This window comes from Amblyomma mixtum, chromosome 3, assembly GCF_055824585.1.
Source record: "Amblyomma mixtum isolate Tamu chromosome 3, ASM5582458v1, whole genome shotgun sequence".
Lineage (NCBI taxonomy): Eukaryota > Metazoa > Arthropoda > Arachnida > Ixodida > Ixodidae > Amblyomma > Amblyomma mixtum.
In genome coordinates, this window is record NC_143014.1 from 414,423,276 (window position 1) to 414,495,165 (window position 71,890).

Below are 71,890 nucleotides of genomic sequence, written 5' to 3' on the forward strand. Positions count from 1 at the left end.
ATTTAATTCGTGTGCTGCAGCCAAATTAATTTTTTAGAAGTATTTGGTATTTTAAAATATTTAGTATTTTCTGAAGTATTAAGCATTTAAAGTGTCGTTTCTGAAAACGTTCTTACTATAGCTTTCAAACCTTATTGTTAATTCCTGAGCGAAATTCTTTACCTGTTTTGATTTTTGACAAGTATGACAATTTCATCGAAATGTGTTTTCCAAAGATCGCTGCTCTAGTCAGTGGTGTCAGGCTGAAGGGCTAGCTAGCGGCAAAAAAAAAAAAAGGAAGGAACAGGTTTTAGCTGCTGCTGAGTGATGCTGTCATCGCTCCTCGACATGCGTCCGATCTACTGCTCGTAGAAAAAGAAAAATTTCTGCCTCTCCCGTAACCGAGAGTAGAGTAACCATGAAATGTTTACGGGCACACCACATTGCTTGTAGATGGTACTAGTGAAAATCTTGAAATGGGTCGAGTGCTCAACACACCAGACCACACCACACTCTTCTTGTTGCGTCGAAGGGATCGCCTGCAATAGTGCGGGCTTGGGTAGGCAGCCGCGAACCGTGGCAGCCTTGTCGCTTTAGGGAGCGGCTGCATAATCATGGCGTTGTCGGCAGGGGCGAGCAGTCTTCTGCTGTGGCGTATCACTCCCGAAGCGGTCGCTTTCCGCAAGACGATTCCTCTCTCCTTCCATCAGGCTCCATTGCTCGGCTTAAGCAGCTGTGACGGTGGCGGCAATGAAATGCAGGACGATGCAGAAGTGTACGCGGACACGACGAGACGCAGGCCTGACAAGAATGTATCTGCAGTGTGTTCGAGTGTGGGACCGCAGCGCCATCCTTGGGGACGGCGCGGAGGCGTGGCCCTCTCAGAGAGTCTCGTTAAATCTCGTACGGTGGCCGGATGCTCTCGTTTCAATGCCCGGATGAGTGGAATTCCGTGCCCGGATGTTGGCTCTCGGTCTCGGCGTGACGTCACCACACTGCCGACAACGGGAGCTCAAAGCATTTCATGCTTAAAAAACGCCTTATAGGCGTGACACGATGGAAGCGGTTTGCACAAGCAAACTGTGATCTTCTGCATGAACGTCTGACGCATATGCAGTTATGTGCTGCATTTTTATGACTACCCGATTATTAATCATCACTCCTCAGATGGTGAAGAGAGAGATTTTAATGAATAAGCCTCAGATGGTGAAGGTGTATTCGTGCTGTTTATTTGTTGTGCTTTGAGTCCCTTTGCTGAAATATCAGGAGATAGCGTTTCGAAGTGAATAGCGGTTCTGACGATGTGGCAGCAGTCGGATACAAATTAACACCTCCACTGACCGCCACAAAATTTATTAATTGCAGAAGGTAGTCGAGTGTTGAAGGTTCTTAAAAACTAAAGAAAAGGTACACCACCAGATGAAATTATCAGCTCAAGAATATTGATGCCTGTGCTTTGTTTGATATCGTGAAACATAAAAAAAAACAGTTTTCGTTTACAGTAGTGATTGGTCAGCGGAGTAATGCACGGCGCCGTTGCCCATCGTTGCCAACTGCTGTTTTCGGTAACATTGGTTTTATTCGCTGAACTGACGGCGTTTTTAAGTTCTAAATAAATTGTGCGGTTCCAATGCTGTTTATGGTAACGGTTGAAAAATCGCTAGCGTTGAAGGGCATGTGTTGCGCATGGATTAAGAAGTACCGTCCCAGAATAAACTGTCCTGCGCCGGGAAGAGCCGCAGAAGCGAACACGAACCATCCAGATTCATCGCCTTGTTGTCTCATTGCTTTCTAGGCTGAATATTGTGGGGCCGCGGACAGGCCGCGTTGCGGTTTCGCGCGCTATCGTTGTGTTGTGGCTTGAGTTGTGTGTCATGTATTTTCGCACTGCGGCCGCTCGCAACCCGTTTGTTTCTGTTCACTGTAATGGTAGCCGCCCTACAAGCAAGGGCTTTCGAACCGTGCCTGAGGCAAGTCTACTCACCCGTGTGATCCTGACCATAGTGCCGACGTTTAAGGCGGCGTCTAAGGAGAGTAGAAGCTTTCTCCTTGTTAACCTGTAAGGGAGACTAACCTCCCCCATTTCCTTCCTCCTCTCTCGTCTTATTAGGACCATGGACGCTTCCTCTGCACCAGACCCCTCGAGTTTGGAGAGGCAGGGCGACGTCCGCGAAGTTGGAGCCCAGGCTGTGTGGTCGCTGTCGTCCTAAAAGCCTGGTGAGCTATGAGGCGCCTGCCGACCGTCACGAACGGGGAATCCTGGCTGCCGATTCTGATGCATCTTGTCAACGCACTTTTTCGCAGGATACGGCGTCGATCAGCTGCTAGACAACTGTCTTGATACATACTGGCAATCGGACGGGGTCCTACCGCACGAAGTGAATATTCAGTTTCACCGCAAAACGACAATGCACGCGATCTATATCTACGTCGACTACTATCGTGACGAGAGCTACACACCTAAAAGGTACCTGGCTATTGTCACCCTCATCGGCATAACTAGTTTACGCTGTTGCAGAGAGCGGAGAAAATTTTTCGGACTAGATGGGTCACGTGATTTTCCTGCCTTTTGGTGTCAAGTTTGTAGAAATCTATTTTGGCCCGCAAGGGTTCTCGTCCAGGAGTGCTCACGCGGCTATCATTGTCATCGACTTCGAGACCAAACGCATTGCCGCTCTGAATCATCACCACGATGCGCCGTTTTCAGTTAAAATGGTATAGTGCACGAAAGGCCCTCGTCGAAGCGGCGTTTTCTTCTCGGCTTCTCCGTTGCATGTCATATCGATACCTCTGGAAGAGTATCCAGGGGCGAAAAGCCGCCATGTGCTAAATTTAGGGATAACACCTGGTGTCACGGACGGATGCGCCACAATGCAAGAGATGTGCAGTTCGGTGAACGCGCATGCGGCCAGAAAATTTTCGACCCCATCTGTACGCATGCTGTCCCACGTTCCAAGTTCCAGTTATTTTAATTCTGTCACATCTTTCAATGACCCCGCCGTGGTGGCTCAGTGGTTACGGCGCTCGGCTGCTGACCCGAAAGACGCGGGTTCGATCCCGGCCGCGGCGGCTGAATTTCGATGAAGGCGAAATTCTAGAGGCCGGTGTGCTGTGCGATGTCAGTGCACGTTAAAGAACCCCAGGTGGCCGAAATTTCCGGAGCCCTTCACTACGGCGTCCCTCATAGCCTGAGTTCCTTTGGGACGTTAAACCCCAAGAAACAACAAACAACAACATCTTTCAATGTCTGCCGGCATAGCTTTTACGAGGGAACTGCTGGGGGTGTTGCACCCGCATGCAGCGTGTGTGAAGGTGTTCGGCCGCGACTCGCGGGGACAGAGCTCACGTGTACTTGCTCCCATGGCTCTCCACTGGCGTGAAATTGAGTTTTTTTTCCGTGATGTTTAGAGAATGGTTACCACTGTACAACAGAGGATGCGTGTCACTGTGTGTGGGAAAGAAAAAAATGTTTGCCGCTGTGGGTGGATTTAAACATGTGCCGTAACCTGTCTGCTGTCCCACTTTTTTTTTTGCTCGCCGCAGCGGCTCAGTCGCTTTTACGTTTGGCTGCTTATACCAAGGTCGCGCGATGGAATCCCACGGCCGCATTTCGCTCGAGCCGGAGTTGCATTTCGCTCGAGCCGGATTTCCACTCCGGCTCGAGCGAAATGCGGCCATAGAAGCCAGGCGGTAGAAATTACTCGAGAGCCCTTCACTACCGCGTGCCGCGATGATCACGTGCAGTTGCGGGACGTGAGAGAGCACATATTGTGCCATTGTTGAGGCATTTCAGTGGCGCAGTCGTGTGCGGCTGACACGGCTGATACGCAGTCATATGCGGCTTCGTGACCTCTTGGTCACGTAGCATGCTTACCTATACTCCGTTTCATACATAGCAGGCAACGCTGCGGAGGTTGCTGAATTAGTGCGTCCACGAAACTATATTGCTCCTCCACATATCATTCGTTCTTCTCGAAACTCCGGTCATTGTTTGGATGAATACAAAGAGTGGTATAAAACGATGTGGTAGCATGGAAAATGACGGTCGAAGTTGTGAAGCGCGCAGTGTTCGGGCTCTCTGGCCAAAATTTTCACGGAGAGTGTACTACTTTCAGGGCGCGTATTTAGTAGCAGCGATTCGCCCTACCAACCGCGTATCATACCGCCACGGGTACTTTTTGCTTCTCGAAATCTCGACGAGTCGCAGGACGAAAACATGGCAAGAGGTAAATCAAAGTCCAGGAGGTACCAGTCACTGCACTTAAGATTTGTCGCTACGAAATATGTTTGTGCTCGCTTTGGTTATGGGGTGAACTACTTTTTGCGTGCGGACTTAGCCTGCGCGAACAGGCGCGCTAGCTTTGGCAGCGTTGCCTGCTATGTATGAAACGGAGTATAGGCTCGTGTTGTTTGCTTCCCTCACTCTGTCAATCCATCTGATCGTTTGCTTTCCCCGTCTCCCCTTGGCTTCCACCTTTCCCGGGATCAATGTCTTTTCTAATGAATCCTACCCTCTCATTGTGAGGCCAAGGTACTGGTGTTCTATCTCTAGGATTTCACATTGCAAGCAACGCTTAGCGGTAGAGAGATGGATTAGAGGCCTGCTGTGATAGATATAAAAGGAGCCAGCACCCACTGAAATCAAAGAAAGCACAGGGGATTTTTTTTCTGGTTGTGCTACACTCAGAAACAAAAGGTTGAACAGCTGGCTTGGTTGTAGGGTAACGAACGGACATTGTTCCTCTTCCTCAGCCTGTTCCCCATATCTCAGTATGTCAACTTCCCCGCTGCACTAGCAAGGAATTAACTGTTCAGCAGCACACTTTGTTAACCCTATTAACCGGGAATATGAAAGGTCTTAGTATTTGCGCCGTTTGGTCTTTTTCACTAGTGCCTTAGCTTCCCCATATTCATTCACCGTACGCGACGTGCGGGCGTCGCTGGTTCGTATCCCTCCGGCAACATATGCTCTTTTATTCTACTTTGTACTAAGTTATCGCTGTCTTAAATGATGATTACACTTTAAATGTCCCACTTTAATGAAAGCGAGCACTTAAAAAAATTCCCATGCTTTGCTTGGTATGAGTGATTATTCTTTTGCTGTACGATGTCGGTTCGCTTATGCCTATTTTCGCACCGTGGGTTCTCCGGAAAGCAACAGATAAGGTCGAAGGGTACAGCGTACTTAAAAACGAATATTGTGGGGTATGAAGGACGCAGCAGTGGACGGCTCTAGGTTAGTTCGGACCGCCTGATATTCTTTAATGGGCGCCGACATCGCACAACACACCGCGGTTTTTGCATTTCACCCGCATGGAAATGCGGCCATCGCGGACAAGATTTCATCCTGGGGTCTTGAGATCAGTAGCCAAAAGTCAAAACCATCGGTCCACCGCGGTTGTTCAACGTTATTTATGAAGAAGGGAGTTGCGGGAAGGATGGAACGAAGCGAAAAGTGCATTGTGGCACTTATACGATGAGGGCCATTTTTCAGAGCCCGGCCAGGGCCGAGCTCCATTGTAACCCCACGCGACTGGTGCGACGCCCGAGCTATAGCGCGAGATAAGCTCAAACCACGGAGAAGCAGGCGGCTTGAGATAAGACAGAACTAAGGAGAATGGAATAGTGGGACCAGACTTCATGTGACTCAAAAAACCTTTCTCCCGGCCTGGCGCCAAAGCCACCACCCAGCTTAATGTGAAAAAAAGTAGATAGCGGGAGCCAGAGCTAGCGCCATCCGAGAGCCATCACACGGCCAATGTTAGAGGTATGGTGTGGTGCTCTGAGGAGGCTGCGGTGTTTCGGATAGGAGGAACAAGTGGTTTCGTATTCCTTCTGACGCTATCGCCGGCGCAGAAGCTGTCGACCGCCGCCACGCGCAGCAGCGTAAAAGTCGTCGCCGCCGCAGAGGACACCCTGTCGAGCGCGCTGCCGAGCGGGAAGTCGATCGGCGCCGGAACCAGACTGTGCATCGGCGTCATATGAAGAGTGCCCGCTAAACTTTGGAGAAATGTGTTCTGTGCGCTCGCCTGAAGGGGGAACCTGGCTGAACTGTCGGAGCAGTTCAACCGGGGCTGTCGGCAGCTGCACGTGAACGACGCGCTAGTAGTTGTGGGCGACTTCAGTATGGAAGCGACGCACGAACACTTCGCAGATGATATGCGAGACTTCGGCCTGCAACTCGCCTCGGACGCAGAAAAGCCAACGACAAAGACGCATATTGACTTGAGCTTACAGCGTTTACATGGAGCTTATTAGCACGCACTTTAGCGACCAGAAGACCGTACTTATGCGCCGTGAAAAGCGGCAAATAAAAGATTCATAACGCCCGTCTTTTGCACTACCTTACCACAGCATAGCGCGTCTCTTCTTTATTGTAGCCGTTCTAAGCTGTGTAAGCAAAACACCAAAGCAGCACAACGCTCTGTAAACTGGCTTTCGCAGGAAATTTAGGCGCTTAGCACTGAAGCTTAGCAATGCCTGCTTTTTTTTTATTCGCAGATTAGACTGTATTATGTGAAACTGAAAAGCAGTGACTGATATACATATTCAATAGTGTGAAAGTCCCAGCGTTCCGACTATGTCTCACGGCGAAGTAACAGCTGTTGTATTCATGGGCCTGCGCAGGCCTCTCTGTAAAGTGGGGACGAAGTTCATGGTAGTGCCTTTTCATGAGTTCTCGGAAGAAGAGAAGAATATAGGGTAAACTGCTGCCCCCATATTAGGACGCCCACTGCCTCACTTGCTCCCCTCGTTTGTGCACTCCTATGGCTGTGTTGCGCCGATTTCTCAGCCATATGTGTCCTCACGCGCTTTGACGCACGACCCAAACTTTTCGGCGAATAACGCTCCTAATGACGTGAGCAAAACTCCCGAGACACCGCCCGCTTATAAACTGCTGGCTCAGCTCCGTCTCATATTGTGCGCAAGTTAATAGCAAACTTGAATAACACATCGCGGGCTAGTAGGTTCATCACAAGGCACCGCTGTGTGTGTCTTGTCTACTTTCTTGTCCGTGTGTAGCTTGCGCTGTTCTGCCTTGTAATAGTAAACGTAAAAAATGCGATATCGATATGCAGGGTGTTCGGATTTGGACTTTTAGGATTTTTAAAACAAATACAGGGAGCACTACACAAAAGTTATTTTTTGTAAATTGGTTATACTGCCAGGCGGACAAAAACTCTGAGGATAATTGTCATCCTAATGTGAATAATTAACTAAATGGAATAACCAACATTTAATTGACTGCAGTTAATTAGCATGCAAGTTTGTATTGAAAACTTCGAGGTAGTGGCATTTGATGACTATTCTAGTTAGTACAATTTTAGCAAAGCGCCTGTGCCTTGAGATAGGCGCGTCTAAAATTCCAGCCCAGTCCGTCTAATTACTCATGCAAGAGCGCGGCACCCAGCATGAAGCTCCTCCCAGGTGGGATGCAGCTGTTGCCTATGGCACTCCGTCCGCCAAGAATGTGGACCGACACGCGACGGTGATTACTTCTCGTTCTTGGCCAGCTAAACCGAAGAATGATTGTGCGGCCGACGTGAGGCGAGAAAGCGCCTCCTCTGTTTTTACAATGCCAGCCGCATCGCCCGATTCGCAATGGGAGCCGTCGGCACGCCTCATTTCAGTTAGTTGCTGCGCTGCGGCCACACAGCAGTCGTGCGGTCTTCAGTAGTACACCATGGTGGTGCGAATGTGAGAATATTCATTTCATGGTGGTAGAACTATGCTTTTTAGCATTCCGTACAAAATTTCGAATTTATACCATCAATTCCGCTACACATAGTTTCAAATCGATAATCGGTGTAATGCCTTGTAATACCCTAGTCACACGAACCCTCTAACCGCGGTTAAGCATAACCGCGGTTACAGAACTTAACTGCGGTTATCGCGAATCACGGTTCGCCGTTGTCACACGGCTCGCTACCGTTCTTGGTTTCGGCGCCCAACGGCCGGTTGCAACGAACGAAGTGACGCTATGATCGGCTGAGCGAAGCAGCATTTGCAAATACTGTTGCGACCTTGCGACGGTTGAGGTTGAACTCAGCCTACCGCCCATCAGTGCGTGTTTTTTTTGCCATCTATCAATATGTCTCCGACTTGTCGCCTTCCGCCAGATGACCTTCTGGCCAGAACAGCAGCTTGGGCTTGTTGGTTATTCATCTTCAAGTAACAGCGCAAAAACACAGACGGGGCACATAGCAGCGCTCGTTGTGTGTTCTCGTTCTATGTGTCACGTCTGTGTTTTTGCGCTGTTACTTCATGACGACCGTCTGGCCGTGCCTCCTGGGGGGGGGGGGGACGTTTGGAGGCTCGCGCTCTGGTCTTCCGAAGCAACCAGTTAGGAGCCTTGCCGGCTCACCCAAAGCGGAAGTTCTTTGTATGAGCGCGGGCGCCGAAGTCCCCTAAAGGTGCCGCGGTCGGAAGGGGCTTTGGACTGCGTGGGGAGAATCAGTTGTACTCCGGACGCCGAATGACGAGCAGCTAGCTCCGCTGTCTGCTCGAGCTTTCCGAGAGATGTGCAGTTGTTGGCTATTGCTCCTGTGTACTTAATCTATAAATAAATTTAGTGAGCTAAGTTTTCATCGACTGGATCAAGTCTGATCATTTATGATTAGACCATCGAATAGCGGCAGCGACGCACAGTTACAACAAATACCTTGCAACGCAGTGTCTACAGTGCCGTCCGACGGCGCCGTCCGGTGGCAGCACTGCCTCCACTGCCGATCGGCACACCTCGTACAAGCCGTCCGCGCAAAGGCAACGCCTCTGCGACGGAGCCCTGGCGCCAGCGTCTGAAAACCGTGCTAAGCTTTCATGCTTTCGTAAATAATAAGCCCCGGGATAAGGGAATGTCAACAATTAATCCTCCTCGAGAATAGCTGATCTGTACCGGGTTGACGGTAGCAGTAATAACTGCGACACAAGCTAGGGTGTAGCAGCTGCCGCTGGTGCACCGCGGCTCAGCCGATCTCTTGCACGCTATAGCTCTGCTGCTAAGCCGTCGCTGAAATCGATCATATATCTTTCTTTAGCATGAAACAATGGGGTAGTCAGTAAGGCAGTGCAACGAGTGGAAAATTTACTGTAGCGCTGGTCAATTCAAAAGCGCAGCCCACTGGGGCTTCGATGCGAAACAAGTTAGGCGTAGCGACGACTAGGGAGTAGAACACTGCCAGAGCGCCGTCGTCCGTCGCGCTCGCAGGCGGCACCACCGCAGTAAGCTTGCGAAATCCTGTGCAGCGAGCGTTGCGCACTTGTCGCCTACTTTAAAGATGCGGCGCAGGGAGCGGTCTTTTTTCGATATTACAGCGCTAGAATGTGCAGCTCGAGCATCGCGGGACGGTGCTGTAGTACGCTGTTGCTGCACCGACGGACGGCACTCTGAGGCTGCACCAAAGCGCCGTCGGACGGCACTCTACGCGCTGCCTATTTTTTGTGTTGCTCTTGAAACGTGATTTCGCGCGAAAAAAGTACGTTGCTGCAGTGCACCAGCTCGTACGCTTTTCGGAACTCGGACGCCCACGGGAACTTTCCGTCCACAGACGCCACCATATTCTCGGTTAACGACACAAACCGAGGTCGCCAAGCTCGGTTCGCGATAACCGTGGTTAGCGGTGTAACCACGGTTTGGATCGCCGTGTAAACAGCTGTAACTGTAGTTAGCGAATACCGTCGTTACCTTAACCGCGGTTAACTGCCCCCGTGTGACAAGGCTATAAGCCGATCACGGTGGCATCCATCGCGAAATGATCGCGCAGTTGGAGATTGGGACGTTGTGTAACATTGGATGAAGAAGCAAACGACTTAACGAAAGTATCATTTAGTACAGTAGCACTGAGGTGGTCGGGAGCAGGTTCACCGGTGGGTGTAATAAGGACACTTTATTGGTGTTTCCATGTTCTATTTATGCTCCAGAAGCGTTTTGGATTATTTTTGAGAATGTTCCACCCGCAGGGGCATCTGCTTCATGCAGATGTTGGTGAGCTGGGATACCACGGGTTCTTGAGCATCCGCAGGGACATCCCCGCAGAGGGATGATGGTGAGCAGTGTGTCACCACGGACCCGAACACCTGCGTTTAGCAGTGCGTGGCATCGCAGTGTCCGGGGAAAAGGAGATCCTGGTCGTAGAGCCGATGCCGAGCGTTTGGACCTTTAAGGCTCCTCGGCGGAGGCAACACATCACTTTGGCCACAGCTTCCAGCAGACGGCACCTCCGGCGTGACCCGACGGGGGGAACTCGGCAGTCGCCCTTGCGTGCCCTCCCCTCCATCTTTCACTTGCCTATCTTCTTTCTCACTACTGTCTTGTCTCCTCCTCATTTCTCGGTTTTTCCTTTTTTCATGGGCGGCTAGGGTTAACCTTGTGGGGAGTAGCTACCCTCGGTTGCCCCATATTTGGTTATAATCGCGTGGTGTACAGCTGGCGAGGGCGGGTCTCGCATCTTCCTGTGCCGTCCCCTCGTGTGGCTCCGTGGCGGGTGGCTGCCACAGCGGCTGAAAAGAAAAGATTTTATGGCTACTGCATTTTTTCAACTGATCGTCCTACGAAATGGGGGCGCACCGAAGTGGCTGCAAATTTTTTCAAGAAAAATGCAAACAATTTTCCAAGGTTCCACGAGGTCCACAGTGAACTCGCGGACATAGCTGCACGACTGCTGTCACTGTTGTTGGTACGAATTGCGCACAAAAGACACACACAGGAAAACACACGAGGGAGACTGAAAGAGCGCCCTCAGTCTCCCTCGTGTGTTTTCCTGTGTGTCTCTTTTGTGCGCAATTCGTACCTACAACAGTATGCACCAACTCGCCCAACAAGAAGTTCTTCTTAACTGCTGTCACCCTTCCTGGTAACAAGAACCCTAACTGAAAGCATCGGACAAGGCTATAAAATCAAGAAGCAAGCAAATGGCGACCTCCTGTTGGAAGTCCTTTACAATTATCAATATGAGAAGTTGTCAGGAGTGACAGGTTTTGGGGAAATACCAGTGACAATCAGCGAGCACCGTTCATTGAATACTGTTCGCGGAGTAATTTCTGACGATGACCTCAAGTACCTAATCGAAGAAGAACTCCTAGACGAACTCGAAGAACAAAACGTAACAAATGCAAACAGGATTTAAATACAGGGTCTGTTCTGAAACTAGTAGGACTGGTTTTTTCCTGGGCGAACGGGCGGACGAGAGGCGGTCTGCGCGTGCAGGATCGTTGAAGGGGGATATTGGGAATGCTGGGGAAAATCGGCAGTCGGCTCTCCGCCGTTGAAGAGAGCAGGTCCCTTGTACTGTGAACCCTTGTCGAAACGCCTCGTCACGCAGAATAATGGAGCATTTACTGGATCAACGATACGCGCTCAAGTTTTGTGTAAATCTTGGTAAAACGGGCAAAGAGACTCACCACTTGATTACGTAGGCATACGGTGAAACTGCCATGGGTAGATCACGTGTTTTTTAAGTGACGCAAGCTGTTCCGAGAAGGCAAGGAAAGAGTGGAAGACGACGACCGCCCGGACACTCTTCGACCAGCAAGACCAATGAAAATGTGTAGCGAGTGAAGCATTTACTGAACAGTGATTGTAGGATGAGTATCAGAATGATTGCTGATGACATGAGCATTCCTCAAACCCAAGTTTTTGAGATCGTGAGAGAAAACGTAGCCATGAGGAAAGTGTGCGCGCAAGGAAACGAAGCAAGCAATATAGTACTTACCAGGGTGTCGAACCGGAACCAAACCTGAACCCGAAACCGGAACCGAACCGAACCCAAAATTTTTTCGGCATCTTGGAACTGGACCCGAACCGGAACGATCCAAAGGAACCGTTCCGAACCGGTTCGGGACATGGTGAAGCCGCACATTTTTTGCAACATGACATACTTGTTTTTTCAGACAAAGTTACATATGTCAGGGCACAGATTTGCCCACCAAAAGCTGTGTGTGCTAGGCAGTGCAAAAATGGCAACCAGTCTATGCGACAACAAAACGGAAGGAAGTCTCATGCATAGGAAGAAAGCTAATTGGCGCTTCTGCAGTGTGCTTTCGGAAATTATAAAGTATTTTACGTCAGACTGATGTGAAATCTTGGGTTTAATAGTATTCCCCTTTCACATGGCTTCCCTCTCTTTGTGTTGTGCACAATAAATATGTGAAAGATAGGCACAATGACCCTACCTCGTTATGCAACGCTTACTTTCGCAGGCATTCCTGGTCTGAGACAGCAGGTACTGAATAAGACCCCTCACGAGGAATCAGTGGCTGTGGTGCTTAGCTGCTGATGCCAAGGTCACGGGTTGGATACCAGTGGCAGGGCCGCATTTCGATGGCGGCGAAATTGAATTGGTGTTATGAGGAAATGAAATAGAGCAATAGCTGTCTCACATATGTCGGTGAACACCCGAAGTCGAGCAGTCGTGGCGGAGTGGAAACGTCCCCGTCTCGCGGCGAAATGCAAAAACGCGCGCGTGCAGTGCGATATGAATGCACTTTGAGGAACTCTAGCTGGCCTACTTTCATCTGGAGTCCGCCACTACAGCGTTCCTGATAGACTTCGCGTCGTTTTGACGGGATATTAGTATTAATGCTATTATTACAAAAGACAGAAATATAAATTCTTTTTCTTTTTTTAAGAATCCGAACATTCTTTGTTGCACGCCACGAAAATAAGCAAGGAATGCAGTAGTGCGATGCTTATATAAAAAAAAAATAGCGATTACACAAAGCGGCCACGCAGAAATGCATGCTGTCGCTGAGATGCGATAATGACTACGCCCAGAAAGATGCTGCTGCAATGAAATGTAACTGCGCTGAAGTAATTTTGTGCTATGCAGATGCGCTGAAATTGTTCTTCTCGCAAAAAAAAATTCAGGAGGCCACTTTGTTGACCTAAAGTGCGATGAGGCGAAAGCCTTAAGCGCGGTTTTGCTGCTTGTGTCACTGATGCATGGTTAAGATGTTAAGCTTCGCCTTTAAGAGTGGAACGTGGCAGCGTCTTGCAATGCTGCCAGAGAGTCCACAGAACGTCATCCCCCGTTCAGCTCTACGCCTTGCTCGTCGGTAAATTGGTTTTTGAGGAAAGGAAATGTATCTGTCTCGCGTATCTCGGTGGACACCTGAACCTCGCCGTAACGGGAAGGGAGGAAGATGGGAGTGAACGAAGACACCGTATTCACTAGACGCGCCTTTGTTCATTCCAAACCATCGAGCTGGCATGGCGGAGTGGTTATAGCGTGCTCGTCTCGCACTCCGGAGACCCTGGTTCGATTACCAAACTCGACCAAATTCCTACTCGGTTTTATTTATTTATCTGGTCTGACTAGAGAGGTTATGGTTAATTAAGCAATTAACTAAACTCAGTCCCACTTACTTGGAGCATCACTATACTATTCCTTCAATTGGTTGCATGGTTACTATTGTAAAACATTTTATTCGCAGGAAAGCTTGGCAAGAGGTCGCGTTAAGTGGTGGAGAGTACGCAGCCCTCGACGACTTTGTCAGCCCACTCCACCGCCAAAACTTGCGTTCTGGGGTCAGAGCTAGCCAGCACGGTCTCCCACCGCTCGAGAGAAGGAGCAGTAACTAGATCACCCGGAGGTGGCTCTATTTTGCAGTCCCACAGGATGTGATCGTAGGTGGCTCGTTAGCCACAGTGTTTACAATTTGGGTTGTAAAAATCTGGATAAATGTGCGCGAGGAGTGATAGGGTGCGTATCGATCTCGTCTATAGACGACGCCACGTAACCTCTTGTTCTTTAGTCAGGCTTTTGTCCGGAGAGGGGAAAATTCTCCTCTGTAGTTTAAAATGATTGGTGAGATTATGATATGTGATCATGGAGTCCTTCGTTAAATTCAGGGAGCCAGACTCATCCACTGCCCGGTTGACGAAACCTCGGGCTTTATTGTGGGCTGCCTCGTTCCCCGGATTCCTCGAATGGGCTGGGACCCATATCAATTTGGAATAATTTGGTGAGAATTTGTTCGCGTTAAGGATTCTAAAAGAGGTGTTTGTAATTCGCCCTTTTGCGAAATTATTGATACCCATTTTGGAATCGCTGAGGATGATGCTCGCTTGGGTATGCGCTAGGGCGCCTCTTCTGCCGTTTCAGAGGATTTCGTTTTGATTGTTGCCGAGACGATGTGGTCACCATTCTTATTCACAGCCACAATTGCAAAGGCATTGATATGTTTGTATTCTGCCGCATCTACATAAAATGTTCCAGCGCACTGTCAGTATTTATTATGTAAGGCTTTGACTCGTGCTTGTCTTCTACCCTCATGGTGTAAGGGCTGCATGTTTTTGGGGAGTGGTTTGATTAGTAGGGCCGTCCTATAGTCCCGGGGTAAGTCTACTTTAGCATCTTTATTCGCAGGTTGAAAGTTAATTCCGAGCCTGGTAAGAATACTCCTGCCAGTTCTGGAATTGGCTAATCGCGCTGTTTGAGCCATTAAATGGGCTTCTTTCAGTTCATTGTAGGTGTTATGTATTCCTAACCTCATAAGCCTTTCGGTTGAGGCATTTAGTGGAAGTCCTAACGCAGCCTTATAGGCCTGCCGTATCATGCTATCCAATTTGTCCTTTTCTGCTTTTCAAAAATTTGAGATAAGGGGTGGCATACAGTATCCATAAATCTCTTTCCCTAACCCCTTGTCTGCGGTTAGCTGTGCGGCGGATTAATCGGGCCGTCGCTTCTACCGTGCGTTTTAGCTTAGTGAGTGTGTCAGTATTCTTTCCATTTGTTTGTAAATACAACCCCAGTATTCTCATGGTTTGTACCTCTTTGACAGATCGTCCATTAACATAGTCGTTTATTTGCGGGGGGGGGGGGGGGGGGAGTCGTGGTACGCCTACCTCTGTTTACGACGGATCACGAAGAGTTCAAATTTTTGCTCGGAACAAATGAGGCCGGATTCCCATGCGCATGCCTCAATGATGTCCACTGCTGCTTGGAGTGTGTCTTCTATGTAGTCTTCGCATCCTTTGGTTACCCAAAGTGTGATGTCATCTGCACAGAACGTGTGATGTAGGTCTGGTATTTGTGCCAGTTTGGGGGAATTTTGATGAGGGAGAGGTTAGAAAGGAAAGGGGACAGGACGGAGCCCTGTGGCGTTCCTTTACTTCGTAGTGTGATTGGGACAGACTCTATTGTTCCGACCGTTATCACTGCTGTTCTGTTAGTGAGGAAGGATCGGATGTAGTTGTACGTCCTTTCTCCGTGGTTGATTTCTGGCAAGTTTGTCAAAATGGCTTTGTGGGTGACGTTGTCGAAAGCTTTAACAAGGTCTAAACCAAATATTGCTTTCGTTCCTGTTCCCTCGTCAGCTTCAATTATGTCCTTGTTAAGCTGCAAGAGTATGTCCTGGGTAGATAGTTGGGCCCTGAATCCTAACATTGTTTCAGGGAGGTGGTTCATGTCCTCCGCATAGTTTTGGAGCCTGTTGAGGATGACATGCTCCATGAGTTTGCCTAGGCATGATGTTAATGAAATTGGGCGTAGATTCTCAGTGCTGAGTTTCTTACGCGCTTTAGGAATAAAAGTAATTTTAGCGTGTTTCCACTCTTGTGGTATGTTGCCTGCATGCCAGCATTTGTTCATTAGGTCTGAACCGCCGCAATGGACGTTGCGTCTAAGTTCCTGAGAGTCTTTTTTGTTACTTTGTCTGGTCCTGCCGCAGATGTCCGCAGTTTTCCAATTGCGTACCAGACTTCTGCGTCTGTGATGCCTGCGTCTAAATTTGGATTAGGAGTCCCCTGTAGTCGGGTTGTTTGGTACCATCATCCGTGTTTAGATAACGTTCTGCTAGCTCTTTGATTAGGTCTTAAGTTGTACCCTCATATTTATGTGTGAGTCTGTACAGTTGACTCTTTTGCACGGGACGTGTTGGTTCTGGGTCGAGCAGGTGTCTTAGAAAATGCCATGTCTTCTTATTTCCGAGCTGTCCATTGACGCTTTCACATATTTGGTTCCATTGCTGTGTTTGGAGAGTTAGTGTATGTTCCTCGATTCGCCTCTCGATTTCAGCGATCTTTTTGAGTAGTCGCTTGTTGTGTTTTTGCTTCTTCTAGAGTTTTTGGAGGCTTTTTTGTGCCTGCCACAGGTGAAAGAGTTTTGAGTCTGCAATGCGCTCCTCCTTCTAAACTGGGACCACAACGCTAATGGAGCTGACATCCTCATTCAGGGAGGTAACCCAGTCGCTAAGGTTAGAGATCTCTTTTGGAGCTGTTTTGTGGCGAAGTTGCTTGAACTTGTCCCAATCTGTGGTTCGTATTTCTTTTGCTTTGTTTTTGTGTTTTGTCGTGGGGAAGGTGATGCTAAGGATGAAGTGTTCACTTCCAAGATTTTGCCCGGTGTTGACTCACTTTGTGTCCTTGACGTTTTTAGAGAGGGATAAATCTGGAGATGTGTCCACACATACACTGTTACCCATGCGTGTGTGGTCGCTCGGGTTATTTAGCGTTGTGAGCCCTAGTGACTGTATGATTTGCCAGAGCAGGTTCCCTTTCGGAGTTGCTTTGGTATATCCCCATGCTGGGTGTTGGGCGTTGAAGTCTCCCACAATTATTAGTTGAGCCCTAGCAGCCAGCTTTATTGTGTTTATCAACAAGTGTGGGAGTCCATTGCCTTTGTTTCTGGGCGGGTTGTATACATTAAGGATGAAGAGATTTGAGTCTCCTTTTTGCCTTGGTACTATTTCAAGTAGGGTGTAATCTTCTTCCGAATCATTTATAAAATGTTGAATTGCGGTGATATTTCTTTGCACCAGCGTGGCTGTGAAGGAGCCGGCTGCGTTACTAGTATCATAATGAGGTGGCAGGTATGCTTTACAGCCTGGCAGTGTAGCCCTGCCTCTAGCTTCTTTCAATGCAATCACGTCTGGGGTTGTAACAGACGGTGCTTGTTGGATGTGGAGCTGCAAGTGGGCCCGCTTGCGGCGGAAGCCTGTGCAGTTCCGCAGCCAAATTTCAAATTTTTGGCGTGGTTACATGTTGTGTTATATATGGTTGTGGCGTCGTGGACAGATCCAAGATGGGGGGTAGGCGGGCCTCGATAGTTGTAAGCCTATCCATTATTTTCTGCATGCAGGTGGCTATTTGGGATACATGTCCCTCTAGTGTTGCGAAGCGAATATCTATCTCTGCAAATTTGGTGGTAACGAGGCCTTGGAAGGTTGCTTGTTCTGTTGATATAGCCTGGTTATCTCTGACAGAGTATTGATGTCTGCCCTGAGTTTGGTAGGCGCTTTCGACGGCTGCGGGGTGCCGGCTTCCGAAGCCTCGGCCTTTCTTTTGGATTCCTCGCGTTCTTTTGTAGGAAGCGGTCTTTTAGTTGCTATTCTGGCGTCTGTGTCCGTCGCGTTATGGGCCGAAGACTGGGACGCGGTGGAGGGAGTGGGGGAAATGGCGCCTGCTCCCATCGCGTTATTGGTCGAAGCCTGGGACGCGGTGGGAGGCGTTCTAGCCGCAGTGGCATTCTGTACCTGATGCCCTTGTAACAGGCGTTTAATGTCAGCCAACTCTTTTTTAAAGCTGGCAATTTCTCTGTCTCGGGATTGTAGTTGGATCTGAAATTCCTTCCCTCGAGCGTCAATAGATTGGGAGGCCTCTGCTGGCCAGCTCACCTTTTTGTTGGAGCGGCTACCGCTGCGTCCGCGGCTCGAGCTTCTCTTCTCGTTCCCTGCAGGGTTTTCCAGGGGCGGGAAGGAGCTGGAGTTGTTCCGGCTGTGGCTGCCTCCTTTTCCGGTAGCACCCGGTTCCTTCTTTCTGGGCCTTGACTGGTGTCCGTGTAGTGATGAGTCGTTGTCCCCTTGTTTGGGTGTCTGGTTGCCATGGGGAGTGCCTTGTTTGTTCTTGTTGATCAGCCGGAATTTGCAGTTCCGGCTGCCTGTGTTATGGCCCCCGTTGCAGACGATGCATACAGGTTGGCAGGTTGGCTGTTCTCCCTCAGGTGGAGGTGAATGATTTTCTCCGCAGCGGCGGCAAAGGTGCATCGTAGGTTTGTAGCAGACATCGGCCTGGTGTCCTACCCTCCTGCAGTTGTAGCATACTTCATGTTTCTCCCTGAAGGGGTGGACCCGAAAGACGCCGCATTGATCGATTACTTGGCTGGGTGGCTTCTTTCCAAAAAAGGTGATTTGTATTGTATGCATATTGTATGTATTGTATTGATACGCATGGTTACTAGCCAAAGTACAATTGTCCCCGTTTGAAATTCGCGCTCTGTGACGTCACGACCATTTCGACCAATTGAAACAAGGTCAGTCTAGCTACGGCGCGACGGCGGCCACCCGAGGTCTCGCTTTGTCTGTCGTAGTGTTGCTTTCGCAACAAAAATATTCTATTCGTTACAAGGCAGCTTCGTTACGCTGTTCTCGGACTGCTGGATCTTGAATTCTCTGATCGGCGGCTTGTAGCTGCCTGTCGCTGCCGCACATAATGCAAGCCAACAGTCACCGAAACCAAGGAGCATAGGGGATGTTCTTTTTTCTACGGATTGAGCTACGGCGAAGGTTGTGCAATCTTCTGCTTTCGGGGGTACTTGTGTGTACTTTAACCAAACCTTGAGACTGTTCACCAGCGCCGCCTCGAAAATAGCGGCGAACGTAGTACGACCTCTCTTACCCCGAGTGTCACATAGGAACATGATCGCACGGTGAGGGCATAAGCTTGGCGAGAACCCTCACTTCCGGTTGTTTGTGTCTGAAACTAAAGGCTTATGCGTGTTGGCGTTCTTTCGTAGAAGGCTTTGGCGACGGCATACGTGCAACATTCACAGCAATCCACCTCAGGTAAATCGGCTGAAGGTAGATGGGACACTTTCGAGCGCAGCTATTATGCTCCCATACCTGCATTCCGCGTCGTAGTCGGTTGTTCAAGTAGCAGAGCGAATTAAACATCACCTGGAAAGTGGCTGCCACTGGAAGATTCTGGAGAGCTTAGCTTAATTTATGGTGGTTTAACGCGCCAAAGCGCCTCACGCTATGAGGGACGCCGTAGTGAAGGGCTCCAGAAATTTCGACCAGCTGGGGTTCTTTAACGTGCTCTGACATCGCACAGTACACGGGGGGCTCTGGAATTTTCGCCTCCTTAGCAATTAAACCGTCACGGCCGCGCGATCGAATCCACGCATCCCGGGACCGCAGCCGAGCGCCATAACCACTGAGCCACCGCGGCGGCAGATCCCGGAGATTGGCTAGCAGCGTACTACTCCGCATGGCAGGTGGCGTATTACGCACACACACACACTGGAAGAATAATTTTCCAGTGACTAACACTCACACACACCACCGCAAGTGGCTTGCGAAGAGTTGCGCTTTAACTTTGCATTACCAACAACCGCAACTGTCTCTAAATTTTTTTACGAGTGAGTGCTCGGATGTGCGCCCACCAGATTGAGCACGCGTGTGCACACACACATGCTCAGGCGCACACATGCACGTGCGCACGCACGCATGCAAGGACGGACGCGCGCGCACACACGCACTCGCACACACTGGCACTCGCAGGCACACGCACCACGTTAATTTTTGAATTCTTGAGGAAAAGGAAACAACTGCGATGCTCTAACCCTCAGGTGGGAATCGAGCCAGTGGCGGCGGGCGCAACAGAGAAGCTTCGTTTATTGATGCCTTAGGCTACTCGGCCGTCTTCGAAGATTCTTTTTATTGTTGTCGCATGGAATATTGGAACCTCCCTGATCTCCTCTTGCCTTACTTGATGGGGTCGAATTCAGCGATCTCGGCATATGGCCTCATGCCACCATCGCTCTCTTACTACTGAGTGGACGCGGCAACATCGTCGTGACAATGTCGGCTGATGTACCACTGTTTGTGTAGGTTCTTGCTGGATTCATTTCCATCGTCTTGGGAAATGCACTGTACGCTGACACGGGCTTCGATCATCGCCTGGTATCTGCTGATGCTTTTCGCCCATCCGGTGCGGGAGGCGTATTCTTTACGAACTCCTATATGCCGGGGTGGCTTCACGTGGATTCTACCATCTGCGCACCTTCATCGAGCACAGTGACGTCATCCCCCCCCCCCCCCCCCCCTCAAGCCAGGCTCTTGCCTATAAAAAGAACGTCTGGGCCTTCCATCGGCAGTGGACGCCGCAACATCGTCGTGACAATGTCGGCTGATGTACCACTGTTTGTGCAGATTGGTGAACGAAAATATGCCTTCCGTAGCAATTACCTTTTTTTGGTCGTGTTGCCGTGTCCACACACATTGATCGTTTGCTTGAATGATTGTATGTCAATGGTTGGCCTGTTGCTGAAGCTGTCAGGTGATGTGGAGGAAAATCCTGGTCCTCAGACGGCGGAAATGATTAAGCAAGTGATGGAAACTCAAACTGAAATCCTCACTAAATTGAAGGAAATTCAGGAAAATCAAACGTCTTCAGAGGCACGCATGCTTGACGTGCAATCCAGGCTGTCTACTATTGAACAAAAGCTAATAAACTTCTATGAGGCTAGAGACAGGCTTTCTAAACTAGAGGTATTTGCTGAAAGATCTGACATAGAAATGGCAACTGTTTCCCGAAAACTTGATGCATTAGAGAATCGCTCGCGACGCAATAATCTAATCATACGAGGTGTGAAAGAAGAAGAGTCGGAGAGCGCAGAGGTCCTACTGAAAAAAGTGAATGAGGATATTTTTGAAGCGAAACTTAAACAAAGGGTTGGCTCTATTGAACGCATTCACCGACTTGGAAAGATGAAAGAAGGCAGTGACCGTCCGATCATTGTTAAATTTACAGACATTAGGGACAAAGCGAGAATCTTGAGTAATTGTTTCAACCTGAAGGGCACTGCGTATAGTATAAGTGAAGATTTTTCTAAGCGAATTGTTGAAATAAGGAAAAATCTCTGGAACTCATGTGCAAATGAACGAAAGAACGGTGCGAAAGCAAAGTTAATTTTTGATAAGTTAAAAGTCAATAATACCCTCTACGCTTGGGACGAGGAAGCCAAGCAGCGGTTTAAATGCCGGGATGATTCTAGCAATGAGTGACTGAACGATCATAACCCTGATTGCTTCAAGATTATAAATGTGAACGCCAGAAGCATGATTAACAATGTAGATGCGATAGAAAGTATATGTCTTGCACATGATCCTGATATTATAATAATCACCGAGACTTGGCTACACAAAGGTATCGGAGACTGTGAAGTTACACCCCCCGGCTACTTCATAGTAAGAAAAGACCGTGAAAGGAGAGGTGGTGGCGTTGCGATAGTGATAAGCAGCAACATAGCCTTTTCTGTCATGGAAGGGTTTGGAGATTTAGAAACTGCATGGATCAAAATCAGGCTGAATTCTCGCAGTGTCTTAGGGGGGCTTTCTACCGAGCTCCAAACTCAACTACTGATGTGCTTGTTGCCTTGAAAAGATTATTAGACTCCAAAATTCACTATGGTGACAATATCTTGTTACTTTGTGATTTTAATCTGCCAGAAATTGATTGGTTGTCTCTTTCTCCTGGCAATGTTGATGTAGCTACCGGTGAACAGCTGGTTGAACTCGCATATTGCTATGATTTGAACCAGATTGTTGACCAGAGCACAAGAGTATGTTCAACCACATCTTCGCTATTGGATCATGTCTTCTTATCATCCGGTTTCCAAGAGTTTTTGCGCAGTTGTGATGTGGAAGAAGGTTTGTCTGACCATAAGATGGTGGTTGTGTCCCTTAATATGATTCCTGATATCCGTCATGTACCTTGTAGAAGAGTTGTTTTGAATTTTGCTGCTGCTGACGATGTCGGAGTATTAGACTACCTTGAAAACTCGTTTAAGGAATTCATGAGCTTCTATAAAGACGGAGCTGGCACTGATGAGTTGTGGGAGTTCTTTGCAAATATGATAGCGCATGAAATCAATATGTTTATTCCTAAAACCATGAAAACAAGAACAAGGAGTCCTTGGATTAATAGGGATATCATTCACAAAAAAGACAGCTAAAACGTAAGCGTAAAAGATGCTCAGATCATCCAAGTCCTGTACTGAAAAACTCCGTACATCTAATGAGCCAACAATTAAAACGCCTCATCAAAGAAACCAAACACAAATTCTACAGTCAGACTCTCACAAGGTTTCTAACCGAGGCACCTAGCAAGTTTTGGAGGTATGTAAATCGCTCAGGTAAAAATAAGCAGGCAAATGATGAATGGAGCGTAGAGTTGGCTGAGAGATTTAATTCATTTTTTACATCGGTTTTCACACGTGATGATGGCGAATCCCCATGTTTTCAGCCTGCGGATATTCCTCCTATATCGAATGTAGAGATCAGTGAGGAAGGGGTCCTGAATTTGCTCTTGAATATAGACACCAAAATTGAATTAACTTGAATTAACTTACCTTGACCGTAATAATTTGTTATTTGCTAATCAGCATGGCTTTCGCAAGGGACTTTCCACAAACACACAACTCACTGAAACTGTACACGACCTCTGCTTGTCAATTAATTCCCGCATGCAAACAGACATAGTATTTTTAGATTTCGCAAATGCGTTTCATAAAGTCTCGCACCTCGAACTGTTACTTAAAATCAGATGTATCTTAAAAAATGAAACGATAACTGAGTGGTTTACGTCCTATCTTTCCTGTCGAGCACAGTATGTTCAAGTTAATGCTCATAAATCCAGCATTAGTCCAGTAGACTCCGGCGTTCCGCAGGGCAGCGTCCTGGGCCCGCTCCTGTTTTTGATTTTCATCAATGACTTGCCTAACAAATTGAGCGTACCGGTCCGATTGTATGCAGACGACTGCATCATTTATAAACAAATTGGTGCTCTGGAAGATCACGTTGAACTAAATCTAATTTTGCAATAAATCAACGAATGGTGCAAAAGGTGGCAGATGGTATTAAATCCAAATAAAACAGTTTTTATGACCATTACAAGAAAGAAAACTATCTCAGATTATAGTTATAGTATCAATGATAGAATAATAACCACGGTAAATAAATACAAATACCTTGGATACTCTGTAGCCTCAGACGAAATATGCATAGTGCAACCCCTTCAATCAAATATCTGGTTTTTAAGAGCTTGATAAGGCCCATTCTCGAATATGGAAAAATTGTTTGGGACCCCCACACTGCATTCAATTGCTCGAAGCTGGAAAGAATTCAGCGTCTCGGTGCTAGGTTTATCCCCCAACGTCTTTGTGTAAACGTGCTGATTTGGAAGCGCTCGGTTTTAGAACCAAATGTGACAGGCTCAAGTTTCTTTTTCAGATTATTAATCGCAGCTTCAAAATAAACCATTCAAAGTACTTTGAAATTAAAACAGGAGAAATATCACGCCATCGTCACAGCTTGTACATACCAATGCCCACAGTCCGAAATGATCGCTTTAAATTTATTTTTTTCCCAAGAGCCATTAAGGAATGGAATATGCTACCCAACTCTGTTGTCACCTCACAATCACTTAGGGAATTTTTAGATAAGCTGCATGATGTTTTATCGTCTACATGAAATATATGCCAGTGTTTTATTTTTTGTATAAGTGGTGAACGCTTTATGTACCGATTTTTGTGCCCGTTTCAATGTTTGTCTTTTTGCGATTTTTTATACCTCATTATCCACTCCTGTTATAGCCCGTGATCTGGGCTCACAGTATAAATAAATGAAATGAAATCATCGAGATCATCAGCCTGACTACGCCCACCGCAGGGCAAGGGCCTCTCTCAGGTCTCTCCAATTAACCCTGTCCTTTGCCAGCAGCGGCCACCGTATCCCCTCAAACCGTCCGCCCACGTAACTTTCTGGCACCTCATGTTGCGCTTGCCCTCCCTTGGAATCCTCTCCGTTACCCCTAAGGACCAGCGGTTATCTTGCCTTCGCATTACATGCCCTGCCCAAGCCTATTCCTTCCTCTTGATTTCGACTAGGATGTCATTAACGCGCGTTTGTTCCCTCACCGACTCTACCCGCTTCTGGTCTCTCTACGTTACATCTATCAATTTTCTTTCCATAGGTCGCTGCGTTGTCCTTAACTTACGCTGAACCCTTTTCGTTAGCCTCCACGCTTCTGTCCTATAGGTGAGTACCGGTAAGATAGAGCTGCTGTATACTTTTATCCTGAGTGATATTGCTAAACTGCTAGTCATGATCTGAGAGAACCTGCCATATGCACTGCCGCCCGCACATAAAATTTCCGGAAGGCGCACACGCCAAGAATGGGAAACCAGTCAGGAGGTTGAGCTTGCGCAGCATTTACGTTTGGAGCTTAAATGTGCGGTTCTCTGGCAGTTGTGCGTGTTTATCAGTCATACGGTTTTCCCACACGGTAAGCACTGTTATTGACAGGAATTTCATTAACAGGAATTAACAGGAAGCTCACACGGAATTCCGGGGTCTTTCATCGCAGGCAGAAATCTTATAGTGTAAGACATGACCTCAATGTCGTTTTTAAAGGGCAACTGACTACCCTCTGGTCGAAAGCGATAGTTAACAGCCATCGCAATCAACAACTTCGCCGTGCTCCTCTCCTTCCGTTCTCTCCTCGAGATTTTTCTCTCTCGCGCCTCGTCGAGTAGGCTCCGCAAGGGAAAAGCACCCTTCCTCCTCCTATGCTAGCGGGAGGCGTGGTGTGGTTGAGTGCGTCGTCACATGTCTACGTCATGGCCCCGCCTTGAAAAGAATTCTTCTCATGGTGTTTTGCTACCCTGTCTATTTGGGGGGGGGGGGGGGGGGGTGAGGAGAGCGGCGGGTCTCCCAAAACTCTATTTTGCTCTTTGGGTCTCCTCGCGGTGTTTCGTCGTGTTTTTTTTCTCTGTCCCTCCTCTCCCCAGTTGCTTGGGTCGTGGGCGTAGCCGTCCGGAGCGAAGCGTCTTCCGCAAACCACCACATTCTTTACCGTTTTGTCAGGAAGGCCGATGCGTTACTTAGAGCCAGTCACGACTCAACTCATAATCTCCTGGAAATCTGTGCCGGATCGTGGTTCGACTCCAGTCGCTGCGTGCGCATCCAACCGCGAAACAGCGTCGTTGCATTTTCTCCGCATACTGAACGATCGAGAGGTGCAATCGGTTGACCACCTAAACTTGTTAGCGAGCGCATCCTTCCATATATCTGTTTATCAGCCCCAGTTAGCGAGCCACCTTTTCATTTTTTTAGGCCTCCCCATCGTTTCACGACCGGAGGGGCGGGAGTTGGTTTTGTTCGAAACGCACGGCGAAGCGCGGACCCGGCAACCGCCCATTTGCTTTTATCCGTGTGTGTTTATGTGTTCTGTGTGTTTGTGTCTCTTCTCCGCTCCTAAGCTCATGTCGTTCGACGGAGTCAAGGCGTAAACAAGATACACGAAGGATAAGCGGTGTGTCTGCGGAGCGGTCGAGTGTGCGAGCGAAAGGCTCTACACACGACACGGCATCCGCACAAGTAGCTAAAAGCTTGTTTTTGGGGGGCTTTCACGGAGGAAAAAAAAACTGGCTGTGGCTTAGCTTGGTTAAGCCTGGTAATTGCGAAGCAATACGATAGGTTCCGCTATTTTATTGGTTTCCCATGTACTGACACGGCTAATGACGCATAGCCAAGAATGACGACACACACGTGTTACTTTGTTTCATCTTTTATTCAAACCTATAAATACGCTTTGGCGATCTGTGAACGTTGACTGTTTTCGTCGGGCTGCATATTGAGCACGCCGCTTGGAAAGTCGTTCTTCTGCCGTCTCCGTTGCTCGCTGATGCTGGCTCTTTGCATTCTGCCGAAGTGTCTTGCTTGCTTGAGGCGGCATCTGACAGGCTTGACAAGAGGAGCGAACCGGTGTTGGTGCCTGCCAGCCTCGCGCTGCGACGGCGCGAGATGGGGCCCCGTTTTTTGCACAGATGGTATGACGTCACTCCGCACGCGGCGCCCCTGGTGAGAGGAGCGGTAGTTGGGCGCCGTTGGTGCCTGCCAGCCTCGCGCTGCGACGGCGTGAGATGGGGCCCGTTTTTACACAGATGGTATGACGTCACTCCGCGCGCGGCGCCCCTGGTGAGAGGAGCGAGAGTTAGGCCGCCGTTGGTGCCTACCAGCCTCGCGCTGCGACGGCGCGAGATGGGGCCCCGTTTTTACACAGATGGTATGACGTCATGCCAAAGGTCATGCCAAAGGTCAAGTGGTGCCTACCACCGCCTCGCGTTACAACGGGCTGAGGTGGTAGCTAAAGTAGTATTGCTTCGCAATAAAAAAAACTAAGGGAGCGCGGCACGCAGAGGGCTATCTCATGACGTGATCACGGCGGGGGAGAACCGACTCTCTCAGTTTTACTATTTTTTACTTTTTATGACTAGGGTTCAAGCTATCGCCAGACGCTCCCTCCTCAGTTTTTTTTTCGTTCATGCAGGTTTGTAGGCATGTGATGAAACATAAGGCGCTGGGGAAAGCGCTGCGCAGATGACGCGACGCCCCGGCTACGCCCAGCCTTCTGCCGTCAGTCAGAACGACGCACCAATGGAATGCCTTTAGCAAATGTGTCCCGTATGACGTCAAACGAGCCAGAGTAGAGGGCGTGGACGTTTGCTTGTGGAAGGAAAGAACTAGCGGGCTTTGATTTGAATTATTACAGGTTCTCGGGGCGCGCATGGCTCTAGTATTTTGCAGAGGTTATCTTCGATGCCTCATCTATGCAGTGGGCTTATTTTTTAAAAAAATGTCCTGCCCTGGGCAGGTGCCCTTTAAGGTACTGCTGAAGTAGGCTATGCCCCAAACGAACATAGCATGACAACACAACACAAATAATCGCGTTGTTCAATAGTTTCTCGTTGCTCTCACGTGTAGCATTTCACTGATCATGGCACAAACGTCCCCTTTGCTCGATGGCACGCCCTAACGCGTAAGGTCCACGTTTGAAGTCTAGGAAAGGCTTTTGCGGCCTAATGAATCCGGCGTCAAGAAAGGCTAGGCAATGCTGCAGGTATATGCGTAGACGAAGTAATGACCGATCAGAACCTTTGTCAGCTGCCTTCTGGAGAGGCAGTACAGGTATTCCATGGAAAAGCGAAGATTGAGGAGATCGAAAGTATCAGCACAAATTCTCTCACGACTATGTACAGAAAAGACAGTCGATCATTTAGTCACCTAATAAGCACAGCTGCCAGGAAGCGGTGGTTTTCGGTTTTGAAAAATAAAAATCCTGAAACAAGTTGGTGGACAAAAAGTGCACGAAAGATTCACCAGACTCTATCAATGTGGCAAGAAATTCTGCCCACATATAAGCTCCCTTTTAAAGCGCCTCCAGACAAGTCACAAGGAATTCTGCCCACATATAAGCTCCCTTTTAAAGCGCCCCAGAGAAATCACAGAAATTTTGTGTACCGAATTTACGTTCTTCCTCGCACAATTCAGCACTTCCAACAGTGTCACTGCGCAAAGTCGCAACGAAGATGTCGTAAATTTGTGTCCGTACATACACGAAGTGCTCCCAACCTATCGAAGCCTGCTTTTAAAGCGAAAGCTTTATTGGCCTGGTCAAGCCAAGGTCGTTGGCGCCGCAATTTGACCTTCAGGTGGAGGAGCGATGGAGATCTGGCAGCCAAGTTACATACCTTCTCTCATTCCTTCCTTTATCTCTTCCCTTGCGGTGTGGTTCAGGTGCCCACCAAGAGGTGACAGTTACTGCGCCATTTCCATTCCTCAAAAGCAAACAAAACAAAACAAAACATGTCGGCCATCGGCGCGTTAGCATTGACAGCGTTGTAGAGTCCGTTCATTCTGACGCAAGGGAAGGCGCACAACTGGCTCCCTGGGTCAATGGACACCTCAATCTTGCTGTCATATACGTGGTGTTGTTTCCGCCTTCAAAAATGCTTTTGCTCAACATTCCGTGCTTGGCCAAACCACCGGAAATTTTTTCTAATCTTCTTTTCATATTCTTATTCAAAGCAAGAGATGGCGACGACATCAGCATAAGCCAAATCATTTTACACTGCACTAACCAGACGCTACGATTAGATGTATTTTGAAGCGAAAGTTTCACTACGGGACATCGGGCTTCAATCGCCGACCGTGTATATTTGACCTGCAGCAGATTTAGAGGTCAAACCATGAAAAAGGGAAAAAGAAATTGATTCAATATCCGTGACTGGGAGTCGAACCCGAGGCGGCGCGAACAGATCTTCTTTAAAGGGATGCTGAGGCGGTTTTCGAATCAGCTAATTTTTTAGGGTTTTGAAGTAGTGTCATTGCTGATCACGTCTGTGAAATTATTTTTTCGATTTTGGCTAAAACAGTGGCGCAATCACGAATTGAAAACGCGAAGTTCAAATCTCCCGCGCCCCGCGCGAGCGTAGGAGAGGAGAACAGCGGAGAGGGAAACCTCGTCCATGTCGGCCAACGTGACGTCACGTTGAGGAGCCGGGGATACTTCGGCGCACCCGAGCGAGCTTTCAGCGCGCGTTGTTTCTCGTGATGCGTGCGTTGTGACGTACAAAGCGCGTCAGCGGACCTTGAGAATCAGATTCAACACGGGGTAATACTCTGCGTTCGTGTCCATGAACAAATACGGCCGATACTGTGTCGTCTTCCACTGTTTTTCGCAAGATCATAAGCTCGCATCGCAAGCGCTCGCTGCTGTGACGAAGAATTCAAGCTGACCAAAGCAAGCTTACTCTGCTCGAAGCACTTTCGTAAGAGCGGCTACATGCAGAGCTTGTCCCTAATGTGACCTCTGGAGATTTCTGTCGAAAAGGCGCGGCTCAACCATGACACAGTTCCTCCGATTTTCTCGCGCATGAGAGGCGTGTCACCATTCCGAAGGAGCGCCTCTTTTAAAAGTAGAAACATGCTCACTTAGCCCCTGGTGTCGCTCTTCTCAGCTTAGGTGCGGCCAGACCACCTGAGGCGTGCTCAGCAAGGCTCGGTTCGGGATTTTATACTCGGTTCGACGTTTCCAAGCAAGCAAGCAAGCAAAGCTCAATAAAGCAAAGCAAGCAAGCATCGAAGCTCTTCATATGCGGCATCTCGTTTAATCGTAGCTAAGTGATTAAAATGAAAGCGTTCGACGTTGATTTCGGATGCAAATTTATGAGAGAATGAATGCCAATCGAGTTTTTGCAAAAAAACACCGCAACCTTACTCGGTTTCTTCATCAAGTTGTGGCAGCGGGCGAGTTGCAGCTAGCTTGGCTTTTAAACACACATATAGTTGGCCACCACTTCACTGAACCTAAACTACAAATCTAGGAAGGGCGAACGTTTCCGAGGCAGCGATTAATATTTTCTGGCATCTGCTGAACGCGCTACGAGTGAAGCAGCAGCCTTGTGCGCGTATTTGGCTTGGTTTCCAGCACACAATTATTGCGTCACTATCCTGTGGTCATATGCCTCGCAGTGCTTGGTAACTGCGCTTCGCTAATTTTGACATCAACTTTCTGCTCCTTCATCGTTTCCTTGAAATACTTTCTTGCCCCAACCTGCAACGCCGGGTACTGAGAACAGGATTTTTTGTATACACTGCTTTGAGCCTTTTCTTTAGGATGACGCTCTTCCGGGCGAGCCAGGAGGCGTCTGTCTGGTGGTGGTAATTGACATGAGTATTGTTCGCACCCCTTCGTTTCCGAGAATACAAGCCGAGCAGGTGCTGGCACCTTTTACGCATGGTCTGCATCGCGTCTTTGACGCTGGCGTATGCTTGTGCTAGGCGTAGAATTTTTTGCTTGTGTCTTTTTGGTTTCAGGTGATATGTGGAATGAGCAAACGGTAGTATCCTTTTCTTCGGAGGTCAGTAAAAAAAATAGTCGCCGTATTCGCTTTTACAACGACACGGAAAGCTGCGATCTGCACTCAACGCAGCGCCGGATCCGCATCGGCAGCTTCTCCAGTCCTCAAAGTGACGTCACGACCTCTCTTGACCAATCACGGGCGGCGGCGCGCCGCGCGGCGTGCCCCGCGGCACAGGCCGCATATTTCGGCTAAAAAAGGCAATTCGCGCTTGTTTTTGCCTTATTTGGATGCGATATTCCAGTATACAGCATGAAAAACTATAGGACGCCGCTGCCAGCCTGATTTTCAAAAAAAGTGCTTCAGTCTCCCTTTAAGGGCCGCTCAGCGGGCCCAATCGTTCACTTATTTGTGCATGAACTTGTTTCGCGTTTTTTTCTTTTTCAAATCGGCAAACCACCCTTTTTTAGTAGCTGTGCTTATTAGGCGTCTCAGTGCTCATTTGCCTTTCCTGTTCGCACCGCCTGGACATACTCGTGAGGAGCCGTTATGGGGATTCCTTAACGAAGTTGCTGACACCTTCAATTTCCGCACTGTGCGCTTTTCTTTACACTCCCTCTATAGCCTCTCCAGAAGGCAGATGACTCAGGCACATGGTGACACACAGCGCAAAAGACGAGGAACCAGAGTAAGAGAGACACAGGGCAAGCGCTGACTGGCAACTAAATGCTTTATTTGCTAAAAACCTTCTGATATGAAGGAAACAGGCAGAAGGATACACCACAAAAAAAAACAGAACTAAAAACACCTTTGAAAATGCGCACGACAATCGAGCTTTCGGAAGGAAATCCATCTCCTTATCAATTTAGGAAACTGATGGTTTGCTGACGCAGTTATGCTTGTCATTTTCAATGTGGAAAGCCTCAACCCTTTCCCGTGTAGTCTGATCATTCTGCTTGTACAGCACTCGTGCTTGATGAAACAAAGCAGTGTACTTTTTCTTTTTCATCTCTTCACAGCCTAGACAATATTTGAACAGATTTGATAGGGTGTCCCGATTTCTTAACTTGTTCCTATGCTCTTGTAGGCACTTGTTTAGGCACCGTCCGGTCTGGCCAATGTAACGGGCCCCGCAGGAGAGGGGAATTGTATACACCACACCTGTGCTGCAGGCAACGAACTTGTCGCTGTGTGCGACATCACACCCATTACTATTGCCTGCCTCTTTCTTTCTTTGAATAGCTGGGCATACTTGCTTTAGCTTGATTCGGGCTGAAAGGAAAACACTAACATTGTACCTGCTTGCTATATTCTTTAGACCATGTGAGAGGCGGTGTACGTATGGTAAAACGGAAACTCTTTTCTTTTCAGGCTGAACGCCCAGCATGTGCTGAGCGGCCTGGTGCTTTAATGATTGCAGTAACCGGGAGAATATGCCCCCGTTATTACTTCGTCTCGATATCCGGCATTCTTCACCCTATACAACTGGCACTGGAAGCTGTCTCCGACGGCATGGTGGCATGATTTGGTCAAAGCACTTCGCAGGCACTAACTAACTATGCTGTTTTTTTACCAATTTTGAGTGTTCTGAATGAAAACTGAGAAGGGTCTTTGTCATCCTCGGGTTATACTTTCAGCATGCATGGTTGGTTTCGAAATTTAACCGGAGGTCCAGATACTGCAATTCCTCGTCGACTGAAACCTCGAAAGTGAACTGTAAGCCTGACCCACACTCCCTGAACACATTCAGGATATATGTGATCTGCTGAATCACCGCGTTCTACAAAAACCAGATAATCGTCAACATATCTGAAGGACTTCAGGTGTAGATGGTGCAGTTTTGTTTCCAAATCCTTGTCAACGTACATTAGAAAAATGTCACTCAATAAAGGCGCGACGCCGGAACCGATACACACACCTGCTTTCTGCTCAAGCAACGTGCCTTCCCAACCTACAAAAGTGGAATGCAAATAAAATTGTAAGATTTAAAAAAAAAAAACTTTTCACCGACAATCTGCATTGTGTGACGAACGACAGCTTGTCATTACTTTCGCTTAAGAACTTTTAAGAACGGTTAAGCACCAGGCCGCTCAGCACATGCTGGGCGTTCAGCCTGAAAAGAAAAGAGTTTCCGTTTTACCATACGTACACCGCCTCTCACATGCTCTAAAGAATATAGCAAGCAGGTACAATGTTAGTGTTTTCCTTTCAGCCCGAATCAAGCTAAAGCAAGTATGCCCAGCTATTCAAAGAAAGAGGCAGGCTATAGTAATGGATGTGGTGTCGCACACAGCGACAAGTTCGTTGCCTGCAGCACAGGTGTGGTGTATACAATTCCCCTCTCCTGCGGGGCCCGTTACATTGGCCAGACCGGACGGTGCCTAAATAAGCGCCTACAAGAGCATAGGAACAAGTTAAGAAATCGGGACACCCTATCAAATGATTCAAATCTGGTCAAACATTGTCTAGGCTGTGAAGAGATGAAAAAGAAAAAATGCACTGCTTTGTTTCATCGAGCACGAGTGCTGTACGAGCAGAATGATCAGACTACACGGGAAGTGGTTGAGGCTTTCCACATTGAAAATGACAAGCATAATTGCGTCAGCAAACCATCAGTTTCAAAAATTGATAAGGAGATGGATTTTCTTCAGAACGCTTGATTGTCGTGCGCATTTTCAGAGGTGTTTTTAGTTGTTAGTTTAGGTTTTTGTGTGTGTTTTGTGGTGTATCTTTCTGCCGGTTTCTCTCGTATAAAAAGGTTTTTAGCAAATTAAGCATTTAGTTGCCAGTCAGCGCTTGCCCTGTGTCTTTCTTACTCTGGTTTCTCGTCTTTTGCGCTGTGTGTCACCATGAATCTTTATCGACTAGCCCAGTTGGACGGCTTGCTAGACTCAGGCACTTACAGGGTATTTGTTTCCTGTACCGTTGTATCGGCAACCTTTTCTGGAGTTCCTTGACACCAGTGTTTTAAAACGTGTTAGGCGAATGTGCATTTCTTCTGCTGCAAAAAAAAAAAAAAAACATTCTTTAAACTGCCCACACCTACGCTGCCTGTGAAGGGATGACTTCATGCTAAGCAGATGTTTGCGCCATGGACGGTGAATTGCGCCCTGTGCGGTACACCGGAGACAATTACACCAAACTTGTCCAAAATCTATCGACTGCAGAAAAAAGCTGTAAGAATTATTTCAAATGAACCCAATGACGCCCACACAAAACCTCTTTTTGATGACCTTAGATTACAACCATTACCAAACCTGTTCAATGCACTTCTGTTAAAACGTCATCATGCCTTTCATCTAAATAATGACCCTTTCCTTGAAAACCTTGCGACCCTGTCTCCGTTTGCGAAAGCATATAGCACACGAAGCAGTCAGACATGGAAGATTCCTCACACCCGTACTAACTATGGCCGCCAAATGCTGATGTACACACTACCACATGCTCTTAACTCTTCTGATAACACCTCCAAGTCACCTCCAAGACATTAACACTTACAATTATGAACCCGCAATGTTAGCCCTATCACTTAACATGTTTTTATGATTATGTAAAGCCGTCGCCATATGTATATTGCTTTTCTTTATATCGCTATAGTGAAGTTCGCGGTGTCGTATGTTGTTTGCTGCATCCGGTCGCTTTATGGGAATGCCCATTAAGTCCATTTTTCTTGGGCCCTCCGCACAACCACACAGGAAGGGGTCAGTCAACCCGGCGGGAGAAGAGGGGGCGCCGAATGGCGGGGGATTACAGGAGACGTCAAAATCCCCTCATGGACTCAGTCGTTAGGCGGCATCCTGTGTGCACGTGTGTACGGCGAGGCTGACCCGCGCCACAGTGCGTGGCTCTTTGTACCATGTCTGCAGCGGCATGCTTTGACATATTGTCACGCTAGCTGCAGGCATGAGGAGCGACGACGAGAAACAGATGAGTTGAAATGGCGTTCCTCGAACTTGGCGGCAACCGGACCTTGGGAAAGCGAGTGTTCGTGAAGCTCGCAGCGGGAAAGCATAATTATCCGAAATCGTGATGGTGGAAAGTGTGCATATGTGTACAGTGTCGCGATGAGTTACCTTCTTTCCCCAATCATTCATTGGTTGTGTTATTCTTTCCCCAATTGCTGATTGGTGGTATTTTCCTTTCCCCAATAAGTTATTGGGTGGATGTTTGTATAGTACTTGATTGGTTATTCTCCCACCGAGGGCGGGGACATGGGATTTAAAACCCGCTGCTTCGGCAGGACCGAGGGCTGGTTTCGTCACGTAGAAGTACGAGCCAGTCACGTGTAAATATGTTTTCTCCTTGCTTGTATCCTCCTTTGTGCTTTTAATTGTTATAAAAGTTTAACCTCTCCAGAAGTGTCCTCTTGCAATGTGATTGAGCAAAACGAATCTGCAAGACGTCAAGAATCCTAGAACAATCATCATTAACTAAATTTCCCTCTACGAGATCAAGAGGGAATCCAACTGGCGCAGTCGACAGAATTTGCTACGTCTTCCTGCTCGAGGTATCTGACGGAGGGGCGGAGGATCAAGTCGGTGGACAAGCTGCAGAGCGGTACGTCCTAAAGGAGGAACGTCAGCGTCATAGAGCGACGTTGAAAGCTTCATGAGACTGCTGGTCATTGTCAACGGGACGTAGGAGGCTCAAGTCGGCGAGGAGCTGAAGGAGCCAGGCGACCGACGTGTCGTGGAGGTGCCTAGTCCGTGAGCTGCGGAAGGAACCAGGCGTCCCCGTTGAGGTTCAAGAGAAGAACTAGGAGACCAGCAAGTCAAACGAGGCAGGACAAGTCAGCGAGCTGCTGTGAGAGCCGGGGCTCAACTCAACTCATCCGCATCAAGGAGCCCGCTGTCGTCACTCAGGGCGACGTGACTACCGTGGCAGAGGAAAGCAACCTGCGAGGTAGGAGACCTTTCTGCTTCCTCCGAATTCACCATGTCGGTGTAGTGTTTTTGTGCTATAGATGATAGCACGGAAAAGGGAGATGGCTGCCGTGCGGTACGATCGGGAGGGCATGATGCGATGTTTGGAAACTGAGCAGAAGGCAGAACAGCTGCTTGAAATTGGCAAGTTGAAACTCGAAATTGAACGAGAAAAGATAAAACTTGCACAGATGCAATCTAAATTCAACCAGGGAACGAAATCTGATAGAGGGATGTTATTTGCAGCAGTTCAATGTTTTGACTGCATGGAATTTGGGCATCTAATGATTGACTGTCCGAAATCGAAGCGAGAACAAAGTGTTCCGGTTGTAAGGAGAGAGGTGTGCAAACTAGTAGCCCATGTGGAAATGCTGGTGCCTGAGAGGCTGTGTTCCCAATCGGAGATGATTGTTGAGAAGGCCAGTCAATCAGATAAGACAGAGGACCAGGCATGCGGCGATTTGCGTACCAAAGGTAAGCGTTCTAAAACCTGTGTCGCCTCAGGGACCGAAATAGCGGTTAGGCAGCAGGGCCCAATCGGGTGTGCCGTGCCAGAAGAGATGGCTGAGGGCATAGGGGCGTTGTTCGCGCCTGTGAAGCTCTGCCTGTCAGAGCAAACTGAGATAAAGCAGACCCAGGAGGCACATGAGTGCATTGTTTGTGAACAGGAGTTCAGCATTGGGCCAGAACAGGTTGACGCAAACTCTGGGGCAGCTGTAATGCTCGACGAAGAGGTAGAGCAGGCACGAATAGAGGCAACACTCTTTGCAGGCGAAGGTAAGCTGGCTGCCAAAGATGAATCGGTTAGCCAGCCGGAGCTGACACTCTGCGCAGTGGCAGCAGATGTAGATGATGGTGTAGCGAAGTTGGTAACACCTGAGACGCACTCGCTGTTAGAGCAGACAGAAAGAGAGCGGCTACATCAAGAAATTCAGAAAGCTGATTTGGAAAAGCCTTTAAAAATTCGAGACAAATATGAGACGCCGGTAGAGCTTGAGGCCAATTCGGTAGCTGCAAAAGTTTCTGCAGCAGATTGTGAGCTATCAACGAGCGATGAGGCTGCATTTGATGCCGAGAAAGGAAGGAATGCGCGTTTGTTCGCTGCAATGGTTTTCGAAGCTGATAAGGAACTGCAGGATTGGGATAATGCATCTGTCCCTGTGGGTATCAGCGTGGAGGAGACACAGTATTTTCCATTGCCAGAAGTGCGGCAGCAAGCTGGTGAAGGCAGTTGTCAGAAAAGGCGTGACGGCACGATTTTCTTTGAAGCGAACGTCTCTGGGCAGTTGTACGAAGAGCTAGGGCCACTTGAATCTCGTTGCAAAACTGCATGCGAAGTAGCCGATGGGAGGCCTGAGCATACTGTAAAATTCAAAGAAGTGGAGAATGCAGACGCGAGGGCAGTAGCAATCTTCGTGGCCCGCGAGGAGCAGGTGTGCTCTATTGATCCGACGGCGGCGGCAGCCTTTAGAACCGGTGTTTTCCCGGATAATTCGGAAGTTGGGTCCAGTCATCTGGGCAAGGCTCAAAAGAAACAAGTGTTGTTTCGAGATGTAGGTGGCTAGAATTTATTTCTGCCAGTTTGGGGCACCGATCTGACATGGTGAATTCTGGAATGTGCAGATTGGTCTCCAGCCTTGTGTGTGCGGGTTGAAATATCCGCTGTGTGCGCGCATGTGTGCGTGCTGGTGTACTGACCGGACAGCCGGCGCATGTGTGCGTGTTGGTGGACTGACCGGACAGCCGACATACGCGTGTGTGCGTGTGTATGTACTTTTGTTGTTGGACACCGTGGCTGAACTTTAATGTCCCACTGACAACAAGTGTCTGTGTGACATTCTTGGTTGGGAGGAGTGAAGTTCGCGGTGTCGTATGTTGTTTGCTGCATCCGGTCGCTTTATGGGAATGCCCATTAAGTCCATTTTTCTTGGGCCCTCCGCACAACCACACAGGAAGGGGTCAGTCAACCCGGCGGGAGAAGAGGGGGCGCCGAATGGCGGGGGATTACAGGAGACGTCAAAATCCCCTCATGGACTCAGTCGTTAGGCGGCATCCTGTGTGCACGTGTGTACGGCGAGGCTGACCCGCGCCACAGTGCGTGGCTCTTTGTACCATGTCTGCAGCGGCATGCTTTGACATATTGTCACGCTAGCTGCAGGCATGAGGAGCGACGACGAGAAACAGATGAGTTGAAATGGCGTTCCTCGAACTTGGCGGCAACCGGACCTTGGGAAAGCGAGTGTTCGTGAAGCTCGCAGCGGGAAAGCATAATTATCCGAAATCGTGATGGTGGAAAGTGTGCATATGTGTACAGTGTCGCGATGAGTTACCTTCTTTCCCCAATCATTCATTGGTTGTGTTATTCTTTCCCCAATTGCTGATTGGTGGTATTTTCCTTTCCCCAATAAGTTATTGGGTGGATGTTTGTATAGTACTTGATTGGTTATTCTCCCACCGAGGGCGGGGACATGGGATTTAAAACCCGCTGCTTCGGCAGGACCGAGGGCTGGTTTCGTCACGTAGAAGTACGAGCCAGTCACGTGTAAATATGTTTTCTCCTTGCTTGTATCCTCCTTTGTGCTTTTAATTGTTATAAAGGTTTAACCTCTCCAGAAGTGTCCTCTTGCAATGTGATTGAGCAAAACGAATCTGCAAGACGTCAAGAATCCTAGAACAATCATCATTAACTAAATTTCCCTCTACGAGATCAAGAGGGAATCCAACTGCTATCACTTTTTGTCCCCTGCTGTATTGCTTTGTGAACGGGGTGCTAGCCTTTGTCAAGCCGTTACAGGCTTTTTGCTAGCACCCCGTTGCATCACGAGTTCTGTAACATCATTGTTGATGCTAAAATAAATTTGAATTTGAATTTTGAATTTGAATTTGAAAAGAGTACACCAAATACAGAGTGAATGGCAAGTCGGTTTTGGGGTAACTAAAGATGTCTTGGCTTTGTATGCCTGCCCATACAGGACAGCTTCCTCTCATAGTAGGCACATGCGTTGGTCCTCACGGCGTCTGCGTGTTTACTCTGTGCAAGGGAAATTCCCTCGCGTGACATGGACAAGATCTGAAACTACTGAAGCTGAAGGCTTTAGTAGATGCAAAATCTGTCAGCTTTTTCCCTTACGTACCTCATAAGACAGATTCAAGCGTATACATAGCCCATTTGCACTAATTCTGAGTGCATTTGATTTCGCGGCTTTTGCGTAAATTTATAGCTGTTTGCCGGGACAGTAAATTAAAGTGGGCAAAGTCAAAACAACCTTGCATTGAGCAAATTTTGCACTTTTTATTTTATATGCTGATATCACAACTAAAAGCAAACAGCCATATAACTTTGAATAAAAACAATCTACGTTGTGAATTTTTTATATTCTGGAACCGTTTGAACCCATTTGAACCGGTTCAAACCGGAACGGAATGTCGCTCCTGAGCCGAACCCGGAACTGAGTCCAAAAGGCGTGAACCCGAGCCCTGACCGAAGCCGAAACAAATCCGGTTCGACACCCTGGCACTTACATTGCATAGGCGTGAAGTGTTGGCCGGCTGCCACTTGTCACGTTTCACCTTTACTGTTTACAGGAGCCTTCTTTTCGGATCTCTCGGAAATGAAAACATTCTCCAGCCATTTCGGGAATGATTTGTGCCCGCAACACCCTGACATGTCGTCCCTTTCTTGCGGCCAAGAAAAGTTGCAATAGATGGGAAACAGGCCGCCGAATGGGCAACTGACGCAGGCGGGATAAGGAGCGGGCACAAAAATGGCGCGTGCCCTCGCCGTGGCGGCACTAGGGTTCCTAGTATTTGTAGGGACCCTAGCGGCACTTGCACTGCACTGACCCCCTCAAAGGATGTCCCCATTATCCACGAAGCGGCAGAGGGCGGCGCGCATCGAGGCACCCGACGCGACTCCTTTCATGGCGGGTCGCCGCGCCCGTCGGCAGCAGCCAGGCGCTGGCGGCTTTCAGTTCATCGATTTCGGCGTAGACAATTACGGGTTTGCATCATGCGTGGCTGAACCTGGCAGGTGCCGTTGTCAAACTCACTACGAGACAAAAGTTACCGCAATACCCAAGCTCTGGCCAAATGTTTAGGAGAATCCCCTAGGTGGAAGAGATTTGTGGGGGAGCCGTATATGGTGGAGTAGCCGTATGGCTGCGCTTGGGTGGATGTCAGTCAGTAATTACTCCCTTTTTACTATACCCAAGTTCTGCGCAGTTTCACCGCCGTTTGTCTATTCATAGGGCAGTAGTAAACTATTCAGTGATGTAAAAGAGCAGCTTTCTTATAAAAGGAATGTCTAGAAAGGATTCAGTTTTATCATCCGGTCATGATTGTCCAACGCGCTTGGCAGAGGTACGTTTTGTGAGTGATCCAACATTCCTCATTCGGGAATACCGATGCGGTAATTCAGGAATGCGCCCATACCCGCCACGGTGGCTCAGTGCTTAAGGCGCTCGTCTACCGAGCCGGAGTACCCGGCTTCGATCCCGACCGTGGCGGCCGCGTTTCAACGGAGGTGAAACGCAGAAAACGCCCGTGTGCTGTCTCTCTCTTCTTTCACTCCCACCTTCCTCCCTTCGCTCATGGTGCGGTTCAGGGGCCCGCCGAGATATGTGAGGCAGATACTGCGCCATTTCCTTTCCTTAAAAACCAATTTGCCAATTTGGAATGCGCCCATCCCTTTGAAACCTAGTCGGATACAACTTAAGAAGGCAGCGGCTTTTCCCCACCAAAGAACCCCTCTCGAGCCAATGGCATGGACCGATTCTCATGACCCTGCTATTGTGACAATGCAGGAGCGGTCCCACAAAGGAGAGAGGGGTCTATCCCCGACTATGGAGGGAGAGGACTATCCCCTTTCATCTTCCACTCCCTGTATTGTCACGCTAGCAGGACCATGAGAATCGGTCGACGCCATTGGCTGGAAGGGGGTTCTTTGATGGAGAAAAGCCGCTGCCTTCTTAAGTTGTATCTGACTATAGTATAGGCTGGAAAAGAGCGTTTTTTGATGCATGAGGATGTCACAAAGTGCGCGCATGCCTTATCTTTCTTTTTTCTTCTCCGACCAAATTGGCCACGGCTGGCCACGGCGCCGGTAGTATGCGGGCATGTCGCGACGCAGCGGCGATGACTTTGCCTCCCCCCCGCGTGGGCGTTGACCCCTCGCGACGCTGGGGGGTCAAGACTACGCCGCCCCCCTCCTCAGGATTATCGCCGGGAAGCGAGTGCTTTCGCGAGGGGGGGACGGGAAGCGGCCGGTGAATGCCCTAGCACCCGTCCCAACCTTGGGAAGTTAACATCGCTCCTCGTTAGGACCATACCTTTCCTTCGCATCCCCTTCAGTTTCTTCATGTTTCTTCTCCCCCCTTCTCAACATCTGTAAATCGTTGGTGCACGGGGCCGAGAGGATTCGTTTGCTTTTATTTGTTTTTTTGTGGTTTGTCACATGAACACGGTGGCGGGAAAATCACGACCGAGTTAGTTGGTTTAGAGATTTCGGTGCGTGCCGACGTGTGTAGGGTCAGCCAGGGCAGTGGTCGGCAAGCGAGCCTAGGCGGTGTCTGACGCGTAGAGCGCGGCGACGGCGGCCCCGAAAGACGCGTGGAAGACGCGTAACCCGTGGCCCAAGTTCGCCCGTATCCGCACCCCCCCATCAGCACCGCGCGCTTCCGCAGCCCGACGCTCCCTGCGACCGGACCTTGCCACTACGCAGCTAAGCCACCGATTCTCACCACTCGCTCCACTCTTTTCTTTGTTCTGTCGCTGTTCTCGTCCTATTCTTTTGTACATTGCTTTAATCGTGTAACTTTGTTGTATAGTTCTCGCCCTGTTGCTTTCCTTCCTATTGTTAATAGTTGTTTGTGTTCGATTCTGTGTTTATTCGTGTCGCGTCTCTGTATTGCCGCTGTTTTGTTGGGCCTTGTTTTGTAACTTTTTGTTGTGCTGGTTTGCCCAAGTATAAAAGTGTTTGATAAGTAACCTGCCTACGCCTCATGCCTCCGGTCAACGGCTAATCAGGCGTGGCCCCTATCGCCGGTCAGCAGTCTAACCTCATCTTCCGCACGCGGGGTGGAGAGATTTGTCGCTCCTCCCCCTCCGAATTTACGGAGAGTGCAGTGGTGGGCAGGTTGGCCCGATTAATTATAATTTAGGCGCCAATCAAACATCTAGCCGCCCACCATATCCTGACAGAGGAACATGACCTTTGTATTTCCGCTTTTTTACATTCACGCGGAGGCGTGCTGCGACGCACCATCACGCTGAATATACTTGTTTCTCCCATTCACCCGGTTGATTGATTGTAAAACAGTTTATTCGCCGGAGAGTGCTTGGTAAGAGGTCGCGTTAAGTGGTCGAGACTACGCAGCCATCGACAACTTGTCAGACCGCTCCACTGCCAAAACTTGCGTTCTGGGGTCAGAGCTAGCTAGCACGGTCTCCCATCGCTCGGGAGAAGGAGCGGTAACTAGATCACCCGGAGGTGGCTCTATTTTGCAGTCCCACAGGATGTGATCGTAAGTGGCTCGTTGGCCACAGTGTTTACAGTTTGGGTTGTAAAAATCTGGATAAATGTGCGCGAGGAGTGATCAATCAATCAATCAATCAATCAATCAATCAATCAATCAATCAATCAATCAATCAATCAATCAATCAATCAATCAATCAATAAATCAATCAATCACTTTATTTCAGCTTTTTTTTTACAAAAACTGAGGGCGGCAAGAAAAAAGCAGTCATTACGACCGCTTGACAAGCCTCGCCACCCCTACAAAGAGGCAGTTTGGTAGCGACTATGATGGTTACTTCATACACTGGTAACAACGCAAGGTACACGGAAAGTCAAGGCATGTAAATATATGTATAAAAGGAAATTTTTTTTTTAAATACGTGCATAAAAGAATTTTTTTTTTAAAATACATGCATGAAAGGAAACTGTTCTTATTTTGCATGAACAAGTAGTATTTCCGCACAACAGAATAAAGGTTTTACACAACATTTACGGTTCAATGCAATAGAATTCTATACATGGGTACGCATACTGTGGGACCTAGCTTGCAAACACATTTCGAATAGCCGAGACAGACATGCTGAGCAACGTTTCGTAAAAGGGCGTGTTCAAGTATTTGGGAAGAATGTATTTTAGTGTGGAAAAGCCATAGTTTGTTCTGCATCGTGGTAATGAATAGATGATACGCTGTCGTGTCATGTCCGATGTGGTGTGTCACAATGCTAGAAAAAAATGTGTCGTCTTCGGCTATTATTTTTTTTATAGAAGGATGCAAACCTGTAATCGAACATTCTTGTTACGGGTATCATTCTGTATTGCTGGTAGATAGGACGTGTCGGAGCATCATACGGTACATTAGCAATTACGCGAAGTATTCTTTTTTGCAGTACTAGAAGCTTCTGGATGTTAGATGCTGTGGTTTGTCCCCATACAAGGAAGCAATACGATACATAAGAATAAAAGAACGCATAGTACAGATTCAGCTTAGTTTTTGCGGGTAAAATATGTTTATTCCGCTAAATTATCCCAATATATCTGGAAAGGGATAGGCACACTTTGCTTACATGGGCGTCCCACGACATAGTAGCAGTAAATACTACTCCGAGTAATGTGAAGGTTTCCACGTACTCAATGGGGGCGTTGTCGAAATAGAGTGGTGGCACACTGCCTATATGCTGCCCCTTCGGATGGAACAATAAAGCTTTAGTTTTTAGTTTGTTTATTTTTAATGAGTTCAAAGATGACCACTCAGATAATGATGACAAAACTGTATTTGCGGTGCTAGTTCTTTGATGTCACGTGAGGACAAAAATAGACTGGTGTCGTCAGCATATATGATGTATTTAACTAAATTACTGATGTTGCATATGTCATTAATATATATGTTGAATAGGAGCGGCCCCAGAAGGCTGCCCTGGGGCACGCCGTTTGTGATTGCTAACAAGTCCGAAGAGCTGTGATTTAAAGCAACATACTGGCGACGAGCACTGAAATACGATTGAATGAGACTGAGGGCGTGGCCACGTATACCTTAGTGGTCGAGTTTATTAAACAGAGTTTCGTGATTCAGTGTATCGAATGCTTTGCTAAAGTCTACAAAGACGCCTAAGGTGAGGTGTTGAGCTTCGAAGTTATTTAATATGTATTCTTTTTGATCAAGCAGAGCATGCTCAGTTGATCTATGCTTTGTAAATCCATACTGACAGTTGGCTATTACGCAGTGCTTCTGTAGGAAATTGTAACGTCGATGCATTATTCGCTCTAGCCCCTTGGAGAAAAAAGGTAGTACAGATATTGGCCTGTAATTTCCTAGAACGTTTCTATCGCCTTTTTTATAAATAACCACAACTTTGGCCACCTGCATGGCAGCGGGAAAACGTCCTGTGCGAAGCGCGGTATTGTAAATATGTGTAAGGCATGGCACGATCAAAGGTAGTACGTATTTTACAGGTAAACATTGAATATTACTTGGGTCAAGACTTGTCGTGTTCTTTAAACTTTTGCACACCGAGTAAACCTCAGCTTCGTCGGTTGGTTCAAGAAACATCGATTTGTTTAGCCTGTTGCCCAAAATCGAGACATACCTGGATTGTACTGACTGCTTCCAACTTCAGTGAAATATTGGTTGAAGGCATTTGCAAGGGACGGCCCAGCGATTTCCTTGCCATGCATAACTAGGCTCGCGAGGTCCTGATGTTGGTTATTTCGATTTAGCAGAATATTTAGGCGTCTCCACTTTTCTTTCGGGCTGTCTGAGAGATGTGCATTAAACAATAGTAGGCAGTCCTGGATGATTTAATTTCGCTATTTAAGCGATTCCTTAGCGACTTATAAGTGGCTAACACATCGGGGGCTCTACTTTTTATGAAAGTCGCGAAGAGCTTCTGTTTCTTTTTTACCAGTCGTACCAAGCGAGCAGTCATCCATGGCTTTCGTGCTTTTCTTGAAGGTTTTATCTCAACGATAGGGAAACACTCATTATAAATTGGGAGAAAGAGCCGAAGGAGCTCACTGTATGATTCATCGGGTGTTGTGTGCTGGAAAACAGGATTCCAGTTCACAAGTGAATGGTCAAGGCGGCTTTGGGAAAGTAGCTGTCGACGGACTTTCAAGGCTGTCTTTGCGGAAGGTTCTTTTTGAAGACGGACGAAGATAGGAAGATGGTCGCTAATGTCTGTAGCGATACGACCGGCAAATGACGCATCCTCGCGATTGGTGATTAGTAAATCCAAAGAAGAAGAATGTGAGGTAACACGTGTAGGTCCGCGGATTTCATTTTGGAAGCCAGCTGTTTGTATGGTGACTAACATGCGCTCTTGCACTGAACTGCTTGTGCTCATATCTATGTTGAAATCGCCCCCGATGCACGCCAAGAAGTTTTCAGTAAGAAAAGATAACTCGTGTTCGAAGCTGCCAAAAAACTTGGCTATATTGCCATGTGGGGGACGATAAACAACGCAAAAAGCTTGACCGCCACACCTAACTGCCAGCATTTCTATGTCATCGTTACTTAAGCAGTGATCAGATAAAATGTCACAGGAATAGTTTTCTTTGATCAACATTGCTACGCCTCCGCCCCGCTTCGTAGTACGATTAAGAAAAAATGATCTGTACCCGGGAAGATGGAGTGCGTATCGATCTCGTCTGTAGACGACGCCACGTAACCTCTTGTTCTTTCGTCAGGCTTTTGTGCAGAGGGGGGAAAATTCTCCTCTCTAGTTTAAAATGATTGGTGAGATCGCGATATGTGATCATAGAGTCCTTTGTGAAATTAAGCGACCCAGACTCATCCCCTGCCCGGTCGACGAAATCTTGGGCTTTATTGTGGGCCAACTCGTTCCCCAAATTCCCGGAATAGGCTGGGACCCATATCAATTCGGAGTAATTTGGTGAGAATTTGGCTTTGACGCCGGCGAACCATTCAAACTTCGCGCCCATGTTTTCGAGCAGGGAAACGTTAGTGCAGGTAAAATAGAAGAGTTTCGGTTCTGCATTCGTAGAAAAAATGCGGTTTTGAAAACTCACTTTTGAGTGTTTGCTTGCATCAGCACACACTGTAGACGCAAAATGGGGGAATATTAACGATAAGCTCGGCAAATAGGTTTTTATTTGGTGTTTCATGACAAGACGGCGGAATACCATTTATGGAACAGGCAACCATGTTACCTTGTACACGCTTCCACATCTTCCACATGGTGTGTGGGGGCGGCGGTTGAGGTTTGCATTTCGAAGGGTATCCGACTTAATCGGGCATTCACGGTAAGTCTACACGATACTGTTTTGTTTGCCTTGTGTGTTGACCGTCTGTTAGCAGTACATTGCGTGTAGAACGACTTTCTGCGCAGTGGCAGCCCTTTTATTGCGGTTTTTAAAGTGCGTTAGGTGCAGAAGCCATTCCGCTCTCTACCAATATGCCACGTGTCTGGGCCGTTCTGGTTTGGTTTATGGCAGTTTAACATCCCAAAGCGACTCGGGCTATTAGAGACGCCTAGTGAAGAGCTCCGTTAATTTCAACCACCTGGGGTTCTTTAACGTGCACTGATATCGCGTAGTACACGCACCTCTAGAATTTCGCCTCCATCGAAATCTGACCGCCGCGGCCGGGATCAAACCCACGTCTTTCGGGTCAGCAGCCGAGAGCCGTAACCACTGTTCTGTTTTGTGCTTCACGGGCAGCAAGACTAATCGGTGGAGAGCTCCTGATTACAAGGCCCTTCTGCCGCGCCTTTCGCTGGTGTCTGCTTTTGTGTGCTGCATGCTAGAGACGCGTGGACAAAAATTCCGATCAAGATTGGATTGGATTGGAGTAAACTTTATTTGTGCCTGCAGTTGGGCGCTCGCGCGCCCCGACGAGGGCCTACGTCGTCTACGAGGCTGCCGTTACTCGGCGCGGGTCTCCGCTCGCCGTTGCCGGCTCGCTGGGTCCCTGCCTTTCGAGCGCCCCGAGGACCTGCTGGACGGCCCATAGCTGTTGGTCATGGTCGTTGCTCTTCGCTGCTGCCTCCAGCCGCGGCGGGATTGTTCCTGATCTTGCTTCGTTTGGATTTCTGATGCAGTCCCACAAGATGTGCGTGTGATCTGCCGGCTCCCTCTGGCAGACTCTACACGTATCGGTCGGGTAGGTCTCGGGGTACATGCGATGCATCAGTCTCGGGCTCGGTAGCGATCAAATGCCGCGAATGTCGGCCAAAATATATTTACCTGTATTTACCTGGCGAATCTGCAAACGACAGTCGCCTTCTGATGTAGATTCTCTTTATTTTAAATCTTGCGTTTTTGTTTGTTCTGACAATGAAACGCTGTTTTGCGATATATATTCGTCACAATGTTTTGTGCGCCAAGTACACCAAAACCATTAATGGTGTACTTAATTGTGGGTAGCTTTGTCTGGAGCTCAAAATATGTGAGTAACAGTTTTTTTGGCTACATACATGCTCTGATACAGCATTTTTTAATGAATTTTCAAGGTATATAAGCACCACTTTTGTGCATAATATGATAATCTTTCTACAGATATCATGCAGCTGGATGTGGCCCTCCATTTTCACTACATTTTTTAATGACAGAACTTTGCTGTGAGGTGAACTAATATTCGGAATTTCAAGTGTGTATCCAATATATGTGTTGCATGGTTGAAAATCATTTGGATAAATTTATACTTGAGAACTTCATAGTTTTGAGTCGTGTTCAAATACCACGCAGACTTTTATAAATCTGATCTTGCCATTGCTCAATATCTTTCCAAATCATCTGAAGATTGGGTTTAAAGTATTAAGGTACAAAAGCACTCTTTTCTTCTCTTGTCTGTCATTTCTTGGTTGTACTGACCAACTTTGAACATAGGTAGGCTTTTTGGACTCATTGCGAGATTCTGCGAGTGTTTTTATTTAGTGAAATGTGCCATGCGAAAGGTGGGATTTTCAAAGATCGTTTGCGTGGCCTGTGACACTTCAACTAGACAGCCTTCGGCAGTCATATGTGGTGTATTGATAGTGGGCTTTCCTTTGTCTCAGTTTGTGTGAACGTTTGTGTGTTTGTGTTTGTCACTAGCTCTTGTGCCGCAGATTTAATGGTCCTGTGCTCTAAAAATTGTTGCAGCCGTCGCCCACACCAACCTCGTCACGTGCAGGGAAGGCCGGAAGAGGCGCAAAGCCCGTCGGTGTGAGTAGGTACAAGCGATCTTAGACGTGAAGATGAAGTTGAGCAACGATTATTTGAGGTCTCTCTGCCGGTACTAACAATGAAAACATCTAAAAAGGTCAAGGATAGGTCAGTCCTTTCAGTTGTTGAAGCTTTGGAAGGTTATCTGTCACTGACACATGTAATTTTTAACACCACCACCCGAAAGAAATTGCATTTTTTCGGCTTGAGTCCACATAGACCCTTGTTTAGGGCCATTTTCAGCTCTGAGTCTAAGGAATTATCATGGAATTTTGCTACAAGAGATCTTTGTAGTCTCAAAAGGTGCCCTTTTCTCTGGAGTAACTGATTTTTATTGACTCTTCAGCAGCACAGTAGCTGAGCGAAATCGCCTGACTTATACCCCTGTCAGACTAGCAAATTTAATGTCATTCTCATCGAATGACATTAGCTCACAATGTCATTAATTGGCTGTTACATGGGAAGATTTAATGTCATTAGATTAACATTCGGCATCAAATGAGTTTATGGAACTCATTCGCATTTGATCTCGATCCGAATGCCTACTCTGGACACCAGATACGCAGCAGAAACAAGCGATGCGAAAAAATTGAGTGCACTGCCAAAGTTATAAATTGTATTTATTTAGTTCTGCTAAAAAATGTTAGTTTAGGTGCAAACTGTTCACATCAGAGGCTGCTGTGGATAGCTATTCCTCTCGGTCTTGGTCTCAGCAGCAGCCATCGGCAGTGGCGAGAGTGAAGCAGGGATTTCCCGCAACCGTCAATCATTTTGGTTGGTGTGTTTCTTGCTGGTTGGTGTTACCTGCTTATTTAGCTCAGAAGTACTTGAAGATGTAGTAGAGTAGTTCACCTTTTGGAAGTCATTTCCACGTTGTCAGCACTTTCATTTGTTTACATTTATCGAATGTGTGGTTGACTTTGTACTTGGCTTGGCTTGTGATGGATGCAGTGCTGCAAATTGGCCTGAAATGTTATTTTAAGCTTATAATATTGCACAGAAATGTTCTTACCCGCTCTTGAAACACTACACAACAATTTCAAACGTCTTCATATGCGCTGATGTCTTTCAATTGCGGTATTTTTTTTTTCACTGATTGTTGCTGACATCATTTTCGAATTACATTATTTTTTGCCGTGTAGCACCGAGAGGGACCGAGTGACATTCGACGGACGGAATGCCATTCGGTTCGAGTGACATTAACTCTGCTATTCTGACAGGGGTATTATTTTGTTGAAGATGCCTTTTCTTTCAAATTTTTTTTTATTCCGAGTGCTTTAATTCTTTCTATAAGACCCGCCAAATACGATAAATATTGAAATGGCTTGTATTTGAAACTTCTAAAAGAATTTAAAACTTGCACCTCTGTTTCTTCCTTTTCAGCTCCCCTGCAACTGAGAACCCCTCAGTTTTTCATGTCGGCTTATCTGTCCTGAACTTCGGAGGTGAGTGTCTATCAAATCATTTGTTTCCTTCTTTCAGAAGGATGCAGGTGACGTTTTATTAAACACTAGAGTGCAAATTTCTCTGGGAGGCATTCGAATCGGATAAGATGGGCAGCAACAGCCTAAGACCTTTATTTCTGTGCTTACCACTCTTAAGCCGAACGGCGTGAAGACAAGCGCTTCCTAGATATATGTATTTCCCGTACACGTTTTAAAGGCAGAGGATGGTCATGTACTCAGTTGTCAACGTATGGAAACTTCCCGGTTGAATTAGTGAATTGGCATTCTTTTTCAACTTAGACATGTATTGAAAGATCCATTCAGACTTGACTCTGCTATTATGTCAAGCGCTTAAAAATCCAAGCTGATGGTCTGCTGGACCTGCATACATGCTGCGCTCTCCCTGGAGGTTGGGGAACAGAACCTGAAGTTTGGCTGTGCGAATAAGACTCCTCTTTTTTTTTTCTTAAATAGCTACAACTACATGCATGCCATCTGCATGGTTCCATGGAGCAACCTAGACGCACCGCTGCCATGCATCCTGCAGAGGACTGAAACCGTGCTGAGTGTGTGAATCAATAGAATAAACAAATTTGCAGTTTCAGCATATAAATGAAAACAACAGCACACAATGAAATACCTGCTTAACACTACCTCTTATTACCCACGAGATTTCATTTTGTGCGAGGGCACATGCTTTTTGGAACCAAAGTTTTTTTTCTTTTTAACAAATATGCAGTGTTATGACATGTGTTTGCGAATCGTAAAAAAGACTACGCATGTGATAAAAATACGCAGTGTTATGGCACATGTTTGGTAATCGCAAAAAAGGCGACGCATGTGATTTATGCCATTTACAACAGCTGTTGCCACCCATCCACATGGCAAGTATTTATTTTGTAGCTCATTGAGACAGGCCTTAGTGCAGCCGACGCATTACTGACAAGCTGTGTCATCTAGCTAAACAGCATTCTGCCTAGAATAAAGCAACTTCGGTAGCTAAAAATAAGGGAATTATGCTGCACTCCCGCTGCACCAGTCTGCCTCCTGCATGCAAAAGTTGCTGCTTTTCCTTATAACATGGATGCTTGGGAGAGGAATATGACAGACCTATGCGCAACTCAGGGAGCTTACACAGTTTACAGTTTGCACTCTGCTCAACAGGTGGCGTCACTGGGGCAGCCGTCATTTTTTTACCTTCAGAGCCGTCGTTGACAAGAATTGTGTGCAGTGCTAACAACTGCTCTGCAGCTTGTATACAACTTTCAGGTGCGCTTTTAGCACCAGTGTTTTGGTGCATACGTGAAGGGTATTTTCGAAGCAATGTGTAGGAAGGTAGCGCTAATTTGCCTCTGACCAACTGGGGTAGTGGTGGTGGTGGTGGTGAAACATTATTACAGCCGATACAAAATAGCAACCCAAAGCCGCCCCTCGCATAAATGACAGCCGCTATGCCTTGGGCAGCAGGCAGCGTCTTCAGCCAGCTGGAGGAGCTTGATCTGTATCCCTGGGTCGGAGCTGTACATAAGAGCCTCCCAGTGATCAGAGTCGGTAATGAAATGACTCGCGGGTAGATACTGTCGGCAGTTCCAGGTCATATGATTTAGATTGGCTTCACTATCACAATTTTTGCATTTGTCAGAGAGAGTCCCTCCGAATATAATCTACACAGTTGCGGATTTGGATAGGTGTTAGCTTTAAGTTTACGCCAGGCTTTGACCTGTCATTTGGATAGTGTTTTTCTGCTGGCGGAATCTGAGTCTTGCAAGCCTGTAGTGCTGGAGGATTTCTCTGAGAAAACATGGTGGGACAGTCCTCAAGCTAGCTTATGAGCCGCCTCACTACCACCAAAGGAGGCAAGAGCAGGCGTCCAGATTAGGCGAAAGTGCCGTGTGGGCCGAGAATTTTGCAGAATCTGTGCTGCTTATGGGGAGATTCTTCCCAGCATGTAGTTACGTATCGCCAATTTTGAGTCGCTGACAATGGTTTCTGTCGAGGTTCCCGTAATGGCTAGAGCAGTGGCTGTTTCTTCTCCAACATGTGTGGGCTGAGTGTGTACAGTGCCCCGTTTATTAGTGTGCCATATTCTGTGTTGACCACAGCTACCATCTTGCCACCTGGGGTATCTACTGCATCTACATATACTACAGAGGTATCATTAAGAAAACTTTTGCCCGAAGGCTTGGATCTCTCTGCATGACTTTGAAATTTGGGTACATGTTCTGAGGTATCGGTGGGATGACCATAAGCTGTCGTGCATGTTTGGGAAGGTTGGTGCACCTTTTCTTGTTTGTATGTTGTACCTAGTGTGGACAGACTGCGTCTTCCAGTTGGTGTGGCCGATAGCCGTTGGTATTGTGAGATGGTGACCCCTTCAATAATCTCACTTAGGGCTATATGAAGATTGAGTCCTTACAGTCGCTGTGTGGATGGGCAGCCGAACTGCTTGTTTGACGCATTTTCTGATTATGGCTTCCACTTTCTCTTCTTCAGTTGACTTGAGATATACGCAAGGGCATGTGTAGGCTATGCGGCTGATCACAAAGGCTTGTACTAAACGGAGAGTATTGCTTTCCCTCATGCCCAAAGGGTGGTTACTAATGCGGCAAATGAGTCTCATAATTTGCTGCGAGGTTACCTGAAGTTTTTGGATTGTGTTGCCATTGAAGCCGCGTTCCCACAGCATTAGACCCAAAATATTAATTTTGGGTATTCAGAGGGTTTCAAATGAGCTAGTTGGTAGTTAACATGGTCACACATAACTGCGCCTTTGAAAAGACATGGGACAACACAAGGACGACACAAACACTGGTGGGTACTTGAGGAACGTGGACTCTGCGAATAGTGAGTTCTATGGCCGGTGGGGGTTGCGCAAGGAATCTAATCTGGTTTTGCAGAATACGAGAAGTTCAGATTTGGTTGGAGAGGTCCGCAGTCCCCTGGGGTCCACATTGTTCCCCACAATATCGGTTGCACGCTGGGGCCTCTCCTCGATTTGGGCATCACTGCCCTCAATGGTCCACAAGGTGATATTGTGGAGGCTATAGTGGACTTTCGGAATCTGCGCTAATTGGTGTGGAAGTTTCAGCTTTGCACCGTTGAAGAGAAAGCGTGAGAGGACCGCTCACTGCGGGGTGCCCTTGTTGCCGAGGAAGAAGTCATTTGTGTGGAAACCTACTACTGGAAAATAGACCTTTCTCCCCGAGAGAAAGTCACGGATATAGTTGAAGGTGTGTGCTCCCAGCTCGAGTTCGTGAAAGTTCTCCACGATTGCATTATGTGTGACTCTATCAAAGGCCTTCTCCAGGTTGAGTCTGAGAATTGTTCTCATGTCCCATGGTTTAGGCTCAATAATCTGATCTCTTAGCTGAAGCATTATATCCTTCGTAGAAAGTTTTGGTCGGAATGCAGTCATGGTGTGGGGGTACAGCTTGTTCTCCTTAAACCGGTTGAGGCAGGTCTGAACTACGTGCAGCATGAGCTTACACACAAGACATGAGCAAAACTGGCCAGAGATTCTCAAGGTTGAGGACCTTGCCTGGTTTTGGAGTGAGAATGATCTTTGCCGCTTTCCATGTTTGTTGGATTGAGCCCTTCGACCAGCATTTCTGCATGTACTCAGTTAGGGAGGGTAGAGACTCTTCATCCAGGTTATGGGGGATCTTGTTGGTAACCGCATCTGGGCCAGAGGTGGATTTGCAGCTTAACCTCGCAGTGTTCGTCCTAACCTCACCTATAGTAATGGGGGAGTTGAGCTGCGTGTTTTCCGGACCGCCATAATCTGGGAAGCTTTGGCTTGGAGCATTGCCAATATATTGTCTTCAGGTTCAAGGAAGCAGTCCTCTGGTATGCCTGCATAGGCACGTACAAGCCTTTGCAGGTTCTGCCTGTGAGTGGTCTTGCTACCTGTAGGGTCAAGTAGATGATGGAGCAAGTTCTAAGTATTAGAGACTCCCATATTGCGATCCATGCGGCTGCATATTTCCTCCCAGTTTTGCTGTGCAAGTTTAGCCGCGTGGTCCTCGATCTCCTTGTTTAGCCTAGCTATTCTTCTGCGCAGATTGTGGTTCCACCACTGAATTAATGTCCCACGGGTATACCGTGGGACATTAATTCAGTGGTAAATGGACCTCCAGTACATCTGCAGCCATGTAGCGTCTCCGGAGCAGCCAGTAAGCAGAGCCGCCGTTGCATTTGCATTACAGTATCTCTCTGCTTCTCCTTGTTCAAGTTCAGTAGGCGCCACCTTTGGTTGCCCAGTTCACTACCACTTTGGTTTTGCATCAAATAATAAGAGAGGTGCACTCAGATCTTAAACTTTGAAATCTTAGAGACTGAAGTAGAATGCTTGTGGTAGAGTTGCCTAAAGAAGCTGTTTCCAAGGTGGAATTAGTAATTAGGTTGCAGCATAAAGTGGTCCTTTCGGTCTTTGCAAATTCTGAAACTCTGTAGTGACCGTTGAAAGATACAGTGCTGAGCAGCTGCTGATTATTCGCAAGATTCTACTGCAGCTTGTCACGTGTGTTGACCATGCTCAAAGAAATTTACTGGCCCCCTCTGGTCAGCCAAAGGGTGCAGTGTCTTGTGCACTACCAGGCTTTTTGAAGCACCGCACAGTATTTATGCCTGATGTCGCCTCATTCTTGATTTCAGCTAAGGTGATGTTATTTTAACACGTCACTAATTGAAAACATGCAATGTTTAGCCACTATTTTTCTGCACCAAACTCGAAACCTGCCTCAGTGCAAGCAATGGTGCATGTACTAACTACTCATCAGCAATGTTGCTGGAGGACAACAGGTGTACAAGCTTGCAAAAACTTGATCTGTAATAATCATCTACTCCTGTAGAGCTTAACATACAGTCTGCACTCGGAATATAGTAGGAAGCATATAGAGTACGGAGTAGCAATTGGCCTTCAAAGGAGGCCCTCCAACCAGAGATGGTAGCTTAATGTTTTTAACCCTGTGTCAACTACTTGGATTTGTATTAAGGGTGTTCACAGAATAGCTTTAGTTTCGTCCTGACATGACTGAAATGTTGCAGACAATGTTTATTTGATGCTGTGCTCACTGACTCTGCCCTGTTTATGTGTTTGTTTACATGTTTAGGTGCTCTTACCATGCGGAGATCGACAACCGGCACTCTGCCCTTGGAGAGAGCAGGAGGATTGGGTAAGGCATTTTTCTTAATTTTGATGTATGGCAGACAACAAAAACAAATTGAGTTTAGCATCATCATCATTCTGACTAGGCTCACTACTGGGCAAAGGCCTCCCCGTGTCTCTCCAATTAAGTAGAGTTTCTTCTTTTTCCAGCCGGCCATGTTTACTGTGACCATGCCTCTCCTAACATGCCCATTGCACCTAAATGTCCAGTGCAACCTGAGCATCTGCCTGGCATTCCCAGGGGTGCCAGTACCAGGGTTTTTAGATCTGGGACAGCCTGTGTCGGGTACATTTGCAATCCTCCATGTAGTAGGACGCATCGAAGTGGAGGCTTTCCATGCATGCTTTGCACGCTCCCTGGGACTTGTGTGCCACTTGTGCAGTTGAAACCTGTGCCATCGATGTGAAATGAAACGTGAACTGATTAACTAAAATGGGAACACAAAAACATCAGCTGCTGCAGAAGAAACATGGGCCGGATCTATTAACACTTTCATGCACCCGTCTTTGAGCTGGCAATGGGAACACAAAAACATCAGCTGCTGCAGAAGAAACATGGGCCGGATCTATTAACACTTTCATGCACCTGTCTTTGAGCTGGCGATTTGAAAACCAAGAGCTAATATTTAGCCTTGCTTAGTTAAATAATCACTGCCTCGTTTGTTGCGAATAGCTGTGTTACAATGGGAGTCAAGCTGTTATCACTCTCACATCTGCTCGTTCGGTGTAAGTCAGTCACTGTAGGAGCTCAAATTCTGATTCATATTCTCCTCATCTCTGCCACTTTAATCCACTCGGCTTCCAATCTCCTCCCTGTCATCGCAAGGATTTCTCCTTTCCACTTGTGGAACCATAGTCGGAAAAGCAGAATAGTTTCATTAGTTTAGAAGGAAGGGTGGGGAGGGAGAGCTTTTCATTAGTGCACTGATCAAGGTGCTCCGGCATTCTGTATGCACATGTAGCCTCGACACGATACTGCGCGCCACCTCATTCAGTGCAGTCTTGTTGCTGGCCGTGGAGACAAAAGCGTGAGTGATGACGTGCACGCACAGTGATGGGTCCCCTGTAGCAAGCAGCCAGTTGAGGTGCAAGCTGAGCCTTGGTTTTTGTAAATAACATGCTCGGATGCTCTCTGGAGAGATGTAGAGACGCATGATGATGATGGTCATCATTGACAGCCAGGTTTTGTCTGCTACGGGACAGGGACCTTTCTTATCAGTCTCTAATTAGCTGCACTCTGGGCCAGCTACAGCCACCCTCTCCGTGTAAATTGCATGATCCCACTGTCGCTGGGCACTAGGATGCCATGCCCTGCCACGCCTGTATTCTTTCACTGCAGTGAATCCTGCTAGCCGGAATGACCTTTTGCCATTTTTTATGCATACCCCTAAGGGAGGTAAAGGAGGACTCTGCAGAAGAGTCAGGCAACGCGATTTTTCCTTTTGCACTCTGAGCTGTTTTTGTTTGGCCAATAACAAAAAAAAATTAATTAAAAGAGGCACTATTCCAGATGTTGACGAAAGTCATTCCACTTTATTCACTGTGTATAGTCTGCACAAAATACTATCACACTCAGCAGCATCACTAAGTTGCTTACAGGTTTCTGCTCCTTCAAGAGAATTGGTACTGGGCTCTCCTTGACTTGCTGTGGCATAAGTTAACAACTTTTTTGTATTTTTGTATATTTAAAATTTTTGTATATTTCGGCAACCTTCTGTGAAATGCTTTTAGGTTGGCTTCTGGCAGTCACTTTGGAGTCAATCCCAAATACTTACCTGGATTGCTTTACCTTTAAGCTCAATGTTCAAAAAACTGGTTCTGCCTACTCGTACTCTTGTAGCTTTTTTGCAGTTTGTTGTAATATTTTGGAAGCTGTGATTTCCGAGCGGCTGAATGTTAGTGCGAGTTCAGGATAGCCATGGTCCGTTTCTCGACTATTCTCAATAGCATCGTCGCCGCCATTTGCCCATCTGCTGGAGCCTGTGGCAACCGGCCTTCATCGCGACGGCTGACGCTGCATGTACTGTTCGTGCTCCCAATGCATCAAAGTGCCCAACGGGCCTGCGCCCAAATTGAACAAATTTATGATTGACAGGGGCACAGGTAGAAGACTGGACTGCGCAAGGTTGCGAGACGCAGAGTCTTTGTCAGCATGGAAAGCACAGCTTCTTTTGAAGTTCCTGGATAACTGACAATGTGCAAGTCGTGGCTATGGCTCAAGTTCACCTTTACTACTGAACTTGTCACCATCCGTACGCCTATTCAGTGGTTTAGCAACATTGTTTTGCGGTTCCCATGTATTTAGATAAGGTCACCGGAGTCGTAGATTCCACTTACAGAAAAAGACGGCTTCTGTTCAATCTAGTCAGAATTTTCATGAATTCGTAGGGAAAGAGAGCTCAAGAAGACTTTTCTGCTCTACAGCTTTACTTGCGAGTAATTACGACAAATAGTGCTCACCTAAATTTATCTTTGTAAGAATTCCCAACTAATAAAATAAGACCTCTCTTATGCTAATTTTCTTGCCGGCATTTTCAGTGCTGGTGGTTAAGTTGCTTTGGTACTCTGAGCTGTTTTTGTTTGGCCAATAATAAAAAAAACTAATTAAAAGACGCACTATTCCAGATGTTGGCGAAAGTCATTCCACTTTATTCGCTGTTCATAGTCTCCACAAAATACTATCACACTCAGCAGCATCACTAAGGAGCTTACAGTTTTCTGCTCCTTCAAGAGAATTTGTACTGGGCTTTCCTTTACTTGCTGTGGCATAAAACGACTTTCAATCGACGATTTGTACCTCCCTCTGCATTCCATCTCCACTGTTGCTGCGTTAATCGACCTTTAACTGAGCGCAATGTCAGGACCGGGAAGAGTAACCTGCTGGCACCTGGGTAGAGCGGAAGACGTGCTTCTGGCACAGGGAGCTCCTAGTGGGGATGACATAGACTTTGGACATCGGTCACAGAACGAAGATCAGAAATGCACCTTACATCATCCTGATGTATGTGCTAGTGAAAGCATTGAATACATGCTAGTGAAAGTGTCAAATGATGGTTTTGGCAATGAGAGGTTATGATTAATTTTATAAAATTCTAACGTCTGACATTCCAGAACTTGAAGCTCGTTTTAATAATATGCCTCACATACACTGAATTACCCAGCCTGCAAGCATAAAGAATTTGCACGCCTAAATTCACACCCTATTTTGGCATCATTATGAGAGGCTTTCGATGTGTGTGTGTTGCAGGGTAGATCTCCAGCCATGGGATATATGTGCTGCTTCAAGAGGATTCTTTGTCGTGTGTGTTAATTTTTGCAGGTCTCGTGCAGAATACCTGCGTCATGTACAGACAAAGGTCAGGCACATGCATACATGGAGGATGCACAAGGCCTGTCAGAGTGAGTTGATCAAGTTGTTTTGGACGCATAGAAAGAAAGAAGGGAGTTACCGCACTGGGTGTCGAGCTCTAATTTCTGAGTGTAAGGTTCGTATTCAAGCCTTGTGGTTTTAGTCTAGCTTTGGATGCAGAGCAGCATTCCTTTGCAGTTCGTATGCCAGATCGTTGCAGAGATTTTAGAACCAGCAAACAAAAACTAACTGCTATAAGAATTTTTCTACTTGAGTATTTCAATGCCTTTTTTTTTGTCGCATTGGAATAGGAAAAAATTCATATATTCTTTTCTCAAAATGCTTGCTTGGCTCTCTTAATTTCACAGAGCACAGGAAAAAGTTCCTCCTGATAGACAAAGTTTAGCTTCCCTCTCCATTTTTACATACTGAGAAATTACATGGGAATTTTTTTTTGTTGGTTCCTGCAGTGTTTCATGTAATTAGTGAGCTCAAAAACACTTGGGTTAGTATAAGAAGTGCGCGAGGTAATCGGCTGCTTTAATTAAAGATGTGCATTAGACGCTGTAACAATACCATGGCGCAACACTCGCAGGACGGGGTCATTTTGTTTCTTCATGCGGTGTTTATGTCGTTGCACATGGGCAGGTGTTTGTGATGTAGTGTATTCTGAGTTTTCCTTTGGTATCTATTTCTATGCAATCTAGAGAGTCTTAAAAAGAGAATAACTCACATTTGACACACAGGAAACTGTGTGCCAACTGTGACTGCCCAGGAAACACCAGCAAGCAACTGTTGGGTCAATAGCGAAAGCATGCGTTGGCACATACGGTATGCATGCATAAGTCCAGTAGGTTCTAACACCGGATTGAACAATGGTGTAATTAGTTGGAATGATAGAAAACTTACGTCAATGCAGGAATGATATAATTTGATTACAAAGCATTGGCTCCATGTAGGCACCTCAACTTATTTAACTGACCTTTGAAAGATGGAACCTTTTTATGGAGAACACCATGTTGAAAGCTGGCTTCTATCGGCAAGGTTTTCCTTATTTTGAACCGTGATACTGAAACAGTGATTGGCCATACGTGTTTCCATTAACTGGTAAGTTAACATTTTTTTAGTGTCATTTTTAATGTTATGGGTAGGAATCACAAGCATTCTTAACCATAATGAGTGATTATTACATATTATTGCCTTATCATTTGAAATGGAGACAATCAGTTAAGAGGATTAAGTGAAGAGAAGTATTTGCACCCTGAAGAATAAATCACTGTTCGAATGCAATAGACGTGAAAAGGGCATTATTCACAGCGCTAATTTTTCCAGTCGAAGAGTTGGGTCCAAATAGGTTTGAAATGTGGAAAGCCATGGTTTGCAATGGTATGCGATATGAGAATGAAAGAGAGAGAAGCAAATCAATTTTAATACAGGAAGATGAAAACGCCTTCAGCTTTGAGACCATAGCCTGCTAGTGCCTGCTTAGGGGCTTAAGTTATCAGCGTGTGACTTGGAGTCAAAATTGCCGTCTAGTGTGACGCAAAAACATTTAATGGTGTACTTAATTTTAGGTAGGTGTGTTCGGAGCTCAAAATATGTGAGTAAAAGTTTTTTATGTGCTGCATAAATGCCCTTGTACTGGATCCTTTAGTGAATATTCTAGGTGAGCACCACTTTAGTGCATAATATAATATTTTGACAGATATCATAATCGATTGCAGCTGGATGTGGCCTCCATTTTCACTACATTTTTTAATGACAGAACTTTGGTGTGGGGTGAACTAATATTCAGAATTTCAAGTGCGTATACAATATATCTGTTGCATGGTTGAATATCATTTGAATGAATTTATATTTGAGAACTTACATCTTTCCATATTCCATATTGATATTTCCATCTCCATATTTCTATCTACAGTGCTTCCTTCACGTGGGTGTTTCGTCGTGTTCCGGCCGACGACACTGGAAGAGTTCTTGGTGAGGTCACAAGTTTATTTATAGAAGCACTTGGAATGCTCATTCAATTTATTTCACATGAAACTGCACAGAAAACACCACCAAACAACTGTTGGGTCAATAGTGAAAGCATGCGTTGGCACATAAGGTATGCATGCGTAATTGCAGGAGCATCCAAAACAGGATTGAACAATGGTGTAATCAGTTGGAATGATAGAAAACTTATGTCAATGCAGGAATGATATAATTTGATTACAAAGCATTGGCTCCATGTAGGCACCTCAACTTATTTAACTAACCTTTGAAAGATGGAAGCTCTTTATGGAGAACATGTTGAAAGCAGACTTCTATCAGCAAGGTTTTCCTTATTTTGAACCATGGTACTGTAAGAGTGATTGGCCATACGTGTTTCCGTTAACTGGTAAATTGACCTTTTTTTTGTGTCATATTTAGTGTTATGGGTTGTGGGGTTTAAATGGGGGAGATAAATACGTATTCCCCGTTTAAGCGCGGCTGACACAGTTCAAAACCGCGCGGACCCCACCCCGTGGTCGCGTACGCTACTGAGCGCAAGCCGACCACGGCAGGCCTTGCTCTGAGGGAACAAAGGAACGACACACTGGCTGACACAAACAAGGCATTTATTGCTATAACAACAATAACGCCAGCTAGCAACAAAATACACTGAGGAATCTAGGATGTCCGACTCACCAGCACGGCTACGAGCGAACGTCCGCCCATGGTAGGGCAAAGGGATAAACTCTGAGGTCGAGCGGGACGGGCTCGGCGGGAGTAAGTTCCGACCAAGAGGCGCCCGTTGACGAAGAGCGAAGCTGCGAGGGAAACGTCTGCTCGCTTCCCGATCCCAGAGAGAAGAGCCCCGTAGCTCCCCGCGAGCGCGCAGCAAAACGCCGTCCGTGGCGCTGGTGTCGCTGCGACGCAAGCGCCCTCCCCTGTTAGTGGAAAGTCACCGAACCAAGAGGAGTGCTTTGCGGAGGAGCTAACCACAGGGAACTAGCGCGTTGAGGGAAAGCGAACGCAGGGGACGAAAGCGTCCCCACAGGGTAGAAATCACATGCACGCCTAATCATAATGAGTGATTATTACAAATTTCCGTATAGTTTGAAATGGAGACAATCAGTTAAGAGGATTACGTGAAGAAAAGTATTTTTACCCTGAAAAATAAATCACTGTTCGATTGCAATAGGCCTGAAGAGGGCATTTTTCATACCACTAATTTTGGGTCCAAATTGGGTCCAAATTGGTTTTAGATGTGCAAAGCCATGGTTTGCAATGGTATGCGATATGACAATGAAAGAGAGAGAAGCAAATGATTTTTAATACAGGAAGATGAAAATGCCTTCAGCTTTGAAACCATAGCCTGCTAGTGCCAGCTTAGGGCTTAAGTTTCCAGTGTGTGGCTTAGAGTCAAAATTTATGTCTAGTGTAACGCGAAAACATTTAATGGTGTACTTAATTTTGGGTAGGTGTGTTCGGAGCGCAAAATATGTGAGTAAAAGTTTTTTGTTGGCTGCATAAATGCCCTGATACAGCATCCTTTGAATATTCATGGTAATCACCACTTTTGTGCATAATACGGTAATCTTTTGACTGGTATATTAATGAATTGCAGCTGGATGTGGCCCTCCATTTTCACTACATTTTTTAAAGATACAACTTTGGTGTGGGGTGAACTAATATTCGGAATTTCAAGTGTGTATACAATATATATGTTGCATGGTTGAAAATCATTTGAATGAATTTATATTTGAGAATTTACATCTTTCCATATTCCATATTGATATTTCCATCTCCATATGTCCATCTAGAGTGCATTCGTCCTGTGGGTCACTATTCGGAAGGCAAGACTCGGAAGGCAAAGCTAATCGAGAGTGCAAGCCATAGCCTACTACGTCGCAGTGCAGAATGGCTCGAGTGCGGCTCCCGACATCAAGAGGAAAGTGAGTTTTCTTATTTTCGCATTCATTATCTGCCTCAACACATCATTTACTAGTGGTTCTGTGGAAAGTTTCGAGGGATGGTGATGCGAAAGGGTTAGGCAAGGCAAGCAATGCCTAAAGCTTACTCGTATCTTACTGACCTGTGTCACAGTGGCAGTAGTTATGCGTTCGGCTGCTGAAAACGAGTTCGCTATAGTTCGATCCCGGCCTCAACGGCAACATTTTGACGGAAGCAAAATGCGAAGGCGCCCATGTGTACTGAAATTTTAATGTCCCTTTTAAAGAACTGCATGTGGTTGAATGGTTGTACCCATGCTACATGTTTACGTTCAAATGACCTGTGAGTCGAATGGCAGTCGAAAGTTCGAATGCTTTCACTCGCTTTTTATCTCTTTCTTACGGCTTGGTTCAGGTGTCGACCGAGTTATGCAAGACGATTACTGCGTCATTTCCTTTCCTCAAAACCAAGTTTCAATTCGGACTCGGCGGACTCTCGCGGTGCTATACGACAATTTCCAAGCACATTCGAAAGCTTCAGCATTCACTCACCTGGCACTGCTGCCATCGAGTTCCAGTAGTGACTGTTAGCTCGTTTTGAGTGTGTACAACTACACGGCGGCGACGTTGGTGGTTGCAGCGGTCACACTAGACCGACAATGACACCAGCACGACTAAAAGTCACATATCATTGTAGTGTGGCATGTTTTTCAGGCCAACGACACCCATAAATAAGGCCGGCGGTTGGTCACCCTTTTTGTCCTCCCCAGATAGGCGGCTGCGCGAAAACTTCACGCTGATGAGACGATGCCGTGAATATACCTTTGCTTGTCTCTACCTTATCCACAATAAAAATAAACGAAACTATCTGCTACCTTTAACATGCGCACACTTCAACACTCGAGCAGCAGCGATAAACACTTATCAAATGTTGAAATTTTAACCGATGACGACCCCGTTCTGCGACGAGTAGGCTTAGGGTTCGCAGGGTTCGTGTGTACTTTTCGGCGATTGTGGAGAGCGAATGCACGAGTTTTAGCGAATGCAAATGGTCAACGAGTGTAGTTTTGGCGAGTTCTAGATAGCATACTTCTGGGTAGAGTGATTTAAAATCATGTACTGGTCACATCGGAGAAAGAAGGGACAATTAGAAAGAAGCATCTGTTATTCGCAAAGTCAGCAAACCAGCTATAAAGCGTTTACCAGGCGAGCGATCGTGTCGACGTTTCCTACATATTTGTCGCTCTGCGTAAACAATCACGAGTACAATCGAAACAAAAGAGAAGAGATTATTCAGTTCAAGTAAAGTGCAGACTGCATTTTATGTCACGCAAGCGAGCACTAGCTGACTGTACACAACCATGTAAACAAAAGTACTGGAGTGCAGTCATTCTCATTGGCGCACTGCTCGGGAAATATCGCTCTCAAGCGGTAAATGCTAAGTGGTGTACTGTTAGTTCCAAGCAGTCATTTAGCGTGAACACTAGCTATTCGCTAAACAAGCAGTTTAAAAAACGAGCAGCTGATTTCGGAATGAACAGTTACAAGCAGCTGCGCGGCACGGCTGCGGGCGGGGTGAAGCGACGGCGACGGATATTGGTGTATGAGGTCTGTGTTCACGTTTGGAAGACATTAGAAAATCTGGAATGTCTCCGCGGTGCTCCGTCGACCCGACTGACATCTGAACCGAAAGCCGTTGAAAAATTCGTGTAGCAGCGTAAGCTCGGCATTCAAGTCGAATGATATTCGGTTGGAATTCATTCGTAACGTCCATGTAGCAGGGGTAGTAGGTTTCCAATAAAAACCAGGTGCTGTGTGAATGAGACAAACGGGGTTGGCTGCATGAATGGAAGATCAAAGTCTGTCATGAGGAAGGGTTGATCATTTGATTTAAGCGCTTGTGCCTGGCCGCTGACACTGGCACCTCGCACGGCTGGTCAGAAGCTGGCACCGCAACGTGTCCTGGGGTTTGTGGCGCATGTGTGAACATGGAGGTCGTGCTGCGAATACAGGCACTGTCCTAATGATCATTTTCGGGAAGGGTACAGGGGCCTGCAATTTTCTGCAGTGACAGCTGTTACTGCCGCTCCCGAGACGTGGCGTAAGGCGTTGTCCACAGATAGGAGGTGAAATGTGGAGGAGCGGAAGCGAGTGGCATGGAGCTTTGAAGCGAGTGTGATGTGTTGCGAGTGAGAGGAAAGTTGTTCCAGTGTACTGGGGTGCAAACCGGTCGCGGGCGAACTCCACATCGCGCATTAGAGCGAAACGAGCGGATTAGTCTTCAGCCCATCGTATGATGTGATTCCTTAAATGTGCTAGAAAGGTGAGATGGAGAGATGAGATGGAAATCACCACTGCAAAAAAAAAATCGCTGGACTTCTTCCTTCTAATGCGAATTTCAGCAGCAGCCAGGGTGATGCGAAATTGTGATGCCAATCCTGGTAGCACAGAAACATTAACAAATTGAGTTTAGCTTTTTTCTAGTCCTTCTGGAACGTTATAACTTGGAAATGACCTTTTGCTAACCTTCAAGTAACATACCTGCAACTTTCGCTAAAATGCGAAGTAACCCTGCCAGACGAGGTATCTGTCAATTGTGAGAGTAGACAACTTTACCGCTCTGCAAGGAGCAAGGAGGGCTACACTTCAACACTCGAATACAGCTCAACTCCTACGTTAACCTTATAACGGACACCTTTATACAGCCACCAGAGAAGCTTGTTCCATAAGTAATAGTGGCTGTTGGATAAATGCAAAGTTTTGCTAGATGCATAACATCATTGCTGTACGAGCAGAGGAAAAGTTGTGAGACTTGTCCATTATATATTGCTTATGTTGTTTTATAGTTATTATTTGAATACTACAATAACATTTTTGTTATATACACACACACACAGGCTGTCCCAGCTAAATGTAACCAAGCTTTTATAAAAGAAGTGCCCTAGCCCCGTGAGACCGACTAAGGGTTGTTGCTAGTCGCGTGCTCTAGTCTGCAGTATTTTTTATTATGCAAAGCAAATTAATTAGCAGAGACTAATTAGCTAATTTTTAATTATTGCCTTCAGAAAGAAAGTGTCAAAGCAGGAGTTGTAGATCCCATCGAAAATAACCATTTGCCTTGTTTGCAAACAAGTACCACTGATACAGCTTCTTTTATTTGCCTTAAAGCCCGCGAAATACCAAAAGAACCACGTGATAGGGCAGCAGATTTAGCGCTCCCAGACGACCGGTCAAGCAACGACATTCGCTTATCTTTTCAACACTGTCCCGAACGGGGTTCGGCGTTTCGCCATGGTTGATATGCGCCAGCAACTCTCGCATGGACGCAAGGGTGACCGCTTCCTCAGCGCGTGACTGTGCAAGTTCGGCTGCACGGCCACATGCCCATTTCTCGAGGTGAGGTTTCGCGTGAAAAAGACCTCCATGCGAGCCGCGCTTCACTTCCTTGAAAAGCAGCGCCCCCTTACTTTCCATGACGCATAAGCAGTTTGTAGTGATGTAGTGTGAGTGATGCAGTATATTCTGAGTTTTCCTCTGGCATCTATTTCTATGGAATTGTAAAGAGTCTTAAAAAGAGAATAACTGACATTTGACACACAGGAAACTGTGTGTCAACTGTGACTGCACAGGAAACACCAGCAAACAATTGTTGGGTCTATAGCGAAAGCATATGTTGGCACATAAGGTATGCATGCATAAGTGCAGTAGGTTCCAAAAGAGGACTAAACAATGGTGTAATCAGTTGGAGATATAGAAACCGTACGTCAATGCAGGAATGATATAATTTGATTACAAAGCATTGGCTCCATGTAGGCACCTCAACTTACTTAACTGACCTTTGAAAGATGGAACCTTTTTATAGAGAACACCATGTTGAAAGCGGACTTCTATCGGCAAGGTTTTGCTTACTTTGAACTGTGATACTGAAACAGTGATTGGGTATACATGTTTCCATTAACTGGTAAATCAACATTTTTATTGTCATTTATAATGTTAAGGGTAGGAATCACAAGCATGCCTAACCATAATGAGTGATTATTACATATTGCCTTATTGTTAAAATGGAGACAATCAGTTAAGAGGATTACGTGAAGAGAAGTATTTTGACCCCGAAAAATACATCTCTGCTCGAATGCAATAGACCTGAAGAGGGCATTATTCACAGCACTTATTTTTCTAGACGAACAGTTGGGTCCAAATAGGTTTTAAATGTGCAAAGCCATGGCTTGCAATGGTATGTGATATGAGAATGAAAGAGAGAGAAGCAAATGATTTTTAATACAGGAAGATTGAAACGCCTTCAGCTTTGAGACCATAGCCTGCTAGTGCCAGCTTAGGGCTTAAGTTATCAGCTTGTGGCTTGGAGTCAAAATTTGTGTCTAGTGTAACGCGAAAACATTTAATGGTGTACTTAATTTTGAATAGGTATGCTCGGAGCGCAAAATATGTGAGTAAAAGTTTTTTTTGGCTGCATAAATGCCCTGATACAGCATCCTTTAATGAATATTCATGGTGAGCACCACTTTTATGCATAATACGATAATCTTTTGACTGATATCTTAATGAATTGCAGCTGGATGTGGCCCTCCATTTTCACTACATTTTTTAAAGTTACAACTTTGGTATGGGGTGAACTAATATTCGGAATTTCAAGTGCGTATACAATATATCTGTTGCATGTTTGAAAATCATTTGAATGAATTTATATTTGTGAACTTAGATCTTTCCATATTCCATATTGATATTTCCATGTCCATATTTCTATCTACAGTGCTTCCTTCGCGTGGGTGTTTCGTCGTGTTCCGGCCGACGACACTGGAAGAGTTCCAGGTGAGGTCACAAGTTCATTTATAGAAGCACTAGGAATGCTCATTGAAATTATTTCACATGAAACTGCACAGAAAACACCACTCAACAACTGTTGGGTCAATAGTGAAAGCATGTGTTGGCACATAAGTTATGTATGCATAATTGCAGCAGCATCCAAAACAGGATCGAACAATGGTGCAATCAGTTGAATGATAGAAATCTGATGTCAATGCAGGAATGATATAATTTGATTACAAAGTGTTGGCTCCATGTAGGCACCTCAACTTATTTAACTAACCTTTGAAAGATGGAACCTCTTCATGGAGAACTTGTTGAAAGCAGACTTCTATCAGCAAGGTTTTCCTTATTTTGAACCATGGTACTGTAAGAGTGATTGGCCATACGTGTTTCCGTTAGCTGCTAAATTGACCCTTTTTTGTGTCATATTTTGTGTTATGGGTAGAAATCACATGCACGCCTAATCATAATGAGTGATTATTACAAATTTCTGTATAGTTTGAAAGGGAGACAATCAGTTAAGAGGATTACGTGAAGAGAAGGATTTTCACCCTCAAAAATAAATCACTGCTTGAATGCAATAGACGTGAAAAGGGCATTATTCACACCGCTAATTTTTCCAGTCGAACGGTTGGGTACAAGTAGGTTTTAGATGTGCAAAGCCATGGTTTGCAATGGTATGCGATATGAGAATGAAAGAGAGAGAAGCAAATGATTTTTAATACAGGAAGATGAAAACGCCTTCAGCTTTGAGACCATAGCCTGCTAGTGCCAGCTTAGGGCTTAAGTTACCAGCGTGTGGCTTGGAGTCAAAATTTATGTCTAGTGTAACGCGAAAACATTTAATGGTGTACTTATTTTTGGGTAGGTGTGTTCGGAGCGCAAAATATGTGAGTAAAAGTTTTTTTTCGGCTGTATAAATGCCATAATACAGCATCCTTTAATGAATATTCATGGTAAGCACCACTTTTGTGCATAATACGATACTCTTTTGACTGGTATCTTAATGAATTTCAGCTGGACGTGGCCCTCCATTTTCACTACATTTTTTAAAGATACAACTTTGGTGTGGGGTGAACTAATATTCGGAATTTCAAGTGTGTATACAATATATATGTTGCATGGTTGAAAATCATTTGAATGAATTTATATTTGAGAAATTACATCTTTCCATATTCCATATTGATATTTCCATCTCCATATGTCCATCTAGAGTGCATTCGTCGTGTGGGTCAGTAATCGAGAGTGCAAGCCATAGGCTACTACATCGCAGTGCAGAATGGCTCGAGTGCGGCTCCCGACATCAAGAGGAAAAGTGAGTTTTCTTATTTTCACATTCATTGCCTGCCTCAACACACCATTTACTAGTGGTTCTGTGGAAAGTTTCGAGGGATGGTGATGAGAAAGGCTTAGGCAAGGCAAGCAATGCCTAAAGCTTACTCGTATCTTACTGACCTGTGTCACAGTGGCAGTAGTTATGCGTTCGGCTGCTGAGAACGAGTTCGCTATAGTTCGATCCCGGCCTCGACGGCAACATTTTGACGGAAGCAAAATGCGAAGACGCCCACGTGTACTGAAATTTTAATATCCCTTTTAAAGAACCGCATGTGGTTGAATGGTTGTACCCATAGTACATGTTTACGTTCAAATGACATGTGAGTCGAATGGCAGTCGAAAGTTCGAATGCTTTCACTCGCTTTTTTATCTCTTTCTTACGGCTTGGTTCAGGTGTCCACCGAGTTATGCAAGACGATTACTGCGTAATTTCCTTTCCTCAAAACAAAGTTTCAATTCGGACTCGGCGGACTCCCGTGGTGCTACACGACAATTTCCAAGCACATTCGAAAGCTTCAGCATTCACTCACCTGGCACTGCTGCCATCGAGTTCCAGTAGTGACTTTTAGATCGTTTTGAGTGCGTACAACTACACGGCGGCGACGTCGGTGGTTGCAGCGGTCACACTAGACCGACAATGACACCAGCACGACTAAAAGTCACATATCATTGTAGTGTGGCATGTTTTTCAGGCCAACGACACCCATAAATCAGGCCGGCGGTTGGTCACCCTTTGTGTCCTCCCCAGATAGGCGGCTGCGAAAACTTCACGCTGATGAGACGATGGCGTTAATATACCTTTCCTTGTCTCTACCTTATCCACAATAAAAATAAGCGAAACTAGCGGCTTCGTTTCCCATGCGCACACTTCAACACTCGAGCGGCAGCGATAAACGCTTGTCAAATTTTGAAATTTTAACCGATGACGACCCCGTTCTGCGACGAGTAGGCTTAGGAAGTCCGCAGGGTTCGTGTGTACTTTTCGGCGATTGTGGAGAGCGAATGCACGAGTTTTAGCGAATGCAAATGGTCAACGAGTGTAGTTTTGGCGAGTTCTAGATAGCATACTTCTGGGTAGAGTGATTTAAAATCAAGTACTGGTCACATCGGAGAAAGAAGGGACAATTAGAAAGAAGCATCTGTTGATCGCAATGTCAGCAAACCAGCTATAAAGTGTTTACCAGGCGAGCGATCGCGTCGACACTTCCTACATATTTGTCGCTCTGCGTAAACAATCACGAGTACAATCGAAACAAAAGAGAAGAGATTATTCAGTGCAAGTAAAGTGCAGACTGCATTTTATGTCACGCAAGCGAGCACTAGCTGACTGTACACAACCATGTAAACAAAAGTACTGGAGGGCAGTCATTCTCATCGGCGCACTGCTCGGGAAATATCGCGCTCAAGCGGTAAATGCTAAGTGGTGTACTGTTAGTTCCAAGCAGTCATTTAGCGTGAACACTAGCTATTCGCTAAACAAGCAGTTTAAAAAACGAGCAGCTGATTTCGGAATGAACAGCCACAAGCAGCTGCGCGGCACGGCTGCGGGCGGGGTGAAGCGACGGCGACGGATATTGGTCTGTGAGGTCTGTGTTCACATTTGGAAGACATTAGAAAATCTGGAATGTCTCCGCGGTGCTCCGTCGACCCGACTGACATCTGAACCGAAAGCCGTTGAAAAATTCGTGTAGCAGCGTAAGCTCGGCAGTCAAGTCGAATGATATTCGGTTGGAATTCATTCGTAACGTCCATGTAGCAGGGGTAGTAGGTTTCCAATAAAAACCAGGTGCTGTGTGAATGAGACAAACGACAACAGATGAGAAGCTGTGGCGCAGTGTGTGCAGCAGGTTGCTCTCTGAAAAATGCCAGGCCGGGTGGGCTGCTAAGCTTTTGGGGTTGGCTGCTTGAATGGAAGACCAAAGTCTGTCATGAGGAAGGGTTGATCATTTGATTTAAGCGCCTGTGCCTGGCCGCTGACACTGGCACCTCGCACGGCTGGTCAGAAGCTGGCACCGCAACGTGTCCTGGGGTTTGTGGCGCATGTGTGAACATGGAGGTCGTGCTGCGAATACAGGCACTGTCTTAATGATCATTTTCGGGAAGGGTACAGGGGCCTGCAATTTTCTGCAGTGACAGCTGTTACTGCCGCTCCCGAGACGTGGCGTAAGGTGTTGTCCACAGATAGGAGGTGAAATGTGGAGGAGCGGAAGCGAGTGGCAAGGAGCTTTGAAGCGAGTGTGATGTGTTGCGAGTGAGAGCAAAGTTGTTCCAGTGTACTGGGGTGCAAACCGGTCACGGGCGAACTCCACATCGCGCATTAGAGCGAAACGAGCGGATTAGTCTTCAGCCCATCGTATGATGTGATTCCTTAAATGTGCTAGAAAGGTGAGATGGAGAGATGAGATGGAAATCACCACTGCAAAAAAAAAATCGCTGGACTTCTTCCTTCTAATGCGAATTTCAGCAGCAGCCAGGGTGATGCGAAATTGTGATGCCAATCCTGGTAGCACAGAAACATTAACAAATTGAGTTTAGCTTTTTTCTAGTCCTTCTGGAACGTTATAACTTGGAAATGACCTTTTGCTAACCTTCAAGTAACATACCTGCAACTTTCGCTAAAATGCGAAGTAACCCTGCCAGACGAGGTATCTGTCAATTGTGAGAGTAGACAACTTTACCGCTCTGCAAGGAGCAAGGAGGGCTACACTTCAACACTCGAATACAGCTCAACTCCTACGTTAACCTTATAACGGACACCTTTATACAGCCACCAGAGAAGCTTGTTCCATAAGTAATAGTGGCTGTTGGATAAATGCAAAGTTTTGCTAGATGCATAACATCATTGCTGTACGAGCAGAGGAAAAGTTGTGAGACTTGTCCATTATATATTGCTTATGTTGTTTTATAGTTATTATTTGAATACTACAATAACATTTTTGTTATATACACACACACACAGGCTGTCCCAGCTAAATGTAACCAAGCTTTTATAAAAGAAGTGCCCTAGCCCCGTGAGACCGACTAAGGGTTGTTGCTAGTCGCGTGCTCTAGTCTGCAGTATTTTTTATTATGCAAAGCAAATTAATTAGCAGAGACTAATTAGCTAATTTTTAATTATTGCCTTCAGAAAGAAAGTGTCAAAGCAGGAGTTGTAGATCCCATCGAAAATAACCATTTGCCTTGTTTGCAAACAAGTACCACTGATACAGCTTCTTTTATTTGCCTTAAAGCCCGCGAAATACCAAAAGAACCACGTGATAGGGCAGCAGATTTAGCGCTCCCAGACGACCGGTCAAGCAACGACATTCGCTTATCTTTTCAACACTGTCCCGAACGGGGTTCGGCGTTTCGCCATGGTTGATATGCGCCAGCAACTCTCGCATGGACGCAAGGGTGACCGCTTCCTCAGCGCGTGACTGTGCAAGTTCGGCTGCACGGCCACATGCCCATTTCTCGAGGTGAGGTTTCGCGTGAAAAAGACCTCCATGCGAGCCGCGCTTCACTTCCTTGAAAAGCAGCGCCCCCTTACTTTCCATGACGCATAAGCAGTTTGTAGTGATGTAGTGTGAGTGATGCAGTATATTCTGAGTTTTCCTCTGGCATCTATTTCTATGGAATTGTAAAGAGTCTTAAAAAGAGAATAACTGACATTTGACACACAGGAAACTGTGTGTCAACTGTGACTGCACAGGAAACACCAGCAAACAATTGTTGGGTCTATAGCGAAAGCATATGTTGGCACATAAGGTATGCATGCATAAGTGCAGTAGGTTCCAAAAGAGGACTAAACAATGGTGTAATCAGTTGGAATGATAGAAAACATACGTCAATACAGGAATGATATAATTTGATTACAAAGCATTGGCTCCATGTAGGCACCTCAACTTATTTAACTGACCTTTGAAAGATGGAACCTTTTTATAGAGAACACCATGTTGAAAGCGGACTTCTATCGGCAAGGTTTTGCTTACTTTGAACTGTGATACTGAAACAGTGATTGGGTATACATGTTTCCATTAACTGGTAAATCAACATTTTTATTGTCATTTATAATGTTAAGGGTAGGAATCACAAGCATGCCTAACCATAATGAGTGATTACTACATATTGCCTTATCGTTAAAATGGAGACACTCAGTTAAGAAGATTACGTGAAGAAAAGTATTTTTACCCTGAAAAATAAATCACTGTTCGATTGCAATAGGCCTGAAGAGGGCATTATTCATACCACTAATTTTTCCAGTCGAATAGTTGGGTCCAAATTGGTTTTAGATGTGCAAAGCCATGGTTTGCAATGGTATGCGATATGAGAATGAAAGAGAGAGAAGCAAATGATTTTTAATACAGGAAGATGAAAACGCCTTCAGCTTTGAGACCATAGCCTGGTAGTGCCAGCTTAGGGCTAAGTTATCAGCTTGTGGCTTGGAGTCAAAATTTCTGTCTAGTGTAACGCGAAAACATTTAATGGTGTACTTAATTTTGGGTAGGTGTGTTCGGAGCGCAAAATATGTGAGTAGAAGTTTTTTTTTGGCTGCATAAATGCCCTGATACAGCATCCTTTAATGAATATTCATGGTGAGCACCACTTTTATGCATAATACGATAATCTTTTGACTGGTCTCTTAATGAATTGCAGCTGGACGTGGCCCTCCATTTTCACTACATTTTTTAATGATAGAATTTTGGTGTGGGGTGAACTAATATTCGGAATTTCAAGGGCGTATACAATATATATGTTGCATGGTTGAAAATCATTTGAATGAATTTATATTTGAGAACTTACATCTTTCCATATTCCATATTGATATTTCCATCTCCATATTTCTATCTACAGTGCTTCCTTCGCGTGGGTGTTTCGTCGTGTTCCGGCCGACGACACTGGAAGAGTTCCAGGTGAGGTCACAAGTTCATTTATAGAAGCACTAGAAATGTGCTTTCAATTTATTTCATCATGAAACTGCACAGAAAACACCACCAAACAACTGTTGGGTCAATAGTGAAAGCATGCGTTGGCACATAAGGTATGCATGCATAATTGCAGCAGCATCCAAAACAGGATTGAACAATGGTGTAATCAGTTGGGATGATAGAAAACTTATGTCAATGCAGGAATGATATAATTTGATTACAAAG

At 46.5% G+C, this 71,890-nt stretch overlaps 2 protein-coding genes across 2 annotated transcripts; both read left to right on the top strand.

Moving 5' to 3' along the window:
* The first annotated feature begins 19,764 nt into the window (after positions 1–19,764).
* Positions 19,765–20,982, top strand: LOC149357712 (uncharacterized). The gene has a single exon (XM_089584865.1). The coding sequence runs from the start codon at positions 19,939–19,941 to the stop codon at positions 20,980–20,982; it is 1,044 nt and encodes a 347-aa protein (XP_089440991.1). The 5' UTR covers positions 19,765–19,938.
* A 17,415-nt stretch (positions 20,983–38,397) lies between these two features.
* LOC149357713 (uncharacterized) lies at positions 38,398–60,602 on the top strand. The gene is made up of 10 exons (XM_089576654.1): positions 38,398–38,573; positions 44,711–44,816; positions 45,387–45,537; positions 45,614–45,675; positions 46,656–46,726; positions 48,102–48,163; positions 53,275–53,337; positions 56,650–56,729; positions 58,601–58,659; positions 60,468–60,602. Coding segments are annotated over exons 1-10 (831 nt in total). The 3' UTR covers positions 60,469–60,602.
* The last annotated feature ends 11,288 nt before the right edge of the window (positions 60,603–71,890 follow it).

What these genes read in the sequence shown, in the direction of transcription:
- LOC149357713 (XM_089576654.1), top strand. Translation starts at nt 38,398, where the DNA reads ATGTCCCCATTATCCACGAAGCGGCAGAGGGCGGCGCGCATCGAGGCA. An exon ending in AAGCCCGTCGGTGTGAGTAG is followed by an intron (nt 46,727 to 48,101) that starts GTACAAGCGATC and finishes CTTCCTTTTCAG; the next exon opens with CTCCCCTGCAACTGAGAACC. An exon ending in GGAGAGAGCAGGAGGATTGG is followed by an intron (nt 53,338 to 56,649) that starts GTAAGGCATTTT and finishes TAATTTTTGCAG; the next exon opens with GTCTCGTGCAGAATACCTGC.
- LOC149357712 (XM_089584865.1), top strand. Translation starts at nt 19,939, where the DNA reads ATGCCGGGGTGGCTTCACGTGGATTCTACCATCTGCGCACCTTCATCG.